Raw genomic sequence first — 53,746 nt, 5'->3', positions numbered from 1 at the left:
AAATCATGGGCGTCAGGGGGGACACGTTTCGGCAAAATGATACATTTGACACATTTTTTTGTTCTTTTGTCCCCCCTCCACTTTTCAAGCCGGATTAGCGCTAATGCTTCAAATGATATAACTCTAAATGGTGACATAGCCTAAAGTGCTTACAATGTAAGCACAACCGGTTTGAAATTTTGATTAACGTAGATGCGTAGCACCTTTATAGTCAAGTCCCCACCCTGGTCTAACTGTAAAAGTATTTTAGAAGTATAAACAGTATCTGTATTTGCTAGATAATCCAAAGTATTTATTTTTAAATTTTCATAAAATTTATTACTTCAGAGATTACTATTTCTAAATAAAATTGAGGATCATGTTTGTTTGCTTGCCTAACCTATCAGACATACTTGGGACTCAAGCAAAATATACAAGCTATAGGTTACAAAACTTGTAAACATGCTGGTCCATTATAGGAAGAATGAAGCAGAAGAAAAATAATGAAAGGGGTACTCCCAACAAATCATGTGAACAATTTTATTGTCAGCCAAATTTTCAATCTGATGTGGCCAAAAGAAACCCAAAGAAGATTTTGACACATCATTTGTGTTGGAAGAACATAATGTATCATGTCCAAGCTATATAAATTGTTTAAGAATCATGTGCTGGTAATGTAATTGTTATTTTATAGCTTGTTAGTTAAATGCAAGCAATATTGAATATATGTTGTCCCACTATTTTTTCAGGGAAAAAAGAAAAGTTGAGGTCAAAAAGAAACTGGATCACTCCAGCCAACTATTGGAAAATTATCTTGGCAAAGTTGAGTGGGACAGAACTGTCATTTATTGACATTGTATTTGAAAGAAAACAAAAACATGAACAACAAACAATTTTATGTTTTGTGGAAAGCACTGTATTTGGTATTTTATATTGGAGCACACATCTTAATCAAAGTTGGCAATGTGATAAAGCTAATTGAGTCAACCCAAATAAAATTCCACATTTCTATATTTTTAATATTAGCTTATTTTCACTAAAAACTTCACCATTTATTACAAATTTATTCAAAGTTGAGTTACAAAAACCTGTTCTACACCCCTACCAGCCCAGATTTTGCATTTTGGAATTTTATTAAGGTTTGACCGACCAGCCTGCCGGCCCTACTTGAAAGATCAAGATTTTGAATGCTTAGACTTGTGCCAAGTCTTTGAATTTTGTGACTATGATTGTATAGAAACATGTTCTTTTTCCCCAAAGAAAGTTGCCAAATTGCCAAAATTTCTCTTTCATTGGGCTATTGCAGTTGAAATCCATACACCCCCTGTGGAAGACATGACCTTAATCTTCCACACAGGGAATGAGAATTTCAAATAGGGTTACTTCATTTGAAATCTATACCACCTGTGCGGGAGATTCAGAGGTCGTGTCTTCCATAGGGGCTGTATGGATTTCAACTGGAATAGACCACAGTTCAGGTTGCTCCAAGCAAAGGATTAGGATTGGGCCATTTCATTTGGTAAAACAGAATAATATTTTTATAATCTCCAAAAATTAGTTCTTTATTTTTCTGGAATCTACTGGAGTATCTATTTATGTGATAATCAGGGTTTATGCATCTTCAACATATAATACTCTAATGGGACAGAGCCATAGACTAATAAAGGTATAAATGATTCATCAACAGACAAAGTCCAGCATCATCTGCTAATGTTTGTTACAGCATATATTTTTGAAAGCACTGTCTTGACATGTTTCGCTTAAACAGAGCTGTAAGGAAACCCTTAGATACAGCTCCATGATATGCACAAACAGTGTGATTTGTTAGACTCTGGTGTTTAGAACAACCAGCCCTCAGAAAGCACAGGGACTTTGCCCATTGGTGTGCTATCTATATTTGTTAAGGGGTACTACACCCCTGGCCAATTTTGTGCCTATTCTTGCATTTTTCTCAAAAATTATAGCGCATTGGTGACAAGTAAGATATGTATATTATAGGGGCAAGGACTACAATTACTGCACTGAAAATCCAGCAACTCAAGGCAAGTAGTTATTGATTTATTGATCAAATATTGGTTTTCCCTCATTTTTGACTGTGACTCCACAACTGTTGTCTGTGCTGAAATAAAATTTCTAGTGCAGTAGTTGTAGTCCTCGCCCCTATAATATACATATCTTACTTGTCACCAATGCACTACAATTTTTGAGAAAAATGCAAAAATAGGCACAAAAATGGGCAGGGGTGTAGTACCCCCTTAAATCTATGGACAAAGCACAGCAGCAAATCATGTCTTCACATCATGTCCTATTCCACAATATTTCTATATCCAAACAAATTGGCAATTTCAGAAAAAATATGACAATTGTCATTTGTGGTTTGAAATATTGTAAAGCATGATATGGATACATCACAAATTTTCCTGTAGGCCTTTATGTACCAAAATGTACCAATATTTTTGAAAATTACATGCCACAAAAATTATGGATCTCTTCAAATTACAAAAATTTTGTGCCACAAAAAATGTGTTTTACAGTAATCATGGTAATGGCTGCAACATGAACAGCTGATTTTATTGATGTTCTTTGAACACTGACCACCCAATTAACACAGTATACCGTATTTCGTCAAATAAACGCCCCCAGGGCGTTACATTTTCCCAAGGGGGGGCGTTTATTCAAGGTCAATTTTAGAACAATAATTCCCGTTAAAATCATTAGGTAAACTAAAAACACACGCTAAAATGACGAACTATGAACTAGAAACACTGACTTCTGGCTCAATTACGGGTTTCTGATCCAGATTTTCGCCAATTATTGACGCTATTATCGACCATGTGCGCAACTTGGTAAGCTTACTACACAAGATAGCATGGAAATATCGGCATTTTGTGAGCAGCTGGGTTGAAAAAAGTGGTGGGGGCATTTATTTGAGGGGGGCGACTATTTGACGAAATACGGTATATCATTTTTCACCCTCATGTGGCAGTGACATCAACACGTTGAGGCAGCTGATTCGCGCTCGCTTTAAGAGTGTGCATTTGTACACCAGCACTTACAGCAAACACTACCCATTTGAAGCTGTGCTCCTTTGAAACGCGCACTGTGTCACTGCCATGTCAGGGTGAAAAATGGTGTAACAAGTTGTCATGATTTTACCTCACCACCGATTATGAACGTGTTATGGTTTTGATCAAAACATTCATGAAAATGTTTTGAAAATGTTGTATGTGTAAAAATGCTACAACAAGTTCAACAACATTTGAAAATTTTGTTTAAATGTTTTTATAAAATAATGTTTGACAAACATTTTTGCAAAATATTTTGTCAAGAGTTAATTCAAATTAGCATTATCTTCTAAATGTTATTTAACAGGTATTTTAAGGGGGTACTACACCCCTGTCCAATTTTGTACCTATTTTTGCATTTTTCTCAAAAATCATAGCGTATTGGGGACAAGTAAGAGATGTATATTATAGGGCAAGGACTACAACTACTGCACTGGAAATTTTATTTCAGCACAGACAACAGTTGTGGAGTTACAGTCAAAAATGAGGGAAAACCAATATTTAATCAATAAATCAATAACTACTTACTTTGAGTTGCTGGAATTTTCAGTACATAAGTTGTAGTCCTTGCCCCTATAATATACATATCTTACTTGTCACCAATATACTATAATTTTTTAGGAAAATGCAAAAATAGGCACAAAATTGGCCAGGGGTGTAGTACCCCCTTAATATGATTCTGGCACCCTCTTGCAATGTATGGTTCAATAGATAATCACAGAAATTTTTTTTTTTTGAATTGTCAGTTGATTTAGACATTGAGTCTGCAAGATACGCATAATTGCATGTATTGTGTTGTTGTAATAACTAATACCAGGCTGTCAATAATCCAGAAATACATTAATATCAGGCTGTCAATAGTCCGGTAATACATATTGGACGATGTCGACGACTTTATCAAACAATCAAATCTGCAAGAAAGGTTTTGTACGAAAATATGGTGTAGTCCTAGGTTTCTGATGGCATCAAAAATGTAACATCATTTGAGCAAGTTATAGAGATTAACCCTAACCGTACTGTGTACTACAAAATACTACTTGATACATGCGCTGTTCGTGCGTGCATCCCATGTGGGGTGACGACGCAATCGCCCTAAGTGATATATAGGCACGGTTTCGCTGGCCAGCGAAGCCCAAGACCCGTGGCAAAGTGTCGCCGACCCAGCGGTTGGCATGCGAAGGGTCTCGGGTTTGAATCCCACCCAGAGGAAACAACTTCTTTCTTTCTTTTCTCTCTTTATTCCTTCCTTGTTTCCCTCCCGTCGCCAAAAAGCCCTTAGGCCGTTAGGGTTAAGCTGTGGATCACAAAGTGCCTTTATATACCCTTTTATATAACCCAACATTTAAAGGTGTTCTGCAAAAACGTTTAGTGCAATGGAATAAAGGGTCATGGGGAGACATGCTTCTGTGCTGCAAGTCCAAAGTAAAGTGATTGTAACTTAGACTTGTTTAATTCTTCTGTGAAGAATATGTATATAGAAATAAAACAACCAACCAGAAAAAAACCTATTTTACAGAATGTGTAATTTTTTTGATTGAATTTAGTTCTTAGTCAATTGTATTTTACTATTTTGTCATTGAGTTATCAAGCTGCAATAACTTGTGTCACCCTAAAGTGGCCCATAGAAAAGTGTGGCAGGGATTTTGGATTGGGCATATGTGAGATATTGACTTAAGGGAGATAGGGGGGTTTGAGGTAAAAGTATGCGTATGAATGTTAAGGTGGCACGCAGGATCACTCAAATTGGACAATTTTAGAGAGTGTTTTGTTTTGTATCTTTATTGTATTGTATCTTTAAAAAAGTAATGATGATAAGTACATAAAAGTATACATTTTCAGAAAGGAAATGATGCAAAGAATCCAACTAGTACTGCAGATTTCTGCAAAAAATTTGCAGTTTTTAAGAAAAGCACCAAAATTGATTTTCCATACCAATATTTTTCGGTCCACCATAACAAAAATTGCATATTGTGTTCTAAAGACAAAATACTTGAACCTGTTTTCTCAAATTCTTGAATTTTTTCTTCATTTTAAAAATATACCTTAAAATAGGCCTATCCAAAATTTTGGCCAAATTGAAAAAAAAAATTGAATGAAGAAAAAAAATCAAAAATTTGAGAAACCTGTTACTAGTTTTGTGTGTTTAGAACACAAATGCATAATTTTTGTTAATTTCGAGATTAAGGGTAAGTTGTTATGACGTCCGGAAAAAAAATGGCACAGAAATTAAAATTTCTCACATTTTTGCATATATCTGCGGTGCTACTTGGATTCATTGTATCATTTCCTTTCAGAAAATGTATACTTTTATGTATATCATCATTACTTTTAATAGTGTGTGAGCCCAGGGATTGGGCAGTACCACTTAGGGGTAGGGGGCATAGCTGCACCTTTATCATAAGTAGTAGTAACTCATGTACAGTACGTCCTAGATAGGTCAAACTATACCTATTCTGAATCCTTGTGACATGAGGAATACATTGGAATGGTTTTTAACACAATTTGACCCTTGTAAAGTTCGATGACCTTTTCCCGCCAAAAGCTACTCCGGTTCAATTGCTGTCATGCATTTTGTGTAGCCCTGCGACTAGCTCATGATGCGAACTATCTCTGGTAGCAGTGCAATTTTGCCCCCACTCCACCCCCCCCCAGTGGTGGCGCCATGGGGGCATGAGGGCAAATGCCCCCAGTCAGAACTCTTGCCCCCCCCCCCTGTTTCCCCCAGTAAAAATTTCCACGTTTTGCAGCAATTTTGTTAATTTTGCCCCCCTGAAATTCACTTTTCCCCTCAATGCCCCCCTCCCGAAAAAATTTCCTGATGCCGCCACTGCCCCCCCTTACCAAACACCTCATCTGAGGGGGCCAGTCTCGCACGCTATAAAGATACAATACAAAACAATGTCAACAATTTCCCACTTTGAGTGATCCTGCCTTTAAAGTAGGCCCGTTATTCAATTATGGACTCTCAAGCTTCAAAACAACAAAATTTGCGCACTTTACAGTTTCGATGTAACACTATAACTCCAATGAGTACTAAATCCAATAGTCATTTTTAGGTAATGAGTTAATAACATATGAATACCTAAATACAAAACTCACCCAAGTCCATAGAAAGTGATTTTGAGACAACTAAGAAACAAAATGTGACTCCTCGCCACAACTGAGCCCGGATGTCGCCAGTGCCACTATTGAGATATGCTCCATCGAACTTAACAATAAACAATAGGAAAGAAAGGATTTATTGACTGTTTTATTGATTTTTCACTACTTAAATGTCAATAATAATAATAATAATAATGGACATTTATAAAGCGCACAAAACAAAGGGTCTCTAGGCGCTGCACAAAAGGAAAAATACCGTAACTACAAACATCTTAAAAACTACAGAAGCATAACAACCCCTCAAAAATAATATCAATTATTAAATCTTAATCTACAACAGGATAAAACCAGCAATCATAATAATACACAAACATCAATGATGCTGAGCCAATTTACACTTAAAGCTAAAAACGACTAAAATCAGCCAAATATACACATGCTGAGATCATTTAAAACACAATAATCAATCATAGAGTACATAATCAGAAATAATGTGAAATAACATGGTTCGCGAGCAGTTCAGCAGTAAGCCTGGTTGAAAAGATGAGTTTTGAGATGAGTTTTAAATTGGTAAATTGTGCCGGAGTTTTTAATATGAGAAGGAAGAATGTTCCATAACTTTGGTGCAATCACAGAGAAGCTCCTTCCATAGGTAGTTGTGTGGCTGGAATGCTCGCGAAGCAAGTTCTGTGAGGAAGATCTTAAAACCCGACTTGGAGTGTACGCGACAATTAGATCAGAGAGATAGACCGGCGCCTGACTATGAAGGATTTTGAAAGTCAATAGCAGTATTTTGTAGGCTATTCTCTCTCTGATCGGAAGCCAGTGCAGCTGGTACCTAACTGGCGTAATGTGCTCAGATTTCTTTGTCAGCGTAACCACTCTGGCTGCAGCGTTTTGGACTATAGTACTATAGACATGATATACATCATTTTAAAGCTAATTTCAAGCAGAATATTTTGGTTGAATATCTCAAAAATGATGATTGGCGACATCCGGGCTCAGTTGTGGCGAGGAGTCACAAATGTGTATTATAGGCCTACATGCTGGGTATTCATACATGGATTTGGGTGCAAGTTTTATACATAATAGTATGATATGAGCAACGATTTCCCATGTTTAACTCAATTTGGCCAAAGTATGGACTTGGGTGGGTTTTGTATTCATGTATTCATATATTTTTGGTTTCTTTTTTAGGACATGAAGGGGATCCAAAACATTTTAGACCGTAAAAAGGGGGATAAACTTGAAATTCCCCCTTCGGAGGTTCCAACACAGTAGCGTAGCCAAGGTTTTGCCCCCCCCTCCCCATGTTTTTTGGGTTTTTGTACTTTTTAGCCCATTTTTGTCAAAGTTTGTTCCCTTTAAAAGTTTGCTTGCCCTCGCTGAAAAAGTGCTGGCTACGCCATGCCACTAGACAATTAAAGCCGTGCTTCGGGAAACGTGTTTTTGTAGTTTAAAGCTTGAGGCTAAAAGAGCCAATTGCTTAGCCATCCGTGGAGATTTTAATTATTTGAACTTAGTATAAACACCATTTCGGGGCAATTTCTGCCAGGTGAATCAAATAATTTTCATTATATGGTTGGTCTTCTTTTCATCTTTTGGTGAAGGTGTCTAACAACTTTGCAAGTGTAGATAAATATCTTTCTTTGTGTGTTTCAATTTGAGCATCATGAACATTTTTTCTCAGTGTTGACTGTTGGAGCTATGTTTGATGGGCTTTACGCGAAGAAGCCCAGCAGAGAAATAAGGTTGGTATACACTTACATTATAATTTTGTACAATTAAGTTCAGTATCAGCTCCATGTTCGATCGAGAGTACGAAGACCCATCAGGGCCGTCGCCAGACTGTTGACCATTTTCTCAGGGGGGTCGAGAAAAAGCGACATGATCGAGTGTGAAGCGTGTGCGCAAAGGGCCTGATCTGCTCCTAAAAGAACTTTACCCGGACAATTGCGCGCGAAAAAAATTACAATTTCAATCCCAATGGTCCAAATTGAGGACACGACAATTGCGTCCTAGGATCGGACCAAAGGAAGGCCACATTAATTAAAACTTTTGGTCAATTTTGTCCCAGCATTTTGAGTCAGTGGAACAAACATGTCTCTCCCCTCGATCGGTACGCCTAACACGGAATAAATGCAATTTTATCCCCCAAGAGAATTTCTGAAAAGCATTTTATATAGCCTACAGGCAGCCGATATGTCTATCTTTTACCACCTAAAAAAAGGTATGAAAATACCAAAAACACCCCGGTTCCGGCACTCCGTGTATTCGTGGGTACTTATGCTCGTCTCGCCGAACACCCTTTTGAATTTTATTTCGCGAACTTTTAAGGATAAAACACACCTATTTTCAGCGATTTCGCGAATTTTTGCCCTTCTACAATGCACCTTTTCTCGCTAAAACGCGAAAAATATTTCTAATGATGCTCCTTTTTGATGGAAACGCACGACACCGGTGATCTAATGTACAGTACCATGTGTACGGTGCGCCGAACGGAATAATGATACTGGAATCCGTAAATGAACGATGATTTAGGCCTATATACATGTGATTTGTGAATAAAGAGCACCCTTTTTTCAATTTCGCGAACAAGTTTTAATTACCCCTTTTTATTGTGTTTCGCGAATCGCGTTTCTTCATGATGTTTATCTCAAATAACCCCTAATTTCGCGAAATTTCCGACTAGCCATGTGTAAGCCTTCCCGCGGATACACGGAGTACCGGAACCGGGAAAAACACTCCATTCCCTGGATCTATTAGCAGGTTCTGTTCATAGTTCATTTCCGTCTCTCTTTTCATAAAAACATTTATTACGTACGTATGTGATATTAGTAAGTACGTATAGGCCCTATTAGTGTAGTCACCAGAGGGGGTTCCCATGCACCGAGTGCTTTTTTTTTCTAACTTACATTTTTGTAATTCTGAAGGTGTCTAGTAAATGAATTTTGATGTTCCCAAAATTAAATATTGTCCCATGGGGTTCATTTGGCGGCCATCTTGGATTCCGACAAAATTCAATTAAATTGACATAACTTTTGAACTAGACATCATAGGAAGACAAATGACCCCATTTTCGGGATAATGTGGACATGAGCAATCAATTAAAAGATTTATTTTCATGATTTAAACATGTTGGATACATTAAAATGCAAAATATTATGTCCCATGACATTCATTTGGCGGCCATCTTGGATTCCGACAAAATTGAATGAAATTGACATAACTTTTGAACTATAGACATCATAGGAAGACAAATGACCCCATTTTTCGGGATAAGGGATAATGTGGACATGAGCAATCAATTAAAAGGGTTATTTTCATGATTTAAACATGTTGGATACATTAAAATGCAAAATATTACTAAAAATAGTATCTTCAAGGCATACTCGTCTGTATATAATAGGAGCTCTTTTTGGTACATTGAGAAGGATATTTTGATGTTATTGATTTATTTACTATTTTCGCTTCTAGGTGCATGACTTAACTTATTATTAGCTAGAACTGGTGTTAGTGAACTAAAGCCTGACAAGCTGGCTCAGCTACATGACATTTGCGACAAAAGACACATTGAACCTCATGATTCACCCTATCGCATGGATGATGTCTCTAATCACATTCCGGAGAGTCTTGCTGGTGTAGATTTATATAGAAACAATTGGATATCATCGAGGCTGCTACCAAAACTTTACTGAAAATCAATATCGTTTGAAATGTAGTGCTAATGAAGCTTCGACATCGCAATCCTCTCGTAACCGTAAATTACAATTATCAACTGTCATGCGACTGTTCCCTCCACAATGTATCTTTTTACTGGAAATTAAAGTGTCTGGAAAGACTGAGAGACGCATCAAATTCCCAGTATTCAAGGACAAATACGGAGCATTTAAGGAGCCTACTTCGAAACAGATTGAGCCTCTGGCACTAGAACTAGGACTACATACATCGTCTACATAGCATGGTGCTAGGTGAGGACCGCTTTGCAAGAGAGGCGAATGAGAAGCTGAAGGTCCTACTTGAGAACCACATTATCCATGACTCGATCGCCTATGCCAAATTTCATCTAGGTGACAAAGGGTATATCACCAACAACCTGGTCTACAGCGGCAGCATCTCTGTCGCAGACGCAGTGATTGAAACTACCAAAGCACATACTGCTCTGCACTATCATCCGGCACCTCTACAGAAGCAAACAATTTGCCGCTATTCTCAGTAAGCTGGATATAACTGTGACACTGAGACATATAACTTCGCCTTGGAACTTGAGACAGTGCTGGCCAAGGATCTTGATGAGGTTTCCACATCTCTTACTCTGCAGATCATTACCGGCGAGGGAAAGGATGTGTTTCATCTCGAATGGGACAATCTAAACAAAACAATGACAAATATTCATGGGCCAAACGTGGTGAACAGCACTGGTGGGATAATGATACAAGATGTGAAACCCGGGTTTGATACCACTACTAACCAGGATCGGACTCTCCCTCTCTACGAGCGTAGATATACCCGAGACCATGGCTTCTGTTCATATCTGTAGTCAAGTCGGGCCCAAATTTCCTGAGGGAACCGTGTTCACTCCGCCCATGATAAATAGCGAAATGTACTCAACATGCATCTCAAAGAATATCGTGTCTGGTCATTTACACGGGAAGCAGTGGGGAGAAGCAGCCTGTCCCAGGGTTTGGTGGCCTCTTGATCCTCTCAGCTACCGGTGTGAAACCCCAAAGAAAGTCAACTATCGACTATTTCACCCCTATCCATCACCCCTTCACCATCCAAGTGGGACAGGAGTATGTCCTTGTCTTCATATGTGACATACTTCACAAGCATGGTAAAAGTGGAGGGGTCCTGTAAAGCGAGGTCGAGGGTCTCACGAGGAGTACATGTCTGTACAAGATTCAGCAAGGTCTTGGGGTTGGTGACCTCAACGTTCTCCTCCTCAATGAATCGCTTAATTAACAAGCGCTTCACCGGCTTCACCGACTGTTTAGAGGCAGAACAGTGCTTTTGCATATGCCTTCCCTGTCAATACACTACGTAGGCAGCCACTGGTAATGAGATCAGCCACCAAACCCTGGGACAGGTTGCTTCTCCCAATAGCTTCCACAGATGTGAACAGGATCAGGAGCCATGGTCTCGGGTGTATCTACCTTTAGGGAGCGCACCTTGCTCGGCGCGTAGAGAGGGAGAGTTCGATCCTGGTTAGTGGTATCAAAACCGGGTTTCACATCTTGTATCATTATCCCACCAGTGCTGTTCACAACATTATAGCCATGGATATTCGTCATTGTTTTGTTTAGATTGTCCCATACAAGATGAAACACGTCGTTTCCCTTGCTGATAATGATCTGCGGAGTATTATGGGGAAACCTTAGCCAGCACTGTCTCTGGTTCCTAAGGCGAAGTTGCATGTCTCACAGTGACCCAGCTTACTGAAGATAGTGGTGAGTTGTTTGCTTCTATAGAGGTGCCCGATACTAGTGCAGCATGTGCTTGGTAGAAGAAACAGGGCCACATCCTTATACTTATCTTTGAACCCCAGCTTATATGAATAAGTCACCGCGTCTGCGACAGAGATGATGGCGCCGTAGACCAGGTTGTAGGTGATATAGCCTTTGTCACCCGGATAAAACTTGGCAAAGGTGATCGAGTCATGAATATCATGGTTCTCAAGTCGGACCTTCAGCTTGTCACTTCTGTACTCTGGATTGGGGAAGCCACTTCTTTCAAACTCTTGTATGATTGTACAGAAGATTCAGCGATGTAAGTAACTTAACCTCCTTCTGCCCAACAACTCGGTCTTGAATGAAATCAAGGACAACAGTGAATGCCAGCAGATGTGCAGCAACTTTACGATCCTGCTCTGTTTCAATTGTCGCTTTCGCTTCATCACGCAGGTAAGTTGTGTACTGCGTGTTGAAAGAATCGCGACAGGAATAGTGGAAATTCGCCTCTCTTGCAAACAGGTCCTCACCTTGCACCATGCTATGTAGACGATGTAGTCCTAGTTCTAGTGCCCGAGGCTCAATCTGTTTCCAATTAGGCTCCTTAAATGCTCCGTCTTTGTCCTTGAATGCTGGGAATTTGATGCATCTCTCACGCTTTCATTTCCAGTCTTTCACAAAAGATACATTGTGGAGGGAACAGTCGCATGACAGTTGATAATTGTAATTTACGGTTACGAGAGGATTGTGATGTTGAAGCTTCATTAGCACTACATTTCAAACGATATTGATTTTCAGTAAAGTTTTGGTAGCAGCCTCGATGATATCCAATTGTTTCTATATAAATCTACACCAGCAAGACTCTCCGGAATGTGATTAGAGACATCATCCATGCGATAGGGTGAATCATGAGGTTCAATGTGTCTTTTGTCGCAAATGTCATGTAGCTGAGCCAGCTTGTCAGTGGCGGAGCCCCTTACTTTACTGAGCGGTGTATAATCTAGATGCTCAATACCACTCACATGCAAAATACAATTTACAGGTGGACGTTTCTGCAGTGAGTCTGACTCGGTACCTTTATCACCCTTGCGTTTTGGCATGATTATCCACCACTTCACTATAACTATGCTACGATATTTAGTTCACTAACACCAGTTCTAGCTAATAATAAGTTAAGTCATGCACCTAGAAGAGAAAATAGTAAATAAATCAATAACATCAAAATATCCTTCTCAATGTACCAAAAAGAGCTCCTATTATATACAGACGAGTATGCCTTGAAGATACTATTTTTAGTAATATTTTGCATTTTAATGTATCCAACATGTTTAAATCATGAAAATAACCCTTTTAATTGATTGCTCATGTCCACATTATCCCGAAAAATGGGGTCATTTGTCTTCCTATGATGTCTAGTTCAAAAGTTATGTCAATTTCATTTAATTTTGTCGGAATCCAAGATGGCCGCCAAATGAACGCCATGGGACATAATATTTTGCATTTTAATGTATCCAACATGTTTAAATCATGAAAATAACCCTTTTAATTGGTTGCTCATGTCCACATTATCCCGAAAATGGGGTCATTTGTCTTCCTATGATGTCTAGTTCAAAAGTTATGTCAATTTCATTGAATTTTGTCGGAATCCAAGATGGCCGCCAAATGAATCCCATGGGACAATATTTAATTTTGGGAACATCAAAATTCATTTACTAGACACCTTCAGGATTACAAAAATGTAAGTTAGAAAAAAAAGCACTCGGTGCATGGGAACCCCCTCTGGTGACTACACTATATGTGATACGTACGTACGTGGTACTTAACTCCAGTTTCCCCCCTCCTCAATGGCGTTGTCAGGGTTTTTCTTTTAGGAGGGCGTGAGGAGACGACTTTGAAGGGGGAAATTGTTATTGACAAAAATGGACAAAAAAGTGTCTAAAACGTAAAATATCACGGCGGCCAGCATCCAACAGGCATGACAGGGGAAGGGTCAAGTATAAGGACAAGATGTCCCATGAGGAAGTTGCCCCTCCCCCTTGGCTACCGCCACTGCACCTCCCTGTCCGCTTCTAATGCTCCTCCCTAGTACCCCTTTTTTACCAGACACAACGAATAACATACTATTTAGAAATGTATGCACCTGCTAGAAGTATGCAACACTGCTCGCTCCAGTAAAACAGACCATTAATTTTATACGGGAACATAAATCCCCTTGCCGTAGAAGTTTCAAAAACTTTATCTCGCAAACTGAATTTATGTACCTCATGAGCACACACAAAATATACCAAGCTTGACGTTTGGAACAGAAAATTATTTTAACCTAATTCAGTCAGTAATTTTCAACAACATATGGCGTGTTTTTCTAATTAAATTAGATTTCCAATAATGGTCTTTTAACTAGATAATACATAATGCGGCCCATACACGTTCAAACTTATTGAACAATATCAAAGACCCTGAATACAAGGGTGGATACAAAATTTACCATTGAACACACCCAATTGTAGATTTTGTATCCACTCCTGCATCTAGGGTCCCCAATTTTGATCAATATTTTGATCGTGTATGGGCCGCATTAGAGGTGATTTTGTAGTCTATGCGGAAATATTGAAACTATTGTTCTAAAATTGACGTATTTTCGTTCATAATTTACGGTTCACTGTAGATTTTCGCGTTCACTTCGACTTTAATGGCAGAGTGGTTTTAATGGCAGAGTGGTTTTGAATACATAATCCTCTACAGCGTGACTGGTACAGTGCCGTACTAACTCTGTTACTCGGCAATGTCAATTTGACATCCTTGTCTGTTCACAAACAAAGAGGTAGACAAAAGACCTGTATGGGCGGCCATGAGGGCCAAAAGGGTCTCAAAACCACACAAGGGTCTCAAAGGTACAATAAGGTCTCAAAAACACACAAAGGTCTCCGAAATAAACACACAACAAGGTTTTAAAAGTATAATAAGGTCTCAAAAACACAGAAAGCTCTCAGAAACAAACACACAGTAATGTCTCAATAGCACAATACGGTCTCAAAAACAGAGAAAGGTCTCAGAAACAAACACACAACTATGTCTCAATAGTATAATAAGGTCTCAAAAACAGGGAAAGGTCTCAAATACAGAGAAAGGTCTCAAAAACAGAGAAAGGTCTCAAAAACAGAGAAAGGTCTCAAATACAGAGAAAGGTCTCAAAACAGAGAAAGGTCTCAAAAACAGAGAAAGGTCTCAAATACAGAGAAAGGTCTCAAATACAGAGAAAGGTCTCAAATACAGAGAAAGGTCTCAAATACAGAGAAAGGTCTCAAAAACAGAAAGGTCTCAAAAACAGACTAAGGTCTCAAAAACAGAAAGGTCTCAAAAACAGAAAAAGGTCTTATAAACAGAGAAAGGTCTCAAAAACAGAGAAAGGTCTCAAAAACAGAAAGAGCTCAAATACAGAGAAAGGTCTCAAAAAACAGAGAAAGGTCTCAAAAAACAGAGAAAGGTCTCAAATACAGAGAAAGGTCTCAAAAACAGAGAAAGGTCTCAAAAACAGAGAAAGGTCTCAAAAACAGAGAACGGTCTCAAAAAACAGAGAAAGGTCTCAAAAACAGAGAAAGGTCTCAAAAACAGAGAAAGGTCTCAAAAAACAGAGAAAGGTCTCAAAAAACAGAGAAAGGTCTCAAAACAGAGAAAGGTCTCAAAACAGAGAAAGGTCTCAAAAACAGAAAGGTCTCAAAAACAGAAAAAGGTCTCAAAAACACGTTATGGTCTCAAAAAACCTTTCTCTGTATTTGAGACCTTTCTGTTTTTGAGACCTTTCTGTTTTTGAGACCTTTCTCTGTTTTTGAGACCTTTCTCTGTATTTGAGACCTTTCCCTGTTTTTGAGACCTTATTATGCTATTGAGACATTGTTGTGTGTTTGTTTCTGAGACCTTTCTGTTTTGAGACCGTGTTGTGCTATTGAGACATTACTGTGTGTTTGTTTCTGAGAGCTTTCTGTGTTTTTGAGACCTTATTATACTTTTGAGACCTTGTTGTGTGTTTATTTCTGAGCCCTTTGTGTGTTTTTGAGACCTTATTGTACTTTTGAGACTCTTGTGTGGTTTTGAGACCCTTTTGGCCCTAACGGCCGCCTATAGACCTGTCAAAACTGTAAACGCTCAAGGATGGTCCACAATAGATTATGTCAGTAAATGAATATGTTACCGTCAACCACAACAAACCAGCCGTTAAGGAATCTGGAATGAGCGTTTTGAGCGTTTCGACAGTATTTTTTGTGGGACATGAGAGCACGTCAGACATATCGAATTGCATTCTGAATACGAAAAATGTCTTTCTGATATCAAATAATTTTCATTTTTTGAAATTCACGATACAATACAAATTTTATGACAAATTATTAAAATTTGATATTTTTCACATATTTGATATATAGCCTAACAGTCCTCGAAGTAAATTTTATAAATCTAATGATATGTTCTTAAAGTGTATGTAGCTGAGAGGAAAAGCCGACGATCAATTGAAAATTTCGACCTTTCATATTGAAGATATGGATTTTTTCCCAAAAGACCCTTTTTTTTTTTGGTGTTTTGGGGAAAAATCCATATCTTCAATACGAAAGGTCAAAATTTTCAATTGATCGTCGGCTTTTCATCCCACCTACATACACTTTAAGTATAAATCATCAGATTTATAAAGTTTACTTCGAGTACTGTTAAATATCAAAAATATCAATTTTTAATAATTTGCCATAAAATGTGTATTACATTGCGAATTTCCAAAAATCTAAATTATTTGATATCAGAAGCACATTCTTCGTATTCAGAATGCAATTCGATATTTCTGATGTGCTCTAATGTCCCACAATAAATACTGTCCAAACGTTCATACCCCACCCCTTAAGTCGGCCCGGTCAATTTTTTATTTTATTTCGTGTTTAAGGGATCTGGAATAAGCGTTTTGAGCGTTTCGACAGTATTTTTTGTGGGACATGAGAGCACATCAGACATATCGAATTGCATTCTGAATACGAGGAATGTCTTTCTGATATCAAATATTTTTTATTTTTTGAAATTCACGATATAATACAAATTCGATATGTCTGATGTGCTCTAATGTCCCACAATAAATACTGTCCAAACGTTCATACCCCACCCTTAAGCTTTAAAATGGTATATAATTTGATTTCAATTTATCCAGAAGCGGTGTTATGGTTTGTTGAACTTTGCATGCTCCATCAACAAAATGGTACCTTATTTCGGATCTACATTTTTCCACATTGCTGGTAATATATAAATATCAAACAGTCATAATTGGCGTTCATTTCAAATCATCCCCAAGGCAACGAGGTTCAGGAATGTTCTCTCATTGCTAATTGTTGGTTATACATACCTGGACAAAATACAATGCTTTTAACCCACCACTTGAACAGGATTTAACCAAAGCAAACAAAGACTAGAACCATTTAAGAATTCTATAGACATATATGTAGAAGCTTATTATCTTCAACAATAAGATTATTGATTGGTTTAAAAGGTGTTCGACTGACACTAGCAAAATGAGATACATGTAGCACCAACTTGAGGTACCTATGAATACGACCTTTATGCACATTTTACACTTTAACTCAGAATACAATTTGCCGACTTTACGGCTGGTTTGTTGTGGACGGTCACATATTTCGTTCTGAGACTGAATATTCGGACTAATACTTATACTGGTATAGCCTACAGTTTTCTTTAATGCTTATCATGTAATAAATTTATATCAAATCAAAGGCAACATATTGAAATTAAGAGTTCCAAATCGGTGTATTTCTGAAGATATCATCAATAAATTGTCGAATCAGTCTCAAACGTGGTATTCCACACATTTTATTCTTGTGTACTTTGCAATAGGAAGATGTGGCGTGTTCTTGTATGCATTGGGTTAGCAGTTATCCAGACTTATGCAGGTAAGTTTAGGCCTAAGCAGTAAACTGGAACGCAGACCTTTTTTGCGACTATGTGCAAATGTAGACCCCAAAAACCACTTGCATGCACAAAATGCAATTAAATCATGCTGAGTGTGTGGGTGCGACGCTCACCATTTATGACTTAAATCGGCGAAAGTTCTGCGTTGTCTGTAAAATAATATCAAAATTGGGCCAAAAATTTCTGGTGAGGATTTGTAAAGCATGCCATGTGTTTAATAACGTTTACAGGTGGCATTTAAGACGGACACATCACCATAATCAGTGCTAAGTAGGGTTAGAGGTTAGGGTTAGGTTTAGTGGTCGTTTACCCATTTACAGAACTGAAGTTATAAGACTGGAGGTAGAACTTTTTGAATGACCCTCGAATACAAAAGTTACTATACATTGATGGAGTAAAAGTGGGGAATGGGCCAATTCAGACCGTCCTCAGTAAGTATGCTCCTCGCGGAACTTGGACTGGTGGGTCTCAATGACGGCGTATCGGTGTCTTTCGGAGCTGCGAACGAACTGAAGATCAATCAAATTGAATCAAGGATCTTTCCACCTGGGTCGGGTCTTTCTTTTGTTTCTGCTTGAAAACCGTTGAGGTCTTTCAGAGATCAAACTATTAAAATCAGCTTTTTAAGGCTCTTTCAGCGCTCTGTATTGGTAGAATTCAATGTCCTTCGGAACTGCTTAGTCCAAAAACAGTCTTTCCAGGGAGTATACCCGTATTGTGTTTAAGCCATGTACAGACTGTAACAATAAAAATATACAATTGCAATTTCGCTTCTCAGAAAAAATAAAAGAGATAATGGCAACAATGTTATATGCAGTAGAATCAGGTGGCTAACAGAAAAAGGTTTCTTTACTAGTTCATGTAGTTCGGGGAGAAAACGAGATGGGCCACTTTTGACATTTTCGCGCAAATCAAGCTTGCATTGCGTAAAATCGACTTTCATGATTAGCAATTGCAATTTTGCTGTTCAGAAAAAATAAAAGGGTCATGGCGCAAATGTTATATGCAGTAGAATCGGCAATATCTTGGCTAACAGAAAAACCTTACTTTTCTTTCCCAGTTCCTGTTCAAACGCTATACTCGGGGCTATACTCGACTCGATTTTACTTAATCGCCCGAGTTGGGCCACTTTTTGCCAATTTCGCACATCAAGCATGTCAAGTTTGTACCGCGTGAAATGAATCTCATGCTTATCGTCAAGATCTCAGAACAAAAGCAAATATTGTTCATGTTTTTCTTTCACTTAATTGACATTATAGTTAACAAATAATGTGATATTTACTTCATAAATTAAAATACCATTTCAAATGCCCCATTGTTTAAAATTACCCATCTTCAGAGCACCGACCAGATGGTTCATGAATCATGATTCATCTCAATTCAGTCACTTTTGCTATAGAAAGTCACGAAAGTGGCCCATCCTGTTTTAGGACTACTTTACACAATTGACCATATCTTCGCTTGCAGACCACCGATTTTATTGAAACAAACTTTTGTAGTAGCTTAAGAAATTACTTTGACGACCAAATACAATTTAATCGGATTGGCGCTATACGCTAACGACCACAATTCATCACGTTTTTGTTCCCGCCATCTAAACGAAACATATAGGGCATTCCATTTAATTGCCCAAGGAGTTTGAGTGTCCGACGTTCCATTGGTGATGTGATTCCTGCTTGTTTGTATCTCTACTTTGCAGATGACTTCGCCATTCTTAGCTCTCAAACCGATACTGCCATATACACGGCCTCTCCGATCACAAGTACAACATCTTTTAGTTGGACCAGTATCACTGGTTCTCTGACCATAACAGATAATGCTCGTGCCGTGGATTATGATCCAGTGTCGAAGCAAATATACTGGATGGAAAGAATGATTCCAAGTGGGAGAGTTAGGAGGTCAGATGTTGACGGGAGTAATGAGCAAGATGTAGCAACTGTAAATTGTAAGTTTAACGTTATTATTATTATTGTTGTTGTTGATGCTGTTTTTGTTATTTATTATTTTTATTATTATTAAGAAAAGAAAAGGAAAACAAGAAAAACTGCATTGGTTTTGACGGCGCACCTGGACACCCAATTTAAGGAAAAACAATCTTAGGACTTTGTTGGGCACCAAAGTCAAGGAAAAACGTCATTGGTTTTGGAATTTTGATGGTTTAAACTTGTTTGATGGCATGTAAAACGGAGTCATTTTAAAGAAAAGTTGAACAATGATGGCGGTATTTATCTTAAATCTTGTTTGTATCTTTACAAGAGGTATACACTTGCATAATAGTATTAGAACATCAGCAAAATGTCTAACAAACGACAAGGGAATTTCAAAAAACTTTTTTATCATGAAATGTAAGGTGTAACCTATATTTGACTAATTTACATTTAAAATATATGTAAATAGCGCCCTCAATTTTTACACAAAAGTACAGTTTATAGAATAACAAATACCACAAAAAAGCAGAAAACGATGAATAATTTGACATAGAAACGAAAATCTATGTTGAAAATTGCTACAAAATATAATGTATACAGTTTATTAATGTGATAGCTGTACTGCTGTTGTAGTATTCAGGTCTAGAATTGAACATTGTATACCGTAATGTTTTGTTAGACAAAATAATAAATGATCACATCAAACAACCAATCAAATCAAACAGTTGATTCATCAAAATGACGGTAGTCGGTATCGGTAATGCATACAAAGCTTCATTAGTTGATTCATCAAAATGATGGTAATGCATATATACAAAGCTTTATTAGTTGATTCACCAAAATGATGGAAATGCATACAAAGCTTTATTAGTTGATTCATCAAAATGATGGTAATGCATACAAAGCTTCATTAGTTGATTCATCAAAATGATGGTAATGCATAGAAAGCTTCATTAGTTGATTCATCAAAATGATGGTAATGCATACAAAGCTTCATTAGTTGATTCATCAAAATGATGGTAATGCATAGAAAGCTTCATTAGTTGATTCATCAAAATGATGGTAATGCATACAAAGCTTTATTAGTTGATTCATCAAAATGATGGTAATGCATATAAAGCTTCATTAGTTGATCAAAATGATGGTAATGCATAGAAAGCTTCATTAGTTGATTCATCAAAATGATGGTAATGCATACAAAGCTTCATTAGTTGATTCATCAAAATGATGGTAATGCATACAAAGCTTCATTAGTTGATTCATCAAAATGATGGTAATGCATACAAAGCTTCATTAGTTGATTCATCAAAATGACGGTAATGCATAGAAAGCTTTATTAGTTGATCATCAAAATGATGGTAATGCATACAAAGCTTCATTAGTTGATTCATCAAAATGACGGTAATGCATACAAAGCTTCATTAGATGATTCATCAAAATGATGGTAATGCATAGAAAGCTTCATTAGTTGATTCATCAAAATGACCGTAATGTATAGAAATCTTTATTAGTTGATTCATCAAAATGACGGTAATGCATAGAAAGCTTCATAAGTTGATTCATCAAAATGATGGTACAGCTCAACTGATCATACTTTTCCTACATTCGACCTTGCATGATTTTTGAGTTGACACAGTCATGAAAATAACTATAGATACTTGACAAGACCATTAGTAGCCCAGTTCTGAACCTTTTCATTGATCATTCATAACAATAGGTATCTTATGGATCAGTAAATATAAGAAGCGATAATAATATATCCGTAGCCTTGATATTATAGTACATCTCGAGGAAAAAGTGCAATGGACATGTTTTCATGTTATGTTTCAAATATCCCGCGCATGAAAATTGAGTATTTAACCCAAAAATGAAAATGGAACAATTTATTGGAAATCTGTTTTAACAGATTATTTTGACATCTTTTTCTGCACTGTATTATACCTAAATTAAGAAATTTGATAAATATTCAAAGAAAATATAGGTCATCCAAAAAATTGTGATTTTTACACATTTTGGGGCAAAAAAGGAAAAATAAGGAAAAATATCAAAATCTGTCTAACAGTTTCATTCATCAAGTCATAACAAACGGCCTACATGCTTAATTTCTAATAAAATATTGAAATTGTGAAAAATATAGGTATTTATTGATTTTCATGTTTTTTCTTGCAAATATGCTAATAATATGCAAATTATGAAATTGCAAAATAAAGTTTCTACATAGCATACATCTTTCAAGTATGATGTTCAAAATGACAGACATCAAAAAGAGATTCGATGAAATGTAAAGGTGTAGTAACAATTTTGGCATGGACTGTCTGGTTAGGCAAAGTACGGTAAGTTGAGCTGTAATGCATAGAAAGCTTTATTAGTTGATTCATCAAAATGATGGTAATGCATAGAAAGCTTTATTAGTTGATTCATCAAAATGATGGTAATGCATATAGAAAGCTTCATAGGTTGATTCATCAAAATGATGGTAATGCATAGAAAGCTTCATTAGTTGATTCATCAAAATGATGGTAATGCATAGAAAGCTTCATTAGTTGATTCATCAAAATGATGGTAATGCATACAAAGCTTTATTAGTTGATTCATCAAAATGACGGTAATGCATACAAAGCTTTATTAGTTGATTCATCAAAATGATGGTAATACATAGAAAGCTTCATTCGTTGATTCATCAAAATGACGGTAATGTATAGAAAGCTTCATTAGTTGATTCATCAAAATGATGGTAATGCATACAAAGCTTCATTAGTTGATTCATCAAATTGACGGTAATGCATAGAAAGCTTCATTAATTGATTCATCAAAATGATGGTAATGTATAGAAAGCTTTATTAGTTGATTCATCAAAATGATGGTAATGCATACAAAGCTTCATTAGTTGATTCATCAAAATGACGGTAATGTATACAAAGCTTTATTAGTTGATTCATCAAAATGATGGTAATGCATAGAAAGCTTCATTAGTTGATTCATCAAAATGATGGTAATGCATAGAAAGCTTCATTAGTTGATTCATCAAAATGACGGTAATGTATACAAAGCTTTATTAGTTGATTCATCAAAATGATGGTAATGCATAGAAAGCTTCATTAGTTGATTCATCAAAATGATGGTAATGCATACAAAGCTTCATTAGTTGATTCATCAAAATAATAGTAATGCATACAAAGCTTCATTAGTTGATTCATCAAAATGATGGTAATGCATACAAAGCTTTATTAGTTGATTCATGAAAATGACGGTAATGTATAGAAAGCTTTATTAGTTGATTCATCAAAATGACGGTAATGTATAGAAAGCTTTATTAGCAGTCCAAGAGAGTGCCAAATATGGATCAGGAGTATTACATAATATTACCCTGCTATGACAATAGCTGCACTAGGTTAATCGTATAATCTCCTTATTTGGTTAGCATGGCTGGGCCAGGAAATCCACAAGGTCAGCCAATGTATGTACATGTATTCGGTACATGTGCCATATCTTTTACAATGGGTGATAAATTTCTGGTTTGTTTTATTTCAAAACGCAACAGTCGATATTCTAAAGCTTGGTCCAAATCCAAGAGAAGAACCAACTCTAGTAATTTATGTGGTTTCAAATTATATCGGCCGTTGCCTTTTTGATAGAAATGGTGTTTGTTGATGTGCACAGTTTCCCATTAGATCATAACATGCTGTTGTACATCCAAGGTCAAAGGTCTTTTAATCCATATTTGGCGTTGTTCTGGGACTGATTAGTTGATCATTAAAATGATGGTAATGCATACAAAGCTTTATTAGTTGATTCATCAAAATGATGGTAATGCATACAAAGCTTCATTAGTTGATTCATCAAAATGACGGTAATGTATAGAAAGCTTCATTAGTTGATTCATCAAAATGATGGTAATGCATACAAAGCTTCATTAGTTGATTCATCAAAATGACGATAATGCATAGAAAGCTTCATTAGTTGATTCATCAAATTGACGGTAATGCATAGAAAGCTTTATTAATTGATTCATCAAAATGATGGTAATGTATAGAAAGCTTTATTAGTTGATTCATCAAAATGATGGTAATGCATAGAAAGCTTCATTAGTTGATTCATCAAAATGGTGGTAATGCATACAAAGCTTCATTAGTTGATTCATCAAAATGACGGTAATGTATACAAAGCTTTATTAGTTGATTCATCAAAATGATGGTAATGCATAGAAAGCTTCATTAGTTGATTCATCAAAATGATGGTAATGCATAGAAAGCTTCATTAATTGATTCATCAAAATGACGGTAATGTATACAAAGCTTTATTAGTTGATTCATCAAAATGATGGTAATGCATAGAAAGCTTCATTAGTTGATTCATCAAAATGATGGTAATGCATACAAAGCTTCATTAGTTGATTCATCAAAATGATGGTAATGCATACAAAGCTTCATTAGTTGATTAATCAAAATGATGGTAATGCATACAAAGCTTCATTAGTTGATTCATCAAAATGATGGTAATGCATACAAAGCTTCATTAGTTGATTCATCAAAATGATGGTAATGCATACAAAGCTTCATTAGTTGATTCATCAAAATGATGGTAATGCATACAAAGCTTTATTAGTTGATTCATGAAAATGACGGTAATGTATAGAAAGCTTTATTAGTTGATTCATCAAAATGACGGTAATGTATAGAAAGCTTTATTAGCAGTCCAAGAGAGTGCCAAATATGGATCAGGAGTATTACATAATAATACCCTGCTATGACAATAGCTGCACTAGGTTAATCGTATAATCTCCTTATTTGGTTAGCATGGCTGGGCCAGGAAATCCACAAGGTCAGCCAATGTATGTACATGTATTCGGTACATGTGCCATATCTTTTACAATGGGTGATAAATTTCTGGTTTGTTTTATTTCAAAACGCAACAGTCGATATTCTAAAGCTTGGTCCAAATCCAAGAGAAGAACCAACTCTAGTAATTTATGTGGTTTCAAATTATATCGGCCGTTGCCTTTTGATAGAAATGGTGTTTGTTGATGTGCACAGTTTCCCATTAGATCATAACATGCTGTTGTACATCCAAGGTCAAAGGTCTTTTAATCCATATTTGGCGTTGTTCTGGGACTGATTAGTTGATCATTAAAATGATGGTAATGCATACAAAGCTTTATTAGTTGATTCATCAAAATGATGGTAATGCATACAAAGCTTCATTAGTTGATTCATCAAAATGACGGTAATGTATAGAAAGCTTCATTAGTTGATTCATCAAAATGATGGTAATGCATACAAAGCTTCATTAGTTGATTCATCAAAATGACGGTAATGCATAGAAAGCTTCATTAGTTGATTCATCAAATTGCGGTAATGCATAGAAAGCTTTATTAATTGATTCATCAAAATGATGGTAATGTATAGAAAGCTTTATTAGTTGATTCATCAAAATGATGGTAATGCATAGAAAGCTTCATTAGTTGATTCATCAAAATGGTGGTAATGCATACAAAGCTTCATTAGTTGATTCATCAAAATGACGGTAATGTATACAAAGCTTTATTAGTTGATTCATCAAAATGATGGTAATGCATAGAAAGCTTCATTAGTTGATTCATCAAAATGATGGTAATGCATAGAAAGCTTCATTAATTGATTCATCAAAATGACGGTAATGTATACAAAGCTTTATTAGTTGATTCATCAAAATGATGGTAATGCATAGAAAGCTTCATTAGTTGATTCATCAAAATGACGGTAATGTATAGAAAGCTTCATTAGTTGATTCATCAAAATGATGGTAATGCATACAAAGCTTCATTAGTTGATTCATCAAAATGACGGTAATGCATAGAAAGCTTCATTAGTTGATTCATCAAATTGACGGTAATGCATAGAAAGCTTCATTAGTTGATTCATCAAAATGATGGTAATGCATACAAAGCTTCATTAGTTGATTCATCAAAATGATGGTAATGCATACAAAGCTTCATTAGTTGATTCATCAAAATGATGGTAATGCATACAAAGCTTCATTAGTTGATTCATCAAAATGATGGTAATGCATACAAAGCTTCATTAGTTGATTCATCAAAATGATGGTAATGCATACAAAGCTTCATTAGTTGATTCATCAAAATGATGGTAATGCATACAAAGCTTTATTAGTTGATTCATGAAAATGACGGTAATGTATAGAAAGCTTAATTAGTTGATTCATCAAAATGACGGTAATGTATAGAAAGCTTTATTAGCAGTCCAAGAGAGTGCCAAATATGGATCAGGAGTATTACATAATAATACCCTGCTATGACAATAGCTGCACTAGGTTAATCGTATAATCTCCTTATTTGGTTAGCATGGCTGGGCCAGGAAATCCACAAGGTCAGCCAATGTATGTACATGTATTCGGTACATGTGCCATATCTTTTACAATGGGTGATAAATTTCTGGTTTGTTTTATTTCAAAACGCAACAGTCGATATTCTAAAGCTTGGTCCAAATCCAAGAGAAGAACCAACTCTAGTAATTTATGTGGTTTCAAATTATATCGGCCGTTGCCTTTTTGATAGAAATGGTGTTTGTTGATGTGCACAGTTTCCCATTATATCATAACATGCTGTTGTACATCCAAGGTCAAAGGTCTTTTAATCCATATTTGGCGTTGTTCTGGGACTGATTAGTTGATCATCAAAATGATGGTAATGCATACAAAGCTTTATTAGTTGATTCATCAAAATGATGGTAATGCATACAAAGCTTCATTAGTTGATTCATCAAAATGACGGTAATGTATAGAAAGCTTCATTAGTTGATTCATCAAAATGATGGTAATGCATACAAAGCTTCATTAGTTGATTCATCAAAATGATGGTAATGCATAGAAAGCTTCATTAGTTGATTCATCAAAATGATGGTAATGCATAATAATAATAATAATAATCTTTCTTTATTGAGGGTAATTCCACTTCAGTGTCAAGCACTGCTTTCCAAGCAGGCCCTCATACAATTATAAAATATTGTAATACATATTGATACACAGTAAATTTACATCTTAGAAAGCTTTATTAGTTGATCATCAAAATGATGGTAATGCATAGAAAGCTTCATTAGTTGATTCATCAAAATGATGGTAATGCATAGAAAGCTTCATTAGTTGATTCATCAAAATGGTGGTAATGCATAGAAAGCTTCATAAGTTGATTCATCAAAATGATGGTAATGCATAGAAAGCTTCATTAGTTGATTCATCAAAATGATGGTAATGCATAGAAAGCTTCATTAGTTGATTCATCAAAATGATGGTAATGCATACAAAGCTTTATTAGTTGATTCATCAAAATGACGGTAATGCATACAAAGCTTTATTAGTTGATTCATCAAAATGATGGTAATGCATAGAAAGCTTCATTAGTTGATTCATCAAAATGACGGTAATGTATAGAAAGCTTCATTAGTTGATTCATCAAAATGATGGTAATGCATACAAAGCTTCATTAGTTGATTCATCAAAATGATGGTAATGCATACAAAGCTTCATTAGTTGATTCATCAAAATGATGGTAATGCATACAAAGCTTTATTAGTTGATTCATCAAAATGACGGTAATGCATACAAAGCTTTATTAGTTGATTCATCAAAATGATGGTAATGCATAGAAAGCTTCATTAGTTGATTCATCAAAATGACGGTAATGTATAGAAAGCTTCATTAGTTGATTCATCAAAATGATGGTAATGCATACAAAGCTTCATTAGTTGATTCATCAAAATGACGGTAATGCATAGAAAGCTTTATTAGTTGATTCATCAAAATGATGGTAATGTATAGAAAGCTTTATTAGTTGATTCATCAAAATGATGGTAATGCATAGAAAGCTTCATTAGTTGATTCATCAAAATGGTGGTAATGCATACAAAGCTTCATTAGTTGATTCATCAAAATGACGGTAATGTATACAAAGCTTTATAATTAGTTGATTCATCAAAATGATGGTAATGCATAGAAAGCTTCATTAGTCGATTCATCAAAATGATGGTAATGCATAGAAAGCTTCATTAGTTGATTCATCAAAATGACGGTAATGTATACAAAGCTTTATTAGTTGATTCATCAAAATGATGGTAATGCATAGAAAGCTTCATTAGTTGATTCATCAAAATGGTGGTAATGCATAGAAAGCTTCATAAGTTGATTCATTAAAATGATGGTAATGCATAGAAAGCTTTATTAGTTGATTCATCAAAATGATGGTAATGCATACAAAGCTTTATTAGTTGATTCATGAAAATGACGGTAATGCATAGAAAGCTTCATTAGTTGATTCATCAAAATGACGGTAATGTATAGAAAGCTTTATTAGTTGATTCATCAAAATGACGGTAATGTATAGAAAGCTTTATTAGTTGATCATCAAAATGATGGTAATGCATACAAAGCTTTATTAGTTGATTCATCAAAATGATGGTAATGCATACAAAGCTTCATTAGTTGATTCATCAAAATGACGGTAATGTATAGAAAGCTTTATTAGTTGATCATCAAAATGATGGTAATGCATACAAAGCTTTATTAGTTGATTCATCAAAATGATGGTAATGCATACAAAGCTTCATTAGTTGATTCATCAAAATGATGGTAATGCATACAAAGCTTCATTAGTTGATTCATCAAAATGACGGTAATGCATAGAAAGCTTCATTAGTTGATTCATCAAAATGATGGTAATGCATAGAAAGCTTCATTAGTTGATTCATCAAAATGATGGTAATGCATAATAATAATAATAATAATCTTTCTTTATTGAGGGTAATTCCACTTCAGTGTCAAGCACTGCTTTCCATGCAGGCCCTCATACAATTATAAAATACTGTAATACATATTGATACACAGTAAATTTACATCTTAGAAAGCTTTATTAGTTGATCATCAAAATGATGGTAATGCATAGAAAGCTTCATTAGTTGATTCATCAAAATGGTGGTAATTCTATTTCCCGGTTCTATTTTAGTAAGCCAATTTTGATTTTTGACATGTTTTACACTAATAGGGTTTTAAACTTAAATTTAATTTCAGTTGGGCGTGGACTTACTCTAGACATATACAATCGCGATGTTTACTGGACGACTCAAAATGATGAATTCATCTACACAATACCGATGGACCTATCTACGTCAGCTGCTCAAATTCCAAACACTGACGGAACGGGTGATTGGGCAGGGTGTATTGATTATGGACCAATTACAGAGTGCGTAATATATCGCTTGTTTCACTCAGTTTATCACCTCTTTATACTCTAGCAGAAATATGCCAAAACTGATCAAAAAGGTATCAAAAGTGTATCAAAAGTGTATCAAATTGTAATTTAATAAATCTCATTTGATACATTTTTGATGCAAGCCATATGATACGCTTGTGGTACAGGATAAGAATTAGAATGCTAATTTGATACAGTGACATGATATTTGATACACATTTGATATACGTATCAAATGAAAGGATAAGAATTATAATGCTAATTTGATACAGTGATATATTTGATACACTTTTGGTATATGTATCAAATGCAAGGATAAGAATTGTAACACTTTTTTGATGCATTTCATTCGATAGTTTTGATACATTTGATACACTTGAATCGCCCAACTTACTTGATACAATAATCAAATGAAAGGTTTAAGAATTGAAACACCAATAATTTGATACAGTGACATATTTGATACACTTTTGATATAATTGTGTATTAAATATGTATCAAATGAATGGATAAGAATTGGAATGCTTTTTTTGATACATTTCATTTGATCCAGTTTTGATACACGTGCCATTTGATAATACATCCAACTTATTTGATACATTTTCGATACATTATCTGACCATTCGATACACTTTTGACATGTAAGAAATATGTATGAAATACGCTCTATTGGATATTCTTTTTCATTTTAGTCCCATCCCCGGTAGTTTACCGTCCTGGTACCGCCCCTGTAGCGGGCAAATATTTTTCTAGTCACAAGCCCTTGATAATTTTATGACCCCCTATTTTTGGTTTAATATGACCGCCCTATCTTTGGCATAAAACACTATGACACTAAGAACCCCAGTATATTAATGACTCTCTTTTGAAGAGAATTACAGCCCCAAAGTGGTTTTTTTTTGGGGGGGTGGGGGTGTGTGTGTGTGGGTGTGTTTTTCTTTTCTTTTGTACACACCTGATAAGGCTGTGTAATAACTTATTACTTTTTTTTAGATCTTTGTATGTTGGATTTAGAAATGGTTTTGTGAAAAGATACAGTCTTGATGGAAGCACACAAGAAGTCCTGTGTGATAACTTGGACAAGATACCTGGTATTGCTGTGGATGAAAAAGGTCAGCTAGTACTAGACCCTAGTATAAATAATCATGATAATTGATAACAAAGTTCTGAAGATACATATTTGGTGCATACGTGCCAATATGGACCTCACACCAATTGATCCATAATTTGTGTTGTCGAATATCAGTGCAAAGTAGATGATGATATCCTTCCAGTATCTACTTTGTCCATATCTCATTTTCACGTTTTCGCTGTAGTTCCAGTTTTTGAAGGCGGGTGATATATCGGTATCAGGACACTAGGTATCGGTATCGAGACACTAGGTTTCTTGATATATCAATAATCATGATAACAAAACACTGATTTTTTTTCAATGTTTCCCCTGTGGGCGGAGCACTTGGAATTTATTCAAGTGTCTACATAACAAGTGAATACCAATTCTATTTTATACAATGTAAAAAAAATCTGGACTGACCTTTAGTTGTCATTGTCATTGTCATCGCCAATATCTTTATTTAGTGAAACTTCCAGTAAAATTTGACCTTTTTTAGTATTCAATTGACATGTTGATGATATATTTCAACAATCATAACAAAATGCATCTGAACTAACTTCGTTGAATAGAAGCATCAGGTTTGTTCAGTAAATAGACATTTTGGATTGTAGTGAGTATCAAATATTCACCTGGTTTTGTCCCCGTTTTGTCAAACTAAAATCCAAAATGTCCATCTGAACTAAAGCAAATTATTGTATTTTTTCAGCCGGTGAATTATTCATTATGGAGACAGACAATTCTGCTACAGATTGGTTGTGGAGATATGACCTGAATACAAAGCAGAAGACCTTAATGTTTACAGGTGGGTCACGTGGATGCACACCCGTAAGCATCATGGGGGGTGGATTGGTTATGGAGATATGACCTGAATACAAAGCAGAAGACCTTAATGTTTACAGGTGGGTCAAATGGATGCACACCCGTAAGCATCATCGGGGGGGGGGTGGATTGGTTATGGAGATATGACCTGAATACAAAGCAGAAGACCTTAATGTTTACAGGTGGGTTACGTGGATGCACACCCATAAGCATCATGGGGGGGTGGATTGGTTGTGGAGATATGACCTGAATACAAAGCAGAAGACCTTAATGTTTACAGGTGGGTTACGTGGATGCACACCCATAAGCATCATGGGGGGTGGATTGGTTATGGAGATATGACCTGAATACAAAGCAGAAGACCTTAATGTTTACAGGTGGGTTACGTGGATGCACACCCGTAAGCATCATGGGGGGGGGGTGGATTGGTTATGGAGATATGACCTGAATACAAAGCAGAAGACCTTAATGTTTACAGGTGGGTCAAGTGGATGCACACCCATAAGCATCATGGGGGGGAGGATTGGTTATGGAGATATGACCTGAATACAAAGCAGAAGACCTTAATGTTTACAGGTGGGTCAAGTGGATGCACACCCATAAGCATCATGGGGGGGTGGATTAGTTATGGAGATATGACCTGAATACAAAGCAGAAGACCTTAATGTTTACAGGTGGGTCAAATGGATGCACACCCATAAGCATCATGGGGGAGGGGTGGATTGGTTATGGAGATATGACCTGAATACAAAGCAGAAGACCTTAATGTTTACAGGTGGGTCAAGTGGATGCACACCCATAAGCATCATGGGGGGTGGATTGGTTATGGAGATATGACCTGAATACAAAGCAGAAGACCTTAATGTTTACAGGTGGGTCAAGTGGATGCACACCCGTAAGCATCATGGGGGGTGGATTGGTTATGGAGATATGACCTGAATACAAAGCAGAAGACCTTAATGTTTACAGGTGGGTCACATGGATGCACACCCGTAAGCATCATGCGGGGGATGAACTTTCCAAAATATGACCCCCCAAAAAAAAAAAAAATCTTCTTCTTCTTCTTCGTCGTCGTATTATTATTAGTATTATTATTATTATTATTATTATTATTATTATTATTATTATTATTATTATTATTATCATTCTTATTATTATTATTATTATTATTATTATTATTATTATTATTATTATTGTTATTATTATTATCATTATTATTATTATTATTATTATTATCATTATCATTATCATTATCATTATCATTATCATTATCATTATCATTATCATTATCATTATTATTATTATGGGAACTTGTGCACCCTACAGAAACTGCAAACAGTGGTGGATCTCGAGGAATTGCTATTTACAAGAATCTTGTTTATGTGACTGATCTGAAAACTGATGTGATTTATGCAATACCTAGAGATGCTGCAGGACTTCTTACAACTGAGCAGACAGTTGTTACAAATACATTTGCTACTGGTGGAGCAGGCTTCTTTGATATACATTTCTATGAAGGTGTGTACATGTCTCTTTAAAATACATATACCAGTGGCGTACCGTGGCCGCCCCAACCCCGGGGGGCTGAAGAAAATTAAATTTTGCCACCCCACCTCAAAAGCCCGAAAAGGTTGACCCAATTTTTTTCTCGGTCGTTTGAAAAAGTGAAGAGCACAAAAATAATTTAAAAAAAGGGTTTCAGGCACTAGCACCCTAAAAGCAGCACATTTTGATGGAGAGTACCATTTTTCAAAAATATTTATGCTTTATCAAATTTTTCCGCCTTTTTATTTACTAATTCTTTTGCCATTTCTTCGTTTTTGCCGCCCTGTTTTTGCCGCCCTTCTTCTTCCGCCCCTTCATTTTGGCGCCTTGCTTTTACCTGGGCTGGCGCCCAAAGCCCCCCCAAAAAAAAAAAATATGCGCATGTATACCCCCTATGGAAGACATGACATTAATCTGTGACTTACCCAAATGCGGTGATCCATCTGAATAATCCAAACATTATTTCAAAAACACACAAGTGCATGTGTGTTGTTAGCCCGACCGCCCCCCCACACAACCACATGCATTATTACACTCACGTGCCTACCCCCCACCCCAAAGAAAAACTAAACACTGATGCACACATACGTATGTACACAAGCAAAGCAAGAATTGTCTTGTAAAAAGATGAAGTTTACGGATCAGGTGTATAGTAATTTGTTCTAATTTTCATGCAAAAGGAACCAGTCGTTTGTATCCTTCAAACAAATATTACTAGTTCAAAGATATGAGCAGTTAAATAATTTCTAAAACAATAGGAAACAAAAGGAAATCTAAGATTCTATGGGCCAGTTTCTCGAAGCATGGCTAGTGGTCAGGCTTAAGCCCAGTTAGTCCTATATATGTGACCCCTCGGCACAACTGAGCCCGGATGTCGCCAGTGCCACTATTGAGATATGCTCCATCGAACTTAACAATAAACAATAGGAAACAAAGGATTTATTGACTGTTTTATTGATTTTCACTACTTAAATGTCAAGTACTATAGACATGATATACATCATTTTAAAGCTAATTTCAAGCAGAATATTTTGGTTGAATATCTCAAAAATGATGATTGGCTACTTCAGGGCTCAGTTGTGCCGAGGGGTCACATATTAGCATTGTACAACACCTAGAAAGATCAATCAGAAAATAGCTCCTAAGGCTAGCCTGCTGGCTTAAGTTACCTGACCACTAGCCAAGCTTCAAGAAATTGGCCCATATATGTCTTCTTTTCTGTATTTTTAACCCTTGGCTTGAATCCTTAATAAAATTCTATTCTAAGTCAATTTTATATACATCCTTGATATTCAACAATTACTTTGCCAATATCATTTCAGAGCCCACAGCATGTGTTGCGAATCTAGTTGTGACCGTAGACTCATCCAGTCAGCTTACAGTAACATGGGATGACCCAGTTCCAGGCTGCTGTTTGGCAGACTGGTTTAAAATCACGGCAGTACCATCCAATGCTGACCTTTGTGAAGCTACAACCACAACTGAAGCCGACACTAAGTTGATAGATTGGCACCAGGCACCTTACAATACAATATTGACGGACCTATTGCCTAATACAGAGTATTTCATCACAGTGACATCTGGATTGACAGATGATGATAATCCATCTGTCATTAACAGTGGACTAGTTCTGGATATAACAGGGACAACAGCACAAGATGGTAAAACTGGCATATGAGGTATATTGCTGAGTGATAGCAATCTATAGGCATGTGTGATGCATACTGGATATATGAAAAGGGCTCAAAAGCTATTGAATTCGGCACCTGCGACGGCGGATTTGAGTCCTGTTTATTTCCAGCATGCATCATGTTCTCTATCAGCAATATACCTTATGTTAACCATACTGATTATCTAGCTCTTCCTGGGGGAAGTAAGAGGACTCACTTTTGGAAAGGGTTGGGTTTAACATTACTCCTCTTACCCCTCTTCAAAACACAAAGTTTTTATGCCACTTGAGATCAGCAAATTGCAATTTCTCACCAATTGCTTAGTTTAGTGAAGGTTCTACAATGAAAAGAAACAATAAAATAGTTTTTTGTTGGGTACTTCTGGCGGTAATGTCAGTGTCAGTAGCACTGACATACTTGATAGTCACAATATCCAGGGGTAACCATGTGGGTATAACTCTTGCATGTACTTAGATTTAATTTGGTTGAGTAGCATTGAAAAGGTAACTCCTGGATAGGGTATCAAAATCACAGATTTTCTCTTAACCCCATGCTAAGGATATAGAAGTGGCTGTATATTTCAAAGAATCCATATGCAGGCATGTGAAAAAGGGTATGAAATAATAATAAAAGAATGAAGACATAAGTATAAAAAAGGGCTAAACGGGTCAGCACAGTACTTTCAGTTTTGATCAATATTGGCCCAATATTGGCAAAACTTTTTTTTTTACTCCATTGCAGTCCCTACAGGAGTTCCCGGCCTCTCCATCACAGCTGCATCAGACACCTCAGTTAGCCTACTATTCTCTGAGCCTCCTTGTGGATATCAAAATGGCCTCATCCTATCATACACCTACTCCTGTAAGGTTGGGTTACAGAGTACTCCAGTAGGAACAACATTGGTAGCTACACCTAGGGCTACTCTCTCTGATTTATTATGTGATGATGGCTTATATACATGCTATGCAGCAGCTGTTACCAGTGCTGGACCAGGACCCTCTGCCGAGATAGTTGTGAATGGAAACATTGCTACAGGTAAGCTTAAAAGGCTTTTAAAGGCAAGTTGGCTCCTTCAGGCCATATTTGTCCAGTTTTCAGGTAATAGGAAATGAGTTTAAAAAGCCACTGGTCACATTTATATATATTGCAGTTATTGAGTTATGGCAAATAATAGGACAAAACAAAAGTTTTTGTTATCTTCACCTCCCCCCCCCCCCACCCAACCTTTTGCATTTTTTTTTCAAATAAATATTAATGATCCAAAAAGGAGACACTTAAATAATTATGCTGCTGGCCCAGGAAAGTATTCAACAAAGTATTCAAAATGATCCTGAAATGGCTATTTTGCCATTTTAAGTTATTTTATTTGTCACAGGCTTTTGTACGATTTAAAAACGTCCTCAAAATGTACAAGTATTAAATAACTTACACCCACCTGTTTTGTCAGTAATCTTACATTCCTGCTTTCACTTCCATACAGTTCCAACATCAAAACCCTGCAATCTGAAGTTAACTGAAGCTACTGCCACTCAAATTACATTCACATGGGAAAGATGTGAGTGTGGAACCAGAGGTGGGGTAATGCAGACCTATACCTACAAACTTACATCCAATGGTTATACCACTGAGTCAGGGAACACTGATGAACTGATGGTGTCTTTTGAATTGCCATTGTGTGCAGCTGATTATGAGTTTGAAGTTGCAGTGACCACTCCTGCTGGAATAGGACCATACGCTGAGATGAGTTTGAGAAATGATGAAGCTTTAGGTAAGTAATGTTGAACACACATTTTATTTTTGAGTATCTTAATGACCTTTGACCATATAGACCACTTGGGATATTTTTCAATACCTCAATTAAAAAAATCATATAATGTGGACTTCACTCACCTCTAGCTGAATTTTAAAGAAACTATTCACAGAGGAAAAAAGTTTATCCTCTATTTTTTCATATTTTAATTTACACCCTTTGTGTACAGTTTAATGCATATGCACTAAAAAAATAAGACTTTTCTGGATGCAGGTGGACTGTAAACCACCCGATACCCTAACCAAACAACAACAATAGATGGATTGGATGGAAATCCCAATTTCATACTGTCAATTTTGACAATATTCTTTATTTTCACAGCTTCGGAGCCCGTGGTGACTTTGGTGTCTGTGTATATTGAAGAAGTAGTGGTAGTGGTCATGGCACCACCTTGTATGCTAGATGAGGCTACTATTATATCTTATGTATGGACCCTATATCGTATATCAATCAAGAGGCAGATAGAGATTGTATCTACAGGTAAGAAAATAAAGTTCTTAAAGTAAACAACATTTGCATAATTGGATGTGGGTAGAACATTGTAGAATAGTGGTGTTGTTGTGTGTTTCTATCTACCTCTGATTACACAATATGTATGATACAGCATGTGTTGCTATCTACCCCTGATAGCACAGTATGTATGATACAGCATGTGTTGCTATCTACCCCTGATAGTAGAGTATGTATGGTACAGCATGTGTTGATATCTACCCCTTATAGCACAGTATGTATGATACAGCATGTGTTGCTATCTACCCCTGATAGTAGAGTATGTATGGTACAGCATGTGTTGATATCTACCCCTTATAGCACAGTATGTATGATACAGCATGTGTTGCTATCTACCCCTGATAGCACAGTATGTATGATACAGCATGTGTTGCTATCTACCCCTGATATCACATACTGTATGGTACAGCATGTGTTGCTATCTACCCCTGATAGCACAGTCTGCATGCTACAGTATATGTTGCTATCTACCACCTGATAGCACAGGCTGCATGCTACAGCATGTGTTGCTATCTACCCCTGATAGCACAGTATGTATGGTACAGTGTGTGTTGCTATCTACCCCTGATAGCACAGTCTGCATGCTACAGTACATGTTGCTATCTTTCCCTGGTAGCACAATATGTATGGTACAGCATAGCACAATCTGCATGCTACAGTATATGTTGCTATCTTCCCCTGATAGCACATACTGTATGATACAGCATGTGTTGCTATCTACCCCTGATAGCACAGTCTGCATGCTACAGTATATGTTGCTATCTTCCCCTGATAGCACATATTGTATGATATAGCATGTGTTGCTATCTACCCCTGATAGCACAGTCTGCATGCTATAGTATATGTTGCTATCTACCCCTGATAGCACATACTGTATGGTACAGCATGTGTTGCTATCTTTCCCTGATATCACAGTATTCATGGTATAGTGTGTAATGCTATTTACCCTTGATAGCACATTACACATGTTACAGTGTGTGTTGCTATCTTTCCCGATAGCACAGGTTGTATAGTACAGTGTTTATTGTTATCTACCCCTGATAGCAAGTGTGTTATGGTACAGTATATGTTGCTATCTACCCCTGATAGCACAGTACACATTTTACAGTGTGTTGCTATCTAACTTTGATAGCACAATACAAATGCTACAGCATAGTTGCTATCTTCCCCTGATAGCACAATATACAGCGTGTGTTGTTATCTACCCCTGATAGCACAGTATCTATGTTTCAATTCAGTGTGTTGCTATCTACTGTTACTATCCCTGATAGCACAGTACGTATGTTATAGTATTACATTCATTATTACGATCAGATATAAATGATTATTTAAAATATCCAGTTTGCAGTGTTTCTGTATAAAGTAACCCTTTTAGGCACCACCTTTAGCAATTTTACATGGAAGAACTCCCCTAAAAAAATATCAGTTTATAATCACAATGTTGTTCTGCGTTTGTTTTCAGGTGAGGTTGCAGCTGAGGAAGATGGTACTACAGCAATTCAGATCCCTTATCTCTCCTGTGCCTCAAAATATGAACTGTCTATAGCAGCCAAATCTGCAGGGGGTGTCGGACCTGAAACAATTGTACCATTCCAAACTGAGGACTCACCTAGTATGTTGTCCGATTCATTGTCTTTCAAATGATGTTCATTATAGAATTGGCTTGACTACATCTCTAATGATACAATTATTCTAATTGTGACATATTTAGCATAATGTGGGGAGTGGAGCATGGGGCATTGCCACCTTCCCCCTCACCATCAGAACCAAAAAAAATACAAAAAATGCTACTATTTTGGGCAAGAAATTCCAATTTAATAATTTTTTTACCCCTTCACTACCCCACTACCACAACATCCCTGGTGCTGCCAAATATAATACTCTTTTTTAATCTTTTGACATTGATGCACAGATCCATTTTTACCAGGCTCATCTCTCGGCATCACAAGCTCAAATCCCTCTACATCAACTGTTTCATGGGAGAATACAGTACCATTATGCCCACCGCCAACTGTCTACAATGTAGCATACACATTGACCAACTTGGAGCAGTGTTCTGTACCAATATCTCGATCTAGAATCGACCTAGGTAGTACTTCCGATACAGAAATAATTCTACAATATTTAAATGGTGGCTCTACGTATGAAGTGTCAGTTACAGCATTAACAGCCACTGGGATGGATGTTGTATTACAAGAGACATGGATAACACCAGAATCAGGTATGTTAAATGGTCTGAAATCAATAGGAGATTGTATCTTATTACCAGCTAATGGTCAATATCAATATAGATTTTATTTCTACATGCGTACCAAGTAGTCAATATTGGTTTGCAAAGCCTTTGGGAAAAATAGCTAAAGCTCTATCACTGATTTTCTAAATTAGACATATTTTAAAAGTTGCAGAGTGGATTGATAATAAGACGGACAGCAGACTTACTTTTACCCGGACAGCCAACTAACCCTGCACCATAAAATAAGCCCAACATAACACATTGTTGTGGTAGCCAAAAATCAGACATTTGCAATTTTCTAAGATCATGTGTACAGGTGTAGGTGTACTAATATTGTCTCTAAGTGATGTAACCAACCTAGTAAGAATAAAATGTGACATATTTAGCCAAGTTGATAGGGGAAATAAGATTTAGGGGGATGTTTCCCCTCCGTCCCCCACTACTGGATAATCATATTATTAAACCCTTGTTAAAAAATTGACTTGATAATCTACCCACCCACAGCACCTACTGCACCACCAACCAATATCCATATAAATGAATTTAGTGCCGATGAGCTGGTAATAGCTTGGGATGCCCCACCATGTGGAACAAGAGGAGGACCTATCACTTACACTTACGAACTAATAACGGTATCAGATGACTCCAAAGCTATACCACTCATACATAATACATTGGATACAACTGCCAGGATCAAGCCATTACCAGCTGGTTATGTACGGTACATATTCAAAGTTGCGACAGTGAATAGCGCAGGAATGATATTCAGTGATTACATCAACATTTTTCCAGCTGTTACACCTACCACTAAGCGTACAGGTATGTATGTGTTTTTTGCATTCTTGTCAAAACGTCCTATACTAGATGTGTCTTGGTTGTGTATGAACTTGTTTTTACAATATAACACAAATATTAATTGTTTATGAGTGTGATCTTGGGATAAATTGATAGGTACAGCTTACATAAAATCAGTAAGCCTTAAATTGAGGGCGCCCTAGATTAATGTGGTTGCCACCTGAAGACGGTAAATGGCTGTGCATGGTTCAGTATAGATTTGCATCTAATAATGGTGTTTTCTCTCATCTTGTAGATCCTTGCCCAGATGGTTTATGTCAGAATGGAGGGACATGTTTTCCTGATGATGGTTCATGTCGGTATGTAAAAATAATGAGTACAATATTTAAATTTATTTGTCATACTTATTGTGTGTGTTTTAAACAGTTAAGAAATATACATATTCTATTTTCATCGCAAATGTGTCACATAGGAGAGAGGGTAAGTGGTCCAAGCCTTAAATGTCTATATCATAAAAATCATGAAATAAGCCTAGAAGGTCTTATTTGCTTTCCCATTACTCTTGATGGTTAAAATAGTTTAGCAAATTTTCACCCATTGAACAAATCATTGTTAATAGAGGTAGTCATTGTGACGTCAATGCCGCCATCTTGTGGGTACGGAGTACCTTTTTGCTAAGATCACCGCGTTGACTCTTGACTGTAGAGGTGCGTCATGCGCTGCGACTTCCATGTAATCGGGGGCGTAATGTCTAATGCAGAACGGCAGTACCCACTAAATGGCGGATCTCGCGGAAAAGCCTGACAGCCTCTATTAGAAATTAATAAATTAAAAATTAAATTTCAAATAGGCTACCACTTACCCATACCTGGGTAAGTGGTCCGCGTATAGGAGTCAAATGTGATCATTGGGTTTTATTTCGGAACGAGGGGCACTCAACTTAAGTGACCGATATGTGCCTGTCAATGGGTCCTCTTTTTTGCTGAAATTTTTACATTCTCTTATTTTAGAATTTGGAACAGAGCTTAGAACTTTTCTAATGAGTAACCCTCTTTTTCCAAATTTTATACTCAATGATCCCCTTTTTAAAATTTTGTTATACCCAATGACTCCCTTTTTTAAAGTAACATTTTATACCAATAGGCCCCTACTTCGCAAAGTACATACACATCACTCCTAAAGTTTAGTACCCCTCCTGGTTATAGTAATTTTGGTGGCACTCAGCATGCCCTTTTAAGGCCTGTTACAGCCATTTTAATCTTAAAAGATTACACATGGGGAATATCCATATTTATTCCCCCCTAAGTTTTTCATAATGTGTTTAATGCATAAATACCATCCAGTGTCCATCAAAATTATTTGTCCATTTTCTTCCATTGTAGTTGTCCAACTGGATTTAGTGGCATCCAGTGTGAAGTGCAAGCTGAAAGAAGTACTGGCACAAGTAAGTTGACTTTATCTTTTCCATCACATAAAATAGAACCATGTTATATATGCATTTATTTATTTATTTATATTTACTGTATTTATAACACTCGGCTGAAGCCAGACAAAGCCCAATAGTACTCAGAAGCTACTATATTCAAGGCTGCCAACCAAATATGATGGGACAAGGAAATGGGAAGAGGTCCGGTTTTAGATGCAGGAGGAAAACTGGAGCACCTGAAGAAAAACCTGCAATGCAAAAGCTGATCAAATTAAGTTGTTAATGTTTTAAATTACATTCCAGGGATTAGAGTAAATAAATTTTTGTAGTGAATATTTCATCTAAAATCCATTATTAAATGTCAAATGAATTGTTGATCATTCATAATTACTTTTAATAGATTACGACTTTTGTGAAATTAATGACGACTTTTGCCTGGAAAAAAGGGGTAATAGTGTAGAAAAGGGAGAAAATCTACTCTTATCTTCATTAAGGTTTGTCTCAAAGAAATATTTTAAAAGTTTTTAGGAAGTATTGGAAGTAACAATATCACCATCATTTGACATTATATCCTCTGCTTCTTCTTTTCCTTGTAGGTGATGCAACCATTGTTGCAATTGCTGTGATTCTTTCAGCTGTTGCAGTGGTACTGGTAGGCACTATGGCATACTGCTGTGTCCGTCTTCGCCGCCGTAATGCAAACAAATACCCACACGTACAACCAATTCAAAATCCTACCATCAAGTCTGCCAGTGTTGTCGTTTGGGATTCACAATATCCTGGCACAGGTTTGGGTAACCAACAGTTAGAGGCACCACAAGTACCTAACATCATCTCACCCTGGGACACATCCCTGCAACTTATACCTAGTGGAAGGTAAGCTGGGCCAATATCACTCATGAAGACAGTTCTTTTAGGGTTACCACAAAAGAGCTGGCCTGGAAAATTCCAACTTAGTTTTAGATACAGTGGCGGCACCAGAAAACAAAATTTCAGAGCAGGTGGGGGGGGGGGTGAATTATAGAGAGGGGAAAAAATAATATAAAAAGTGATAAGTTTCATAATTTTGGGGTTTTCAGAGGGGGAGGTGGAAGTTCTGACTGGGAAATATCATTTGTAAGAAATGTGTGCAAAATAGTCCTTCAAACCTTATGATTGTAAAATTTGCTGAGGCATTTCAATTTTACATGAATGTAATGTAATTTAGTAAGCTAACATACCCTGAAAAAACAAAGTCTTTTAGGTGCTGTAGTTGTGACAAAATGTGAGGTTTTAATTACGATCAAAATATTAGTCCAAAGCATGCAGGAAGGTCATAAACACATCGAAAAGAACCGAACAGACTCACGATCGGCAGAGTGACACGCATTATCGTCATATGCGCTAAAATTAATATTGATTTTATTTGTTTTGCCTAATCTGTTCGGATCAAAATTAAAAGGGGACATATCTGACAGAGAATACTAACATTTTGTGGAAAAGAAATACAAATCTATTTTTATGGACATGTTACAACATGGCTTTAAGTGTCATTCGCTATAACAGGTTACAATAGGTCTTTGTAAAATGCAAGATTCTTAAAATTGAGGTCTGTTTGGTACAGATTGATTATGTAACTAATGGAGTGTTTTATTCCCTTATTTTCTTCCAGACAATTCCAACATAGGTATTTCTAGTCTTTCAATATCTCTGCTACCTGAAGAAACTCGCCCTACAACTCTGGACTCGGAACACCTTAGTGGCTTGCTAAAACTGCTGGTAGTTTACGATTCTTTTCAGTTTGTATTTAACTTTGGACCTGTAAGGGATATACAGTTATTTAATTTCAATAATAGTAAGACCAACTTCCAAGCAAACACAAAATGTTTAAGTGTTAGGTTATAAAAAGGGTTTTAAAACTAAAACATGTTTATAATGTTTTAAAAACATTTTGAGTTTGCTGGGTTATCAATATTATAAAAGGGTCAGATACAGATAAAAAAGACATTAACCCGATCAGCATTTACCTGGTTAAAACACTGACTGACTACAAATGTATCAAATTGTGGATGCTGTGTTGCTATATATATATATATATATATATATATATATAGGCGTAAGAAATTTGAATAGACGACAACGTAGCTGTGTAACATTAACTTTTATTCCGAGCTTTCGCCCTCAGGGCTTCATCAAGGCATAGGCAAACTGTTAAATGAATAAACAGAGAGAGGATACATAAATACCAGGCAATAAATCCCTACATTACAAGAAAATATTAATATTTCTTACGCCTATATAATATTCACGAATGGATGAACCAAGTCGTACAAAAGCCAAGACCAAATCTCTCACACTATATATATATATATATATATATATATGAGGTATCCCATACACAATGAAGAACGTGATGAATATATTTTATTATAATAGTTTGTTTTGGCCAAATTAAATTAATGTTTGTCTCAAAGCTCCTTGGACGTTGAAAATCAAATGTGAAATCAGGTTTTTATTTCATTATATTTCACGATAAATTGAACCAGGGACTCCAGTACATGTGACAATCGTTATGAGACACAGTGAAGGCAACTGGGAAAGCCTTCTTTCATGTCGTTATGAATTCGGCAGAGTGACGAATCGAGAATTTTGAGTAAATTGAGTTATTGTATGCTTGTGATTATGTTTCAGATGATCTTTTATTTCCACCAAAAATTAATGGTAAATGTTACTCCCTGACGTAGATATCAAAATTTTGATTTGGACGAATCGCGCCTGAGTGCAATTAATGAATTCGACCAAAAGACGAATCGTATACTTTAACTGTACAAATCGAGTGGATCTATAGTATTGTATAGCTGAAAACCCTGAATTTTCTATATTAAATGTCCTATACTATTATATTTGATACCAATGGATAGCTATAGGTGTCTTCTATCCAGTGATACCAATATAAGTACAAACATTCCCACATGATATCGCATTGGCTTAATAATGTGAGTGCGCCCTCGTAAAATCCCAAAAATTGTATGCATAAGATAGGCCAATATTGTTATTTGTGGTTTAAAATCCTCAGGTTTTGCTAAATATTACATGGATGACTATTTTAAAACTTATATATCAAATGTAAAGTCTACAGGTTTTGGACAACCAGTAATTTCTACACGAAAGCCCCAAATCAAGAATGCGTGCTATATGGTTTACATGTAGTTGAATGCGTATTCGACCTCTATTTACGCAGCTGTAGAGACATTTTGGATTCAGCATAAAGCCGAATAACTGTAAATACCCGTTTGGAGGGATGATATTGATGGTTTCAGAACATCTTATTATTGCAAATAATTCGTGCACATTCACTTCTATGATATACATTTCAAATGAGTGCTCAAGAATGTTCTCAATTTTTAGAAGGACCAATGGAATGGTACCAAGATTTTCAAACGTTGTTTACTCAGAACAGCAATTTTGCGTATTCGGCACTCTGCCGTGTTCATAACGATGTTTTAAATAGTGACGGTTATGTCAAGTGATCCCATATGTGCCATTAGGCAAATCTTTAAGGTATTATTTATTAATCTATTCTATTATTATTGTAATTGGCCTGTATTATCCGCATGTGTATAATAACAAAAGGGAAGAACAAACCTATTGCTGATTAATCAATATTTGTAATATTTGTTAAATTTATAACCTAATAATGCTATGTAAATGCTGTTTATTATTATCTGTTTTAGTAAATCTATGCGATACCAGTGATTAATTTTAGAAACTGCAAAAATGAAATATTATGGATTTCTAAGCTTTCATCAGCCTGCTTCAATTACCGGGTGTGTGTGGGGTGGGTGGGTGTGCATTTTGTTGATGGGTATGTGCAGGGAAGGGTTGCAGAGTGTGATTGCATGGCATAAGTTATGCATACCAGCAACTTCCCGAGTGCATAGTAAATACACCTGTTATGTGATAGCCAGTCTTTTTTTTAAATAATAATAACCCTGGTAAAAATAATTGTATTTTTATGAGGTAACTCCACCAATTGTACATATTTAATTAAAAAGTCAAAGCAACTTACACATAAACCTAAAGCTCTAATTACATGTAGAAAGCAGGTCCATTCCAAGCTTTCACATTCCTCAATGAATTGTAAATCATTTTTCACCAACTCAATATGTCAATATGATTTTTTTAAATGTTTATCATTCATCAAAGACAGTCTGTAGCATCATAATTTAGAAGAAACTCCTCATCGGCATAACAGCTCATATAATTATGATAACACTGATACCGTGGCATGAGGTTGCAATGCAAAACATTACACCTGAAATTGACCATTTTAGTGATAGCTGAATCCATTTAATATTAGCTCAGGAAAATGTACAACAAAATGTCATTTACTCTGCCATCATTAATCAGGCTCAACAGCACTTTTTCCTCACATGCAGCTCAAAAGACACATTCGGAAGGGTTTTTGTTTGTTTGATGGTATCATGTCAAGCAGCTGTCTGTAATGTACCACAATATATATTAATGTGCACAAAACTATCCATACACTTAAAACAAAAGCATATTTTGATACCTCATTTGGCACAATGCCGCTTTATTCCCCAAACCTGTATGTTACACTACACATTTGAATGACAAAAGAGTTTCAAAAGTGACAAATTTTGGATATTTCCTCAAGGCAGATGAATGCCCACTGCACTGTTTTCATCATCTGTGTGTTTCGATGGAAGAGTCGATTTTCTCACTTTTGAAAGCTCTTTTCTCATTCAAATTGGGGAAATAAAGTCACATCCAAATGAGGTATCAAAATATGCAGAACAAAATTCTCCATCTATCAACCACTTTAATTTTAATTTAGTTTTAGTGTTTAAAAAAAATAATTGCTTTGATTTTAAGTGTACGGATGATATTTTTGTGCATAGTATAGTTTAATTGAATGCGAGAATTTTGCTGATATTTATCAATTTTAATACAATTATACTCAATAATTGCCAAAATATGCTAGATCGATACTTATGGAGACATAATAATGTTATTCGTATATTTTTATCCACATTCAAAGAGGCTGAATCGTTTAAGTGTGGCAATCTACAAGTCCATAGCCGACATTGAAAATAATACCATCGGTGGCGGTACAATACCGCCCAACATAATTGCCACATCCCAAAAACCCGACATTGTTTTATTTTGGCCGGCAGACAAGCGAGTCATTCTATTTGAACTGTCGGTGCCATTTGGGCCGAACATTGGTAAAGCCAACTCTATCAAACATGATCGGTACGCTTCCCTTGTTTCCGACATTACCGGCCGGGTATGATTGCTCGTTAATTGCCATCGGAAAGTCGGCTCTAGAGGCTTGATTGACACCGACAACAAAAATAGGCTGACTCGTTTGTCAAAACAACTTAACACCCCAACAAAATTCAAGGTATTGAAAGACCAAATTACCAAATCTGTTCTCATGTCATCTTACTCAATCTTCAACTCAAGACATGAGCCAAAGTGGAATGTCCAAGAAGTCATATAACTTTTTTCTCACCGCCATGATGTATTTCCTCATTGTTTATGTGTATATTTGCTGTTTGTAATTGTGTTTACCCTTGCCTGAGATCGGTATGGATCTCAGTTGATCTTGGGGTTATATGTTCTTCTTCTTTTGTTAATAAAGATGATTAAATTTAAAAAAATTATGAATTTTAAAAGTTTGGTAAAAGTTATCTTTTCAGTTCTGTACAATGTACTTTTTAAAAAGTCTATCATTTTTTATGCTTTATATCATTTGTTTTTGCTCTGTATTTTTTTTCATATAATGTAAGGTGTAAAGGTGTCTTTGGGCATCAAATTGCTGATAGTATCATTATCATTATTTTGGAGTACAATGGCAAAAATAAATTTATACAAATAAGTTTTATTCTCTATTGTGATTATCAGTTCTTTTGTACCATATAGGTTGGAGTTTTAATTATAAAATAATGAATATTCTCAGTCATCCAGTCGTTAGAATCACAAGGTTTTGAATCAAATCAAATACTGGAACTTGCAACGGGTCAGTTGCCTGATGAAGTCTGATGGTTTCAGATGCAATGTAGCAAGTTGCAAAAAATTATATTTCCCACTACTTAATCTGTTTGACTTACCTTTAGTGTTAACCAGGTGCTTGGTCATTAAAAAAATGATCCGGTTAGAGGGGAAAGAATCATTTGTTCTCTCCCGATTTTACCCATTATTATGTTTTGATGGATCCAAGTTGTGAAAATATTGGATCCAAAACACAATAATGATAAAATTGGATGCTTTACGCCCAATATTTATTTGTCTCGCTATGAGTTGTAAAATATTGGACTCGACTACGTCTCGTCCAATATTTTAAAACTCATAGCTCGACCAATAAATATGGGCTCAACCGATCCAATTTTATATCAAACTGGGGTTAATGTTGTAAGATTATGGCAGGGGCATAAACCAGGGGGTGACAGGAGATGGACTTTTTATTACACAAATGGCAACAAAAAATGTTAAATAGCTTTTGTGAGGGGCCCATTTTGCACTCCAAGTAGGACAACACAAGGATGATACTGAGAAGTTAACATGTATCTATCAGCGGCAAATTGGTCCATTAAAGCGTGACAGTTTTCAAAATAATTGTGACCGAACCCCGGGGACCCAACATGAGTTAAGGAGGCACATTGAAGGGAATATTAAAGCTGAGCTGTTTATAGTATCTATATCACTGTGAACACCTTGATGCCAAGTTTAGCATTTCAAAAGTAATTCATGATTGGTGCAATTTGTTGTAAATTACAGTGTGAAATTGCCCGGGAAATTGCACAGCTTTTATGTGCCTATCATCTGAATTGAGCGGCAATCAGCAGTCATCGATTGATTGCAGTCTTTTCAATTTTGAGATTATTATGCATGGTTGACACATATTCAAATGTAGCCTATCATTTGAAACAGTGAATGACTCTGTAACTTTTCGAATTGCACCAAATTATTAAATCATTAACTTCTCAATCATTTCAATTTCAAAATGATACTCAAATCCACAGGGATGTTCAACTAAGTTGGCATTAAACATTCTTACACAAAATAAATTAAAATTTTCACAAATAAGTTCAAAGGGTTCTTTGTAAGTTTAATAGAAATTATACACATTACAAAATTTTATTTATCTGACAAAAATAAACATTGATATATTCACATCTTGATATATTCACATCTGTACATATCAAATACAACTTTTGATGTACATTTACACATTTGTAACATTGTTCATTATCATAAATAACATATATAATGTAGCCCTTAAAGGTATATACCGTAAACCGGGGCTACATTGCCACTACCGGGGTAACTTTGCTACCCGACCGGTAAGATGATATATGCCTTTAGTGCAGAGTATACAAAAATAACATAAGGATTCCAATTTGCCCATGTGTAATATATTATGTGCCATATACCTGTACATTTTAGTTCATGTATATGATGGTTAGTAACTTTGGAATATCATTTTTCAAATTTGGGGTTTTTTTTACATGTTTTTCAAATTTTGCGAAATAACGACCCCACAGCTGTAAGTTGTCATTTGAAGAACCTGACACTTCTGACAAGTCTCACAAGTATGTTCTTCATCATTTAAGTAAAATAGAGTACCATCATATTGATAATTCTCAGTCAGTGGGAGTGGTCTAGTTCGTAGACACATTTCTGATTGGACAATCGCATGATTTCGGTGCCGTCTATCAGGCCGTGAGCGACCCCACGTCATCATGCGTCTTGATAATGCGTAACACGCGTGTAGAGGTTCGCGTATGTATCGCGCTAAATGCGTAGACTAGTGCGGAATACGCGAACGCGCTAGCAGTACGCGCAACAGAATACGTGAAGTTGTAAACAAGTTTCGTTCATTTTATAATGAGGGGAGTTTTTATGACGGTAACTTAGGTTTTGCTTAACAAAATTGTTTACAGTTATTAAAATAATATTTTAACTGACTAAGAATGAGAATAAGCGATAGGAATTTTTATTTTGCCTATCCTCTACCTATGATAGGCGACAGGCAGGTCCAATATTTTTATCGTAGTGGATACCGCTGCGCCGGCATCCACTACTCAAAATATTGGACCTGCCTGTCCTATCACACGGTAGAGGATAGGCAAAATAAAAATTCCTATCGCTTATTCTCTAAATGTGATGTGATCAAGCAAAATCAGTCAGAAGTCGGAAATACTGATTTTGAGATATAGCCAAACAATTCCTACTGTTTTGGAACTCTGTAACTGCTCACATCTTTTGAACTGGTTGTCCAAATTCAATTGGGTTTTCTGAAAATTGTAGCTGTGCAAATGCTGTTTACAATCCTATAAGAAACTGAAAATTGAATATGTCCGACTTCAGATTGATTTTGCTTGATCACACCACAAATCTGTTCTGCTTACTGTATACTGTAAAGCATGATATTTTCGCGACATCAAAATCCCATGTTTTGGAGAGAACCCATGCTTCTTTGGCATGAAATTTGCACTAATTTATGCAGTTTCTTAAAAGGCCCATAGGAAGAAAGAATATTTATGTACATGAAAAATCCACAAATTAAATGAAATTTTTATGCACACAAATATTCCATGTTTTAGAGTATCTGTTGTGCATTTAGTATATGGCTGCTATCACACACTGACAATTCGTTTTTGTTGCATTGTTTACCTTTCTCTTTGAAGTGAGCTTGTAAAACTTTTGGTGTGGCAAGCTCCAACATGTCCGAGGTTTGTTTTTCATGACAAAATTGAAACTAATTTGCCAACAAAATGAATATAATGTATACCACTTTAAATGTGCTAGAGTATACATCAAGGGGTAAATTTCCGGTTCAACAAATAGCAATTTATTGTAAAGAAATGTATGTTGGATTTATGAATATAACAATACATAGACCAAAAACATAGCCTAAACTTTTATTTTAAAGTTTAGTGCACCTTTAAATAATTATAATTGCAAGAAAACCATTCAAGCATTTCAATACACTATTGGTTTACATGCCTAAAGTTTGTTCGGTTTATATAAGGCGGAAATTATTCGGCTTTTGTTACTGCGCGCATCAATAAAGTCCTAACTAACACTCGGGTAAATTCACATAAGCGTGCGATAGTCACGCATTACGCAACGCACACCTAGAGTAAGCACTGCGCCCAACAGCGTGAAAGCCATTCTATAACAATACACAGTGTTATGAGTCTTATATTTTCTGCCTTATATAAGCCGAACAAACTTTAATCATCTGCACATCAATTTATCTGTAACTTACAAACACACAAAGTATTAGCAAACAAAACATACACATCCCCACCCTACTCGCATTCACTGTGAACTGAGGACATACGCATTAAATACACCTCAAAACTGAGGACATACACATCTGAAACCTTATCACCACACCACAGTCTTTTTACACCGGTTTGACATATCAAAAGACACTGTGAGGACAAACATTTCAAGCATAACCGATGTCTTTGTTTTGCCCTCTCGTATACTTTACTGAATGTGTCCACATTTTAAGGTGAAAACAGATGCATAATACACACAAACTATTGAGCTCTAAAGAGAAAATGTTTTAAATATCATATCATAAATCAAAGAACAGATTGAAATGTTTGATTGGAAGATTCTTAAGCTTTTCTAGTTTCTACATTTTATAATTTAGTTGACATGCATATTTGAATCCTATTTGAAGCCAATTAGCGCACTCTGATGCGAAACAGCAACCATCCCATGAAGTTACTGAGTGTACAATAGCAAATTAAATAGCTCCTTGCAGCACAAACAGCGGTCAGCGGGTAATCTTTATTGATCACGAATTACATGTGAGAATATTAAAATATGATGTAATTGCAACCTTTTAGGAAGAAAAATTTATGAGATGGGCACTAGCAGGCTGAGTATCGCAATAATAGACAGCTTTTAAACATTTATGGGAAAGCCCAATTGAAGCCAATCAGGGGCAAGACTTTTCACAAGGGGAGGGCAGCTGTCCCCTGTGCTACACTACTGCTATGTTCAGCTTCCCTTCAGGATTTGGGCTACCGTGATCAGTGACTCTCAGCACACTATAAAGTGACTCTCAGCACACTATAATTGCTCAAAGTAAATCGTACTCTACCAGCAGCAAAAAATGCAATCTATGCATTACTGAGAAATACTTTATTATAACTAAACCACAAATGTCAACCTTGAACCACAGAAACGAACTAGCAAGTGGCTGCAGGCATAGAAAAAAACATTTACTGTGTAACTATAAATAAGTCGCTCTTTTAGCATGTTTAGCAATAAGTAGGCCCAGACATGGATACGCACTTAAGACGCGTATTGTATTGCGCAACTTTAAGATACGCAGTTGCGTTAATTCTCTTATGGCGCATCAAAACTCAAGACATATTCTTTGTTATTTTACACATTGCAACTGACGAGTGTGGATGGGTCAAACCATCCATACGCAACAAATTTGTATTGCGATGTGGTAATTTCATTTGTATAATAATAATATATTTCGCTCCTATATTTTATAGTTGAGCACTGTATCTAGTGATGGTTTCACTATAATTTTTTACTATAATTATTTATTTATTTATTTATTTATTTTTGTGCGCACTAATGAAAACGGTTTTTTATTTTGATCTAAACATTACAAAATAAATCTTAATCATTTTTATAATGAACATAAGTGTAGCATGATGTTCCACCAATAACCCCAACTTATCATTCATTGACCTGCTCCTCTCTCAGGTTTGCTGCATGCAAAAAATGGCAATTCTCACAATCAAACTCTCAGACCCAGCCTGGTGCTTCAGACACCGACACCGTTATAATATCAATGTTAAAAGATATCCAAACAGATCTTAACAATCTAAAGGCTCAGGTTGATGGTCTAAACAGATCGAACACTACAATAAAGTCTCACAATCAATCTCTCAGACCCAGCCTGGTGCTTCAGACACCGACACCGTTATAATATCAATGTTAAAAGATATCCAAACAGATCTTAACAATCTAAAGGCTCAGGTTGATGGTCTAAACAGATCGAACACTACAATAAAGTCCTATGTCAGAAGAGACAAGTTTGAGAACTTCAGAATATGCAAGGGCGACAGATACTGGGTAAGTTGTACATGCGTAAAAAGGCAGGGAATTTCATGGCACATCTATTCAAGCAATAGAATCCATACCATTGTCCTCTTCCAGGGTTTGCATAAATACTCCCACACCTGTTACTGAAGAGGAAGTATCCATGACAACAAGATATCGCTCCATTCATCCATCAGTCTTGCAAGCCTACCATGATGTTCCACCAATAACCCCAACTGATCAGTCATTGACCCGTACCTCTTGCAGGTTTGCTGCATGTGTTGATGACTTCAATTTGTCTCAACAATCTTGAATGCAATGTGTTCATGTATATGCTTTTCAAAGCTATATCAAGTGCAGAACACACAAATATTTACTTGCCTGGCTTGAGAGACATTTTGAAATTCCTTTCATCAATTGTTGCAGAGATTTCTGGAGTGCTCTATACTGTGCTATTATGCAAGCCTGCAGACAGCAAGGCAACCCTTCTGGAAGTTCTTACACTTCTTTGTGCAAAGCATCAAGTTAGTGACCTGACAGTGGGTCTGGCAGCACAGTATAAAGATCACTGCATGTTGGTTTATTTGTAGTGTGGGGCAATTTACTTATTTTTTTTTATTTATTACAGAAATTATATAGTACATTGAAAATCATTTGATTAATACTTTTAACCCAACATTAAATAAATATTAATTTCATTTTTTATATATATTTTCCACACACATATTTTATGAAAATCCTCTTGTCATGTAGGTCACAGTGCGACACTACCGTATGCACCTCACTGTGTGTGAACAATTTATACATGCACGCAAACACATTTTTTTACGCAGAGTGCACCAATGTAATTCTTTTTTATTTTGTAATTGTATTTTTCGCATCTAACGATGTAATAAAGAAACTGCAGTAATGCAAAGCTCCGTTTGTCTCCATTGATTTTTGAACTTTGACTGATACATTATATACATTTCATTTCTGAAGAGTGGGTCTTGTTTCATGACCTCACGAAACAGTTCTGTAAAACTGTACTGTAATTTTGTTCCTTGTTTATATTTATTTATTTATTTATTTATTTACTTATTCTACTGTGTGTGGGCACTAATCAAAGAGCTTTTTCTATTTTGATCTAAACATAACACTGGGCAAGAACAATAATATTTTCATTTTCTTGGCATCATTTTATCAACCAGTTCTTCACTATGGATGATACTAGGCATATTTGTGAACCTTGTTCAAGAAGGTTTTTATATAAGAGAGACTTAAAGCGGCACCTTAGCTCCGCAGTGCATGAATATGAAATAAAAGCCAAGAGATCGGCACAGGGTGTTGATGATATTAAATTAAGGTTAGATGTTTAGACCTAGGTATTCTAGGCATATCAGGAATCGTACAGGGGGCGCACTTCAAGACAAGACGTGTTTCTGCTATCTCATGAAGATAGCAAGCAAAAATTGTGTCAAAAAGCCTCCTAAAGGTCACTAAAAAAATTACCAACCATTCGTCTAAAGTTATAGACACTGGAGAAAGTTAGTTTTATAATTAAGCTGATTTCTACAACTCGTTTTCTGCTTCTGAAAAACTTTCATCAACGGGAGTGGACAAAAACAATGCTGGAATGCATCACGCGTCCGTGACACGCTACCGTTACCTACATGGAGGAGCAGTCACAAGATAAGTTTTTTGTTGGTGTTTAATTAAAGGACTTTAAAAATCAATGCCTTCAAAAAAGAACAATCTCAAAAAATTCTATGCTGTTGCAGCTGGAAGAAAGACCGGAATATTTCTACAATGGTCACATGCACAAGCTAGTACCAATAAATTTCCTGGTGCTTGTCATAAGGGATTCTCATCACTGCAAGATGCATCCGCTTTCCTAGAAAGTTACAAAATTGATATGGACACAATTGAAGTGATAGTCAATGACAATGAATTTGAATTTGTTTTTCATTTAAAATGTGTAAGTTTGTATTTTTTTTCATCATGACATAGTCTTTATGCACAATATAATTTGACAAC

The 53,746-nt window shown here is 36.1% G+C and overlaps 1 protein-coding gene across 1 annotated transcript; it reads left to right on the top strand.

Annotated features, from left to right (window-relative positions):
* The first annotated feature begins 17,462 nt into the window (after positions 1-17,462).
* Positions 17,463-42,461, top strand: LOC140160243 (uncharacterized). The gene is made up of 17 exons (XM_072183518.1): positions 17,463-17,529; positions 19,248-19,493; positions 28,534-28,705; positions 29,708-29,826; positions 30,535-30,630; positions 31,974-32,165; positions 33,515-33,853; positions 34,604-34,897; positions 35,343-35,630; positions 35,994-36,152; positions 37,645-37,794; positions 38,095-38,403; positions 38,920-39,234; positions 39,506-39,569; positions 40,593-40,654; positions 41,233-41,512; positions 42,288-42,461. The coding sequence occupies exons 1-17, from the start codon at positions 17,478-17,480 to the stop codon at positions 42,310-42,312; spliced, it is 3,162 nt and encodes a 1,053-aa protein (XP_072039619.1). The 5' UTR covers positions 17,463-17,477; the 3' UTR covers positions 42,313-42,461.
* The last annotated feature ends 11,285 nt before the right edge of the window (positions 42,462-53,746 follow it).

The sequence above is a fragment of the Amphiura filiformis genome, chromosome 9 (assembly GCF_039555335.1).
Source record: "Amphiura filiformis chromosome 9, Afil_fr2py, whole genome shotgun sequence".
In the NCBI taxonomy this organism is placed as follows: domain Eukaryota; kingdom Metazoa; phylum Echinodermata; class Ophiuroidea; order Amphilepidida; family Amphiuridae; genus Amphiura; species Amphiura filiformis.
This window is presented reverse-complemented; position numbering and strand designations above follow the sequence as displayed.

Coding starts and splice junctions, on each gene's coding strand:
- LOC140160243 (XM_072183518.1), top strand. CDS start 17,478: ATGTGGCGTGTTCTTGTATGCATTGGGTTAGCAGTTATCCAGACTTAT. Junction 33,854..34,603: donor AGGGACAACAGCACAAGATG/GTAAAACTGGCA, acceptor ACTCCATTGCAG/TCCCTACAGGAGTTCCCGGC. Junction 37,795..38,094: donor CCAAACTGAGGACTCACCTA/GTATGTTGTCCG, acceptor ATTGATGCACAG/ATCCATTTTTACCAGGCTCA.